This window comes from Dendrobates tinctorius, unplaced genomic scaffold (genome assembly GCF_039654945.1).
Source record: "Dendrobates tinctorius isolate UK_male_01 unplaced genomic scaffold, ASM3965494v1 ptg000104l, whole genome shotgun sequence".
Lineage (NCBI taxonomy): Eukaryota > Metazoa > Chordata > Amphibia > Anura > Dendrobatidae > Dendrobates > Dendrobates tinctorius.
In genome coordinates this window covers 19,610,922-19,678,725 of record NW_027361772.1, presented here as the reverse complement: position 1 = coordinate 19,678,725, position 67,804 = coordinate 19,610,922, and the positions used below count along the sequence as shown (strand labels likewise).

The 67,804-nt window shown below is 45.2% G+C and overlaps 1 protein-coding gene across 1 annotated transcript; it reads right to left on the bottom strand.

The window, feature by feature from the left end:
• Window positions 1-18,247: 18,247 nt before the first annotated feature.
• Window positions 18,248-39,351, bottom strand: LOC141100411 (tumor necrosis factor receptor superfamily member 10A-like). Its single transcript, XM_073588899.1, has 9 exons — window positions 39,197-39,351; window positions 30,731-30,830; window positions 26,532-26,663; window positions 25,341-25,455; window positions 24,463-24,548; window positions 22,939-23,028; window positions 21,959-21,978; window positions 20,496-20,610; window positions 18,248-18,942 (listed from the first exon to the last, which is right to left on the bottom strand). The coding sequence occupies exons 1-9, from the start codon at window positions 39,263-39,265 to the stop codon at window positions 18,659-18,661; spliced, it is 1,011 nt and encodes a 336-aa protein (XP_073445000.1). The 5' UTR covers window positions 39,266-39,351; the 3' UTR covers window positions 18,248-18,658.
• Between the last annotated feature and the right edge of the window lie 28,453 nt (window positions 39,352-67,804).

Below are 67,804 nucleotides of genomic sequence, written 5' to 3'. Positions count from 1 at the left end.
TTGTGACAACAGGGGGATTATTGGGCCGGTGCAAAAGAGATGTCCCAACTGAGCAAGTTATGACCTCTCCACTACAGAGATATCCACTAATCCTAAGAACGGGCCTCTGGTATGACCTGTTGTACTGCAGTGATGCCCAGTCTATGTGGAAAGGGCTCTTAAAAACTACACACTAAAAGTCATCTCTTCAAGCCCTCTTGGGACCCCCATCGATCCTGAGAAATATGAGGAGTGATTGACACTGAAGTGTTTCCTGTACAGTGACATTCCCTGTTACCCATCGTGCAAGGGCTGGCATTGACCTTATTCACTTCAATGGGGCCATACTGCAGGTCCGTGCACACTGGGTGGCTGGGGAGACATTGTGCTGAAAATAACAATGACAGGTCAATTTCTTGTTAACGGGATTGCTGGAGGTAGCCAAGTACTTCAGCCATCTCCAGAAGTCCCATGCCAAAAAATAGTACAGTGTTGGCCATTGCACAATTCAAATGGGCACTTCAGAGCCCAGTTCTTGGTTGATGGGACCCCCAACAATTAACAAACTGTTAAGATGGGACAACCTCTTTAAACAGAGATTGTCAGCCAAAACTGACAGCATAAACTAAGCACACACCCTTGTGGGGAAAATAGTCCCTATAATAACAGCACCTTTAGTGTTAGAATCTTTGCTTCCATTCTGCAAAATCATAGAATAGTAGAGTTGGAAGGGACCTCCTGGGCCATATGGTCCAACCCCCTGCTCAAAGCAGGATTCGCTAAATCATCCCAGACAGATGTCTGTCCAGCCTCTGATTGAAGACTTCTATTGAAGGAGAACTCACCACCTCTCGTGCAGCCTGTTCCACTCATTGATCACTCTAGCTGTCAAAAAGTTTTTTCTAATATCTAATGTGTGTCCCCTCCCATTCAGTTTCCCATTGCTTCTAGTCTTTCCTTGTACAAATGAGAATAAAGATGATCCTTCTACAATGTGACAGCCCTTGAGATATTTGTAGACAGCTATTAAGTCTCCTCTCAGTCTTCTCTTTTGCAAGATAAACATTCCCAAATCCTGCAACCTTTCCTCATAAGACAGGGTTTGCAGACCAGTCACCATTCTGGTCGCTCTTTTCTGAACTTGCTCCAGTTTGTTGATGTCTTTTTTAAAATGTGGCGCCCAAAACTGGACACAGTATTCCAGATGAGGTCTGACCAAAGAGGAGTAGAGGGCAATAATGACTTCACGTGATCTAGACTGTATGCTTCTGTTAATACATCCTAGAATTGCATTCGCCTTTTTTGCTGCTGCATCACACTGTTGACTCATATTCAGTCTGTGATCTATTAGTATACCCAAGTCTTTTTCACATGTGCTGTTTCTTAGCCCTATTCCTCCCATTCTGTATATGTTTTTTCATTTTTATTGCCCAGATGTAGTACTTTGCATTTTCCCCTGTTAAAAACCATTCTGTTAGTTGCTGCCCACTGCTCCAGTTTATTTATATCTTTTTGAATCCTCTCTCTCTCTTCTCTAGTATTAGCTATCCCTCCTAGCTTTGTGTCATCAGCAAGTTTAATCAGTTTACCCTCAATTCCTTCATCTAAATCGTTGATAAAGATGTTGAACAATACAGGACCCAGGACATAGCCCTGTGGTACCCCACTTGAGACATTCTTCCAACTGGATGTGCAGCCATTTACGACCACTCTTTGGGTCCAATCACTAAGCCAATTATGAATCCACCTAACAGTTGCCTTGTCCATTCCATACTTAGTCATTTTTTCAATAAGGATTGCGTGAGATACTTTGTCATATCCTTTGCTGAAGTCAAGATATACTATATCTACAGCATTTCCCTGATTCACCCAATCAGTGATTCCGTCATAGAAGGAAATTAAGTTAGTCTGACATGACTTAGGCTGGTTTCACATTTGCGTTTTTTAGCGCTGGAAAAAAACGCATATGTGCGCATGCGTTTTTTCCCCTATATTTAACATGGGTGCGCATACCTGCGCGCTTGTAAGCGCATGTATGCGATTTTCATGCGCTGCGTTTTTTTGGGGTGTGCGTTTGTATTTTCCAGACGCAGCATGTTGCATTTTTTGGCCCTGCAAAAAAGCGCATGCGCACATATGCGCACGTTTTGCGCTAAAAATGGCCATTATAGCCTATGGATGCGCATATGTGCGCACTGGCATGCTCATGTATGCGTTTTTTTGCAAATGCGTTTTTTTTTTTAACCATGGAATTTAGGGGTTTGGGTTAGAGTTAGGGTTAGTTAAGGGGGTTTAGGGTTAGGGTTAGGGTCAGGGTTAGGGTTGGGGTTTGGGTCAGGGTTAGGGTTAAGTATGGTTTGGTTAAGGGTTAGGGTCAGGGTTAGGGTCAGGATTAGGGTTAAGTATGGTTTTGTTAAGGGTTAGGGTCAGGGTTAGGGTTAGGGTTAGGGTCAGGGTTAGGGTTAGGGTTAGGGTCAGGGTTAGGGTTAGGGTCAGGGTTAGGGTTAAGTATGGTTTTGTTAAGGGTTAGGGTCAGGGTTAGGGTCAGGATTAGGGTTAAGTATGGTTTTGTTAAGGGTTAGGGTCAGGGTTAGGGTTAGGGTCAGGGTTAGGGTCAGGGTTAGGGTCAGGGTTAGGGTTAAGTATGGTTTTGTTAAGGATTAGGGTCAGGGTTAGGGTCAGGATTAGGGTTAAGTATGGTTTTGTTAAGGGTTAGGGTCAGGGTTAGGGTTAGGGTTAGGGTCAGGGTTAGGGTCAGGATTAGGGTTAAGTATGGTTTGGTTAAGGGTTAGGGTCAGGGTTAGGGTTAGGGTCAGGGTTAGGGTTAAGTATGGTTTTGTTAAGGGTTAGGGTCAGGGTTAGGGTTAGGGTTAGGGTCAGGGTTAGGGTTAGGGTTAGGGTCAGGGTTAGGGTTAGGGTTAGGGTTAGTTAGGGTTTAGGGTTTGGGTTAGGGTTAAGTATGATTTGGTTAAGGGTTAGGGTCAGGGTTAGGGTTAGGGTTAGGGTCAGGGTTAGGGTTAGGGTCAGGGTTAGGGTTAGTAAAGTCATGGTTTGGGTAGTGTGAGGGGCCACCTAAAAATGTTGGAAAAAAACGCAAACGCGGTAAAAACGCACTAAAAATGCATACAAACGCATAAAAACGCTGCGTTTTTTTCATGCATGCTCATAAAAATGCTTGAAAAAAACGCAGCAGTTGTATGCTTTTGTATGCGTTTTTTCAATGCGTTTTTTTGCGGGAAAAACGCGCTGCAAAAAAAAGCAAGTGTGAAACTAGCCTTATTAATTACAAACCCATGCTGACTCTGTTTAATCACTTCATTCTTATCCAGGTACTGACATACATGTTGTTTAATAATTTGTTCAAAGATCTTTCCTGGTAAAGAAGTCAGACTCACCGGCTTATAGTTGCCTGGGTCCATCTTCTTCCCCTTTTTGAAGATAGGAACAACATTTACTCTTCTCCAGTCTTCTGGGACTTCTCCTGTTCTCCAAGAATTTTCAAAGATTATGGAGAGGGGTTCAAAAATTTCTTCTACTATCTCCTTCAGTACTCTGGGGTGTAATTCATCTGGACCTGGAGACTTGAATTCATTTAGGTTAGCTAAGTGTTTCCTCACTATCTTTCTGTTTATAGATATCCTGGATTCTTCTATTCCCTTAATAGGACAGTGAAGAACAGTTGATGTTACATTTCCTTTCTGAGAGAAAACAGATGCAAAATAGGAATTTAAAAGTTCGGCCTTCTCAACGTCCTGTCTTACCATTGTATCATTTTCATCCTGTAAAAATCCTATAGCATCTTTGACTTTTCTTTTACTTTCGACAAATCCCCATAATCCTTTATTATTGCTTTTGAAGTCTCTTGCAAGCCTCAATTCATTGTCAGCTTTAGTTAATCGGATTTGTGCCCTGCAGGTTCTGCAGACAGCATTATATTCTTCTTTAGATATACCTCCCTCTTTCCATTTCATAAACATTTCTTTCTTCCTTTTGAGCATGTTCTTAAGTTCTGTGTTCATCCATCCTGGTTTCTTTAAATGCCTCCTACTCTTCCCTCTTTTCGGAATTGTTAACAATTGTGCTTTGAGAATTTCATTTTTCAAGATTTCCCATCCTTCCTGGACATTTTTGTCTTTAAGGATATCCAGCCATTGGATCCCGCCAATTCTCTTTCTGAATCCCTTAAAATCTGCCTTTCTGAAATCTAACCTTGACGTCTGAGTCTTCACAGGTTTTCCTCCTCTAGTTATCCAAAATTCTAAAGTAGCATGGTCGCTACCTCCTAGGGTCCCAGCCACTTTTACCTCCTCAACCATTTCCTCCCTGTTTATAAGGATTAGATCCAAGGTAGCAGTTCCCCTTGTTTTCTCCCCTACCTTTTGGAAGATAAAGTTGTCAGCAAGAGAGGATAAGAATTTCCTTGACCTGTTAGTTTTGCCTGAGAGAGATTTCCAACAAATGTCTGGATAGTTGAAATCTCTCATGACAACTATGTCATATTTTTTGGAGAACTTGGCCATTTGATGCATAAAGAGTTCATCCATATCTCCAGCTTGCACTGGCGGCCTGTAGTAAATGCCTACAATGAAGTTCATTTGAATAATTCTAATTAGGGCACTCGGTGCACCCTGGGTGTGGCCAAGAGGCTAAGTGCACTGCTCCTCCCACTTATTTTGCATATCTCCACCTCTTTCACTGGTGATTGACAGCACTGTCTTGCAGACAGGGCTCACTCCAACTTCAGGCCATCCGATGCTGATAATCACCAGAGATGGAGGTGGGGGCATGCAAAACCAGTGAGCAGAAAAAGCCAAAATTACGTTCCTCGTTGCTTTTTTGGAATTCATTGCCAAAGCCTCGCCCCAACTCATGATATAAACATGAGCCACCTTTGGTGTTAGGTACGGGTTCAAGACTTTATTTTTAGTTTTTCCAGTTTTGAAAACTATTAGCTACTATTAGCTTCGGTTAAAGGAGTTGTCTGGTCTAAAATAAAAAGTCTGCAGTCACTCTGCAGACTTTTGATATACAGTGATTTAAAATAACTCTAAACTCAAAGATAACAATAAACTTGGAAAAGCAAAAGAAGTCTTTCTCTATCTAACATCAATGTTCTGTTAACAACGGTGGTGCGCCAAGGCGTGGGAGCTTCCACGTAAGTTCTTGCTCTGCAAATCTTCATTTTTACCTCAAATCTCTCTCTGATGTAGTCTATCAAAGCCTGTTGAACTTTTCATGCACCAACCGGCCTCCTCCCAACCCGAGTCCCTAATCCCAGCCAACCCCGGTATCGTAGACGAAAGCCGAACGTGACAGCCCTGCTCACACGCACTGTCCTTCCACAATGCAGGTATGCCCTGCCTGTTGCAGTCTCCTCACGGCTTGACCATCGCCAGAAGTCTCTCAGGATTGGAACGGAGTGTACTAGGCCTTTACTCTTGATGGTCGATATCATGTCTGTTGAGCTTTACTGGCGTGGGACACGGATCTTGGTCCCGAATAGGGTAGGCCGAACTCGGAGTCCTCCTGTGGGGAATCCGGGCCTTGTCAGGTGATGGCCAACAACTTGATGGCGTAGATTCTCCGCTTCGGCCTGATCATATCCTACACACCAAGTCACTCCCCCTGCAAATCTTACAGCATAATTTGGTTGTGCTTGATTTCACTTGGCCAGCTTATGGCAGTCTCTACTGATTAATGGCACACCCTGCAAGGGCTCTACAGGGATTTTACTGCTTCTTATTACGGTGGTGTGGTACTTGCAGGTACGCTTGATGCAGTGACGAGTCGTGAGACGGTTTGGTGCTTTTTATAATAACGTTTATAGGCCTCGAGGTAACTATCCTCAGTCACAGCCTGACCAACAAAAAGGGGTAACAAGGGTTGCCCTCGCAGGGGCTCTATACAAGCAAACACAAACGGGGTAGAACACGACTACGTCTGGCAATAGCCGGTCACTATAGGGCCGCGGTATGGCCGACTACGGGTCCTTAATTATATAGTCAACTTAGCCGTCCAGACGTCACTCGCTGTTCGGGATGGTGGTCTTTCGGCGTAGCAGTCGCTGGGTCCAGTTGCTGAAGCGTTGACAAAGTCTTCGAGCACTCCGGCGCTCTGATCAAACTGGAGCACCACAGGCCCCAGCGGAGTCCTTGGTCGGATGGGCCGCAGCCCCCAGACTGGGGCAAGCGGGAGCAATGTGGGGTGGCGAGGGGCAGGCCACCTGCGCAGCTAACAGCTGCGACGGGGAATCCGCGGCAAGCAGAGGCTCGGCCCCTGCTGCGGACCGGAGTGGGACAGTGGTGGCCGCCGACGGCACTGGACTTGCCACAACCACGGGTGAGGGCAGAGCGGCTGTGGGTGGCGGGAGACAGGTCGCAGCCGCGGGCTGAAGCGAGGCGGCAGCGTGCGCTGGGGTCTGTGGGCAGTACGCAGTCGCGGGCAGGAGCGAGGCGGCGAAGGTCGCTGGTGACCGTGGGCAGGCCGCAGCCGCGGGCAGGAGCGAGGTGGCAACGGCCGCTGGTGACCGCGGGCAGGCCGTAGCCGCGGGCAGGAGGAAGGTGGCAGCTGCCGTTGGTCGTCGAGGGGCAGTGGTTCTCGGACGGTCGTCTTGGCGCCATTCCACTGATGTCCATGGGAAGTATCTCTCCTGTCTCTGGCCTCCTTCCTGGCTCGGGTGAGTCCCTCAGGCTCTCAGTCGCTCCCATGATCTCCTGCTCCTTCTGTATCGTTCTGCTGACTCACTGTGACTCGCGTTCCCCGCCCCTTTTATATTGGCTCCTCACCCAGTCCACCTGTCAGTCTCCACGGTCCGTCTCTGAACTCTGTCCCCCGGAAACAGTTTACCCTGGAACCCAGGTGACGGACCCCTTGGTTCCGACCCGGACACTCGATGGGGACCCTCTCTCCCACACTCCCCCACCCTGTATGCCCGCCAGTCCTCGGGCGAGGGCTTTAGTAGACTCGAGTTAGTCTTTGGAGACGACAGTTCTTGTTGCCATACGAACTGGTCCTGTTCGTAACGTTCAGGGGGTTTGCCAGCTGTTCACCGCTCGTAGCGTCTAAGTTCGACCGGGGTGGGGCTTCCTGGGGTGGAGGATGGTGGTGGGTTGGTCGATTCTGGCAGGCTAACTGGGTCTGCTGCAATGTCATTACTTGGAGGGCCCGCGGATGTGGCTGGGAAGTCCTCTTCGTTATCCAGGTCCCAGACTGTTGACGGGGGGTCGGGGACCTGAGTGATTGGCTCGGATCGCATGGGATCAGTGGACGCACAGGGGCGCAACATATTTCGGTGCACAGTACGAGTGAGAGGTACACCGTCTCTTTCCGATTATATTTCATACACAGGCCCGTCGGGGCTTATCCGGCGCAACACTCGGTACGAGTTCTCGTCCCACCGTGGTTCTAACTTGTTTTGGGGGCATTGATCTAGTACGGGTACCCGATCCCCAGCCTGGAAGTCTATTGGTGAGGGCAGGGCTCCCCCGGGTGTTCTAGATCCTGGAGCTTTGTATGGACGATTTGGTGGAGGGTCTGCAGCCGGTGCCGGTGGTTTCGGACCCACGAGGATACTTCGGTCCAGGGTAGAGGTTCCTCTGGGTTTAACTCCACTTCCGTGATTCCTTTGCCTTCCCGTCCAAACAGCAATGAGTAGGGGGTGTAACCAGTCACCCGGTGCACCCAGTTATTATATACCCACACCAGCTCAGGGACGTATCCAGGCCAGTGGGCCTTTCGGTCGCTCTCCAGGGTACGCAGCATTTGGATTAGTGTCTGATTGAATCGTTTCAGGCTCCATTTCCCTGCGGGTGGTATGGTGTAGTCCGAGACTTATCGATACCATAGAGATGATGTAGTTCTTCCATGACTCTTCCTAGGAAGCACGCTCCTTGGTCCGAATGTATTCGTTGCGGGCAGCCGTACACTTGGATAAAGTTTTTACAAATCGCATAGGCGGCCGACTCCGCTGTCTGGTCTCGGGTGGGGGTGACCACGGCGAACTTGGTGAAATGGTCCACCATAACGAGACAATGTTCGTACCCCTGATAGGCCGGACCTATGGTCAGATAGTCCACCGTGATGAGCTACAGGGGAGCTGATGTTACAATTGTCTGCACCGGGGCTCGTTGCGCGGGAGGTTTAGCGAGCTATGATTCTATGATTCTATGCTTGCACGGGCGGCAGGTTCGGCAAACTTCTTCCACAGCCGCGTGCAAGCGTGGATGGTACACTATCTGCTGCAGCCATTGCAAAGTCTTTTGAGCACCAAAGTGAGCCCCCTTCTCATGGGCTTCCCGAGCCAGTTGGCTGAGATGGGTTCCGGGCACGATTACCTGCCATATTGTAGCCGACGTTGTTCGTGACACGGCTTTTCAATATAAAAGTCCCTTTTTGATGACTAGCTTTTCCCACTGGCGCAGCATCAGCAACATATCCTGGGTCAAAGTCTGTCTCTGTGAGCCAGTGGGCAACTTGCCTGTGGCCACCCATCGGCGCAGGCAGTGGCGGATTAAGTGGACTATGGGCCCGGGGCTGTTCATAAAACCTGGGCCCCTGTACCCCCCTTGCGCTGGTGGCGGCGCTGCACTTGTCCTGGAGCACATGATGGGTAAGCACTTTAGCATGGGATAACGGGGTTGTTCCTCAAATAAATTTCTTACGTTTCTAAAATATTTTGGACTTTCACTCCATTTTTTTGTGTTAACATATAAGTTACACTTAGGCTGTGTGCACACGCTACGGATTAGGTGCGGATTCATCCACGCGGATTTTGTAAAATCCGCAGGTGAAACCGCAGGTCAAAATACCTGCGGTTTTACCTGCGGATGTCAAAAACCACTGCGGAACCGCAGCAAAATCCGCAGTGTGTGCACACAGCCTTACACAGGCTGCCTGCCTGCGGCTGCCTGGCTGCTGTGTGTGTGAGTGTGACTTATGTTGTGAGTGACACTGAGTGGAAGGAAGCTGCCCGCAGGGAGAGCTCAGCAGCTGACTGAGCATGGAGGCAGCCGCATAATGCATTGGAGGGAGCAGCCAGGGAGGCTGGGGAGAGGCAGAGCATGGAGGCAGCCGCATAAATTGCATAATGCATTGGATTGGAGGGAGCAGCCAGGGAGGCTGGGGAGAGGCAGAGCATCCTCCTCCCAAATGGTGACGGTGAGTGACCCACCTGCGCTAGGCGCTAGCCGCTGCCAAAATCTCCTGGGCTGAGCCTGATATACTCTCTCTTCTCTCCTCACTGTGCCTCGGCCGGCCGCCTCCACGCTTCTCTCCCGAGTCCCGGCCACAGCACAGAGAGAGGAGGAATTTCTGCTCCTGCCGTGCTGCGCCGCCCCCACACACGTGCCGCCTGGGACTGCCCGCCCCCCTTCCAAGTTCCTACGCCACTGGGCGGTGGCGGGCGGCTCACACAGATGCCGACCGACCGGATTGGCCCCTGCCCTGGGCCCCCAAAAAACCTTGGGCCCGGGGCGACCGCCCCATCCGCCCCTATTAAGATCCGCCATTGGGCGCAGGAGTCCAATTTCTCTATCTTCCTGTTGCTGCTGAATCCATTTGTCGCGTGGCTGTTCCAGTATTCCTCCTGAGAGCTCCGGATGAGGCGCTTCTTGCGCGTTGACTGTAAGCGCGGCGGTGGTGAGGCAAATGGCATCTCCTCCCCCTCTAATTCGTCGTCTCGATTCCTCCCTGGAGTGGTGTGTCGGATTCTGGAGAGTGCATCGGCGTGCACGTTTTCAGATTCCCGTTTGTAGATGATCTAGTAGTTGAACTTGGCCATCCGAGCCACCCACCGCTGCTCTAGGGCCCCCAGTTTGGCATTCTCCAAATGGGCTAACGGGTTGTTATCAGTTCACACCACGACTTCAGATCCCGCCAGGTACTCTGCGAACCGCTCCGTCATTGCCCACACCACCATGAGGAGCTCGAGCTTAAAGGAGCTGTAATTGTCCGGGTTGCGTTTGGAGTCGTGCAGTGACCGGCTACCATAGGCGATCACTTTCTCCTGGCTGTCCTGCACTCCTAGTCCCTGGAGGCTCCCGTCGGTATGCAGGATGAACGGTTGCGAGAAATCCGCATATGCCAATACCGGGGCGTCCGAGAGTGCAGCTTTGAGATCTTGAAAAGCATCCTCTTGCGATTGCTGCCACTGGATCTTCTGTCCATTCGCCCCGGCTGGAGCCCCCTTCAGCAGGTCCTGCAGGGCTCGGGCTCGACGTGCAAAATTATTCACGAACCGACGATAGTAGCCGGCCAACCCCAGGAAGGCCCGCACGTCTTTCACCGTCTCGGGGGTAGGCCACCCCTGGATGGCAGCAACCTTTTCCAGGGATGGTCTGACACCCTCCGCCGAGACGGTATGCCCCAGATATTCAATCTGGGTGTGGAACAGGTGGCATTTCTGGGGCTTCACCTTTAACCCGTACTTCTGTAGCCGGCTGAGCACCTGCCCCAACCGCTGCAGGTGGTCCTCGAACATAGCAGAATAGATGATAATATTATCCAGGTATATCAACGTGGCTTCAAAGTTGAGGTCTCCTAGACACCGCTCCATCAACCGCTGGAAGATTCCTGGGGCGTTGGCCAGCCCGAACGGCATCCGATTAAACTCGAACAGTCCCATGGGAAGGATAAATGCCGTCTTGGCTCTGTCTTCCTCTGACATCGGCACCTGCCAGTACCCACTGGCCAGGTCTAGAGTTGAAAAGTACGTCGCGTTCCCCAAGGCGGACAGAGATTCTTCTATGCGGGGCAGCGGATACGAATCCTTGTTGGTGCAGGCGTTCATCTTTCGATAGTCCACGCAAAAACACAGAGTGCCATCTTTTTTACGAACCAGGACAATGGGGGCCGCCCAACGGCTCTGGCTTTCTCGTGTGACCCCCTTCCGAAGCATTTGGGCTAAGAGAGTTTTCACTTCCTGTTATAGCTGCGGTGGTATTTGCCGATATCGCACCCGGATGGGGGCCGCTCCTGCCGTAGGGATCCCATATATGATGGCCGTGGTACATCTTAAGTCATCCTCATGACTGGCGAAGACACTGCAATATAGTCCAAGAAGTGTCTCTAACTGGAGGAGTTGGGCTGGCGCTAGGCCGGAAAGTTCGGCCCGCATTCTCTCCAGGATGGCTCGACATTTCTCCTGGGTCGAGGATACGGCAGTCTATTGGGTTTATACTATTACTGCCCAAGGATCTTCGTGCTGCATCTTCAACTGGACCGCAGGGTCCAGCAGCATCTCCTCCAAAGGCCTCACTAGTTTGGCCATTTCGGCCCGGGGCTTCAGGGCGATATCTTGGCCTTCCAGGTTGACACAATGCACCAGTACGGTCCCCTCCCGCACCATGGCCAGGGAGCAGGCTACCAGTATGCCAGGTGCAGGCGCTCCGAGTAACATTGTGCCACCTGCACCTCCATGCCCTCCAGTGGCATTGGGGCGCGGATCGGCAGGGCTACCACCGTCTGCCCTGGAGGAAGCACAAGCGTGGGGGCCGCCAGCGCGATGACCTTGCCCAGCGCTTCACCCTCCTGGCACTCCTGGAGCACTGGCACCTCCCGCACCAACCGCTGGAAGACCTGCCCTTGGGCCATGCGAGAACCCCAGCGGCTCAGAGTCTCTTGTGTGCTCATTGAGGAGGAGGTTGCCGAACTCTTGTAGTATGTTCATACTTAGAGTAACCGGATGTTTGCTGTTTGTGTCTCCCTGGGCCAGGACCACTCCCCGGCGGCCGAGTGATTTGCCGCTTATCGAAATCTGCATCCAGGCTACTCCGACGACAGGAACTGGTAGCTGGTTGGCGGCTACCAACTTTATCACAGTCCCCCACTGAGGTCTCACTGCTTCGGGAATATGCTGCCGAAAATAAGTCTCTGGCATGGTCGTTACTTGCGATCCCGTATCTACTAGGCATCGCACTGCACGTCCTTCGATCTCTGCCCATACCACTGGGCACCGCGCAACCAGGTCTTCGTGCCTTCCTCCACCCTGTGTGATGGGCTCCGGGCGGCGTCTCCACGTCTCAGGGTCCTCTGCTCTTCTTGGCCAGCGGGGCGGGTTTCCCCTGGAACGTGGGCACTCTCGGGCGGAGTGTCCAAATTCTCCACAATCGTAACAGGCGAATGGTCGTGGGGACCGACTTGGGTGAGGGCCGCGATGGGTTATGCCTCCTTTACCCGGCCCCGGCCGACTCCTTGTGGCCGCTTTCTTGGCTTTGGCCAGTTCACCTTTAATACTCTGTATCTCTTGCTTCACCTCTTGTACCCAGTGGGGTTCGCTCAGGGCGCTTACGGATGCTTCGATACTCCGAGCCATCCCCACGGGGACCGTCAACTCTTGCTCCTGTTCCCGAACCCATGCCTCCTTCCCTATTTCTGAAAAGGTCAGATGTGGGTCCACTCGCACCCGCTTCCGCAAAGCCTGTCTTGTCAGGGTGTCTCGTAACCTGGTCACTAATAGGTCACATAATGTTACGTCCACGGTCCCCACGCCGACTCCATCCTTCCTTTCAATGGCTAAAAACAGTTCCTGCAAAACATTCATATACTGGGTCACTGTTTCCCCCTCTTTCTGCATGCGTCCAAACATCTGGGTTCTCAGTTCCCCCACATCGGTCGGGTACCCATTGGTCTCTTCTAAGATCTGTAGCACACTGACGAAGGTGTTTCGCTGCTCCCGGGGCCTCAACATTACGGTATCCTGGGCTTCCCCGTCCAACAACATCAGGGCCACTTCTGCCTCTAGGTCAGGGGTAAGTGGATGCATCCTAAATAACCCACGCATTCGCTCCGTCCAGTTCACAGCATAGTATTGCTGCCGGAGAACCTGGGTATATTGCTTAGCATAGCCCCCAAAGAAATGCTGGGCCGGGGGACCTCGTTGTCCGTGCTCGGAGACTGCATCCTGCCGACTACGCCAAATGTGGTACTTGCAGGTACGCAGGATGCAGTGACGAGTCGCGAGACGGTTTGGTGCTTTTTATAATAACGTTTATAGGCCTCTAGGTAACTATCCTCAGTCACAGCCTGAACAACAAAAAGGGGTAACAAGGGTTGCCCTCGCAGGGGCTCTAGACAAGCAAACACAAACGGGGTAGAACACGACTACGTCATGCAATAGCCGGTCAATATAGGGCCGTGGTATGGTCGACTACGGGTCCTTAATTATATAGTCAACTTAGCCGTCCAGACATCCCTCGCCGTTCGGGATGGTGGTCTTTCGGCGTAGCAGTCGCTGGGCCCAGTTGCTGAAGCGTTGACAAAGTCACTGGAGCACCACAGGCCCCGGTGGGGTCCTTGGACGGATGGACCGCAGCCCCCCGGACTGGGGCAAGCGGCAGCGATGTGGGGTGGCGAGGGGCAGGCCACCTGCGCAGCTAAAAGCTGCGACGGGGAATCCGCTGCAAGCAGAAGCTCGGCCCCTGCTGCGGACCGGAGCGGGACAGTGGTGGCCGCCGACGGCACTGGACTTGCCGCAACTACGGGTGAGGGCAGAGCGTCTGTGGGTGGCGGGAGACAGGCCGAAGCCGCGGGCAGGAGCGAGGCGGCAGCGGCCGCTGGGGTCCGCGGGCAGGCCGCAGCCGCGGGCAGGAACGAGGCGGCAATGGCCGCTGGTGACCACGGGCAGGCCGCAGCCGCGGGCAGGAGGAAGGTGGCAGCGGCCGCTGGTCGTCGCGGGGCAGTGGTTCTCGGACGGTCGTCTCAGCGCCGTTCCACTGATGTCCAGGGGAAGTATCTCTCCTGTCTCTGGCCTCCTTCCTGGCTCGGGTGAGTCGCTCTGGCTCTCAGTCACTCCCACGATCTCCTGCTTCTTCTGTCTCATTCTGCGACTCACTGTGACTCGCGTTCCCTGCCCCTTTTATATTGGCTTCTCCCCCAGTCCACCTGTCAGTCTCCACGGTCCGTCCCTGAACTCTGTCCCCCGGAACCCAGGTGACGGTCCCCTTGGTTCCGACCCGGACACTCGATGGGGACCCTCTCTCCCACAGTGGGATAGGACATTTGTGTGGAGGTTGGAAAGTGATTGTCAATGGTGCTTGAAAGCCAAGGAACGATAGAAGGAAAAATGTCTGTGCAGCAAGCCCTGAAGAGCTGAGTCAAGTTGTTTTTTATAGTAATCAGACATTATACAGTGGCATACAGAAGGTGATATGGGGATTGATTAATAAGTTATGTATGTTCCTCCTCTTCGGGGACCCTGCACAGCTGAACTGGCTGCACATGTGGTATGTAGTCCGCCCAAGGGCCCTGGTATAGTGGCATTATGTGGCAACTGTATGACTGCATAATTGATCATACACGGAATAAGTGACAGTTTACCTATGTTTTTGAGGCTTTACAAGGATTTCTAATGGCCAAAATACCACCTTGTCACGCCTGTAACTCACACGCCGTCCTACTCACTGCAGTCACCGCTCTACTCCTCGTGTCAGGCTGTCTCGCTGAGTTACCTCTTGCAGCACTCCTACAAATTCCTACTGTTGCCTCCTGGCTATAGGGAGGAGCTGCCAGTCTCTGCAGGAATTTGATATTGCTGTGCTCTGCCGAGTTTAGATTCCCTGGCCGATCTGCTGCCATCAGGGGATATATTAGGCAGCACCTCCTTCCACTGTTTGCCTTAATTTAGGCTGCTAGCTGCCATCCATCCCTAGTGTTCTGTCTAGTGCATGTTTGTATCAACTTTCTTGTTACCGACTTGGCTTGTATACCCGTTCAGACTGACCTCAACTTTGTATTCTGACCCTGTGTTGCATGTCCTGACCTCGGTCTGTCTGACTACGTCCCTGCCTGTGCCCTGTACACCAAGTATCTGTGCCTTGACCCGTTGGTCAACTGTATCAGGTCCGGTCACTACTCTGGAGTGGAAATTGATGACTACCCTTCAGCCCAAGTCTAACCTCACCATCAGATGCTCTAGTGAAGACCAGGTAGCCACTTAATCACGCCCCTCCAGGGTAAGGCCCACCAGTGGCACAGTAGGTTCACATCCACCACCATCACATCCCAAAAATGCCTCAATACTTTAGCAATCTACCAGTATTAGTTGGATGTGATCTCACAGAGAGTACTATTCCAAGGCACCTTTTCCTATAGGACCCCTGTGCAACTGCTCATGTGGCACGTTTCCCCACCGCACCCCTAGAATGGGTCAGTGGCTCATTAGGAACCTTTCCTTTAGGGTGAATAGGATCAATCCCTGTGGCTTCTGATGATACTGGTGCAGGAGATCATTTCCTTTCCAGGCAGATGAAAGGGGTTCATGTTCTATGACCATTAATAAGGGGTCTTTCTTCTGCCAGACGACAATACTGCCTTATTCTCAGAACCTCAAAAGCAGGAATAGCCATTGGTGTCAATTTCCCTTTCTCTGCACACAAGACTTTCCCGCTGTTCAGAGGAAATGGAAAGTATGTCACTCTGACATCGACACTTCTTTTTTCCTAACTCCTACATTACAATGGCACAAAAAGTGCAAACCATAAAAGTGCTGGAGCCAATGTCGTGTCACTGGGGTTTAGACGGATTCAATTATATGATCACATTGGTAGAAAAATAGGAGCTGCATGCCATTCTCCCAGGCACTGTCTTGCCTCATGCGGTCCCTAAATTACTTGGGGAAGATCGTAGAGCCAATTCATCAAGGAATTGATGGCAGTTTTTCTGAGTTAATCTTCTTGAAATGTTGGAAACTTTTTGTGAAACACAAAGTTGTGCAAAAAATTATCGACTTTCGGCATTTGGCAAGGGTCATGGCCAAGTGTGCACAACAAAGTCATCAAAATTCATGCCACAAAAGTGGAGTAAATTACCAAAAATAAGTGCGCCAGCCCCTGATTGGTGTACATTTTTTACAATGGCGCACAGCAGCTGAAAGACGTGCCAAATTAATTTAGTGATGCCCACCTATCAAATAATTTGGCAAGTCTTCCTCCAGCACACATCATCAAGACTGACGTACACTTGCCACTCTTGATGGATCGAGGCCTATATGCATTATTTATATAGGCTCGGTATTCTCTATTTATGTGGGCCTTGTGCGGTGTTGTTTTTGTACTGCGTGACATTTTTATTTACCCCCCACATGGCACAATCACAAAACACATTTATGGAAAGTGGTGGTGGGTTGGTTGGTGAAAGTAGAGATGAGGAATTCGATTCTCAGGACCCTGGTCCAACTTCCACATCAGTATTCCCAGGCCGCCAGAAAGGAGCCCAGCAAACCGCTTGCACCTCGGCTCCACTTTTGATTAGTTGGCGTGTCACAACATCTTACGTGCAACATGCCACAATAATAATATCACGCCAGGCTAGCTAATCAAAAGAGGAGTTTAATATGCCAGCTGGTAAGAGGGGGGTTGGCAGGTCTCCTGTCCGTCACCCACAGAATACTGTTGCGGATGGAGGAAATCGCAGTCTTGCGAATTGCAAAGTGAAAGTGCTCTAGGTCAGGCACACAGAAGAGTTAGAATTCCATTTTCATTTTCTTCTATGAACCCCTCCCCCACATTGTATGGCGTTATAAAAATAAACTCGCCCTTTGGACGGCTATTACTCATGTGATCTGTTGTTCAAAGGTGAATTACAAGAAACCTGAGCCCAGAGGAGTCAGCGCCACACCCTACTGAGTAATCGGAATGAGACCTCTCAAGTAATCAAGACGTGGAAAATACCAGTTTACAACCCCTTTCCATTTGCCCTTATAAGGGCTCAGTCTGCGTGTGATCCAACAAAACATCCGATCGCACTCGGACCAATCTTATTCTATGGGGCCGTGCACATTTCTGATTTATTTTTTCTTGGATCGAATCTGTCCAAGGAAAAAAAAAAAATATCACAAAAATTTGCATACGGTTTTCGGATCACACTTAGCCATGCAAGTCAATGAGTCCGTGGCTAAAATCAGACCAAACTTAGATGACATCTGAGTGCAGTCCGATTTTCATTGACTGACGTAATGAAGACTTTTTTTTCCCATCTTCTCCTCTTCTGAGAAAATCAGAGCACACTCCGATCACAGTCTGATCAAAATGTAATCAGCATAATCTGACCCATTTTCTCTTATGAGAGAAAATACATCCATGTGACCCTAGCCTTATCGACGTCCCCTTAGCTCTATCATCCATATAGAAGAGTCACTGCAAAGAGTTACTACCCACTCCGTGAGAGTGACTACAAAGAGGATCTCTCTAGAGGGCCCATTACTTGTCTTCTTAGCTTATGTTCACATGGAAGTCCTGGTCATCTTCTCCAAAATGAGTGTGGCATGGTCAGAAGAGGATGTGGCTAAGCCGCCGCTTTGTCAACCCGCCAAAAATTGTCATTGGAGTTAGCTTTTAAAAAGATCTCATAAAATAAAATAAAGCTTATAGGGGTTGTCTGGCCTTGTGAATCCTTACAATGCACAGTGCATGCCATCAGAATTCTCAAGGGCCGGGACAGCGCGGTCATGTGATTTGCATACTTCCAGCCACATTCCCTCTTAAGAAAGCGGCCTGAGACGCCGCGAAACGCGCGTCGGGGGTGCTACAGCCCGGTTCCCCTTCTCCTCCTTGCCCCGGTAAGTGCCTCTGAGGTCTCCTTTCCCCATTTTTTTGCTGCACATTGTGGCAGCTTCTTTCACCACACTGACGCCCTTTACTTTTGCTAATTTCATGATGTCCATATCCAGGTCACTGCGCTTGGGCGTTTTTCTTATTCTATATTGGGGTCTTATGATTCCTTCGGGGACATGGTCTGGGGCTGTGCTTTCCATCTGCATGGAGGTTTAGGGCACTTTGGGTGGATATTGTCTGTTTTTGTCCTCATCAGCACATTGTTATATATGTCTATTGTAGTACTTTACTCTAATAAAATTTGATATCTTTTTACTGCATGCTCTGAGTTTTCTCCTTTTTTCAATTGATTTTTTGAGCTCATGCACACTGGCGTCGGTGGTTGGGTGTTCCCCTTCCCCATTACGCCATATGATGTTCAAGGGGTTTTTGGCTTCGTATATTATACAGCCTTGCTCAATAGACTTGCATTGAGCAAGGCCTCGCATGTCTAGTTGGCATGTGACAGCATGTATGCAAAGCGCATACTTGAGGTCAAGAGCCCCCCATCTGCACGTATATTGCCATTTTTTGTCCCTTACACTTTACAGCATGTTGAAAAATGTTGATATTTTTGGTTATACAGTCAGTTTCTTGGTCAGTTGTGCAGTGGACGGTGAGTTTAAGTTACACTAATACATTCCCACAGATCAATAACAAATTATATAGCTCATAAACTTGGGTTTTGATGAATGGTTTATTTATTTATTTTTTTGTGTAGTTTTTAGTTTTTATTTATTTTTTAATGACTTTAGCAGTTTTTTTTTTTTTTTTACAAAAATAAAATAAATAAGATTTGACTCTAAAGCCCCTATACACATTAGACTAACATCAGCCCAACCGCCTGATTTTAGCACGTGCTGATGACAGTCTAATGTGTGTGAGGGCCCTAGAGATAAGGATCGATTTGGAACTCCCGATCCTTTTGTTCTCCATGAGATAATTTGCCACCAGAGATGTCAGACAGGTGCTATCTCATAGAGAACATATGAGCGCTCAGCCAGCCGGCGGAGTGCTCCTTTGTATGGTAGAGATCGGCAGGATAGCTGCTAGCTGAATGATCGACCAACAACTACCTAAAGTGTATGGTCTTTTTAGGTCGACCTCTCGAACCGTCCATCCTCAATCAGTTTGGCAGTTATGTCTTGCGCCACTTTCCTCAATTTAATGGAGTCCAGTTTCCTCAACCCAATGTTCACGTCAAACTTGTTATCCTGGTGCAGGTGTGACAGCATGGCGTAACGCTGGTTTTCTGTGCCTCTGTTGTCGTCTTTTATGTTTTCAATGTCATTACTAGAAAGTCCCAGTTCTCGAACAAATCTATCAAATTTATTTGCGGGAACCAGATCCACAAAAGTTTGTAAAACGCTGTTAATGGCTGTAAAGATAAAAAGAAAACGTGTTGTGAGATGGCGGCTTTAATCACACACTGATATCAGCACAATGGTTTGCATACATAGTTTTACCAGAGCAAGTCTGTGCATTAGAGGGACTTCACATGAACATTAGCCACAATGGTCAGTCCCTATCTTTTACATTGAAGCATCTAATGAGCGTGTCCAAAGGTCATTATGAAGGAAGGGGAACTGTGACATTCCCTATTGGTGGATCCTGTGTTGCGTAGAAAGAGTCTCTTAGGATTGTCCTAAAATAAAACCTTTCGATTCTGGACCTGTCTCGCAGATGGCCTTTACTTGTTGCGATTCTTGGGTTTGGTAAGCAAATTTTTTCGCACGTCAGATCAGTTTTTGGGCAGATGAGACAAATTTCAAAAATATATACACAGTAGACTAATGTTGGCCAAGCCTGCTGATATTGGTGGGTTTGGCAGACGGTCTAATGTGTATGGGGGCACCTGACGGCTGATGGTCAGGTGAGACGTCAATTGCACATGTCCTATTTTGGACTGCCAATCGCACTGTTCTCTATCAGATTAGCCGCCGTCTGACTTGTCAGTTGTGTATGGGAGAGTTGGCTGAGATAGCTATTGGCTGAACGATCGGCAACCATCCAATGTCTATGGCCAGCTTTACTGCCAGGGACTCCTGCCCAGAGTACAGTACATCTATGTAAGTCCCACTAGTGAGAAATCCTACTCACCGGTGGAGCCTTTTGACCTGAGATTATAAAATCGGACCCCCACTAACCTCTTAAAGGGATTTTCCAGTTTAGGAAACTAGTTTTTGTGCACCCTATAATGGATCTTTAAATTAATAGAAGGTGGTCTTCTATTCCAGACCCTCATTTCTTGACCAGAGCGGAGAACATAACAAAGAGCTTCTCTCACTCTCGAGGACCTGTCCTGTCCTGACTTACCCAGACAAGGTATTAAATTGAATGGACACTGCGTAATGCGTAGTTTCCCCTCTGGTGGCGCTACAGGGTAATCAAGCACTTACTGCCTGTGTTTTCCACAGATTACAGATGATCACTGGGGTTCCAATAGGGTACAGTGATCAGCCTGTAGTCAAGAAACCAAGCTAAAATGTACGGATTGTCCTTTTAAGGTAAAACTGCTGGATTGTTTGTAGGGATTGTCTTTTCAAGGTAAAACTGCTGGATTATTTGTAGGGACTGTAATTTCTAATTAACACTGTTGGATTGTTTGCAAGGATTGTCCTTTCAATGTAAAACTGCTGGATTGTTTGCAGGGATTGTCCTTTCAAGGTTAAACTGCTGGATTGTTTGTAGGGATTGTCCTTTCAAGGTAAAACTGCTGATTTGTTTGTAGGGATTGTCCTTTCAAGGTAGAACTGCTGGATTGGATGTTTCAGGTTAGATCTGCCCTTCCAGTTGCAATTAAAGACTGTGATTAGGGCCTAATAGTACATATACACATTTGTAGGACTGGATTAAACTAAAACTATAGGAGAGATTTGAAATTTAGGAAGAAGGTTTGATATGCAAGCACAGTTTTCATTTTCAGCCTACCTTCATTTCTTTCATTTTCTATGATGGTTTCCTTCAGGCGAAGCGTCGGTGATAGGAAAGGTGTCTCTGTGTCCTCAGTTGAAGCCTCATCACATTTTAAAGACACAGTTAATATCTGCCAGTTAAATATAGTTTTCATGTCTCAGTCAGTGTACACAAACATGTCGGAGCTTATACAGTATCTACGTGCTGGAAATAAATGCTGTATATGATCAACTAAAATAAGCAATATATGGCTTATAAAGTAAGAAGAGAGAGGACAGGACGGGGTAAGACATACAGCACATTAAGGCTATGTGCGCACTTTCCGGAATTCCATTCCGCGGGAAATATGCGAGAAAACCGCATTTTAATTCCCGCCTATTTCCCGCAGAAAAACTAGCGATTTGCAAGCGTAATTAGCTTGCGGAATGCTAGCGTTTTCCAAGCGATCTGTAGCATCGCTTGGAGAACCGATTGACAGGTTGGTCACACTCGTCAAACATAGTGTTTGACGAGTGTGACCAACTTTTTACTATTGAGACTGCCTATGCAGCATCAGTAGTAAGAAGATCTAATGTTAAAAATATTTAAAAAAATTAAAAATCGTGTTTTTCTCACCTTCCGGCGTCCCGCGCAGCCTTCCCGATCATCACGATGCTCCCGGCAGGTTCCGTTCCCAGCGATGCCTTGCGACAATGACCTTCGATGACGTCGTGGTCTTGCGAGACCGCTACGGTGTCGCGAGACCGCGACGTCATCAAAGGTGATTGTCGCAATGCATCGCTGGGAACGGGAGCTGCCGGGAGCATTGCTGAAGCCTGGGGACGCTGCGGGGGGACGCCGGAAGGTGAGAATATGACGATTTTTTAATTTTAATTCTATTTTACAGGGATATGGTGCCCAGAGCCTGGAGGAAAATCGCCTTTCCTCCGGACTGTGGGTACCATACGCAAATGTTCTGCTTACTTTTCGCACGGTGGGCATGCGGAAAGTAAGCAGAACAATCCATTCCTATGTGTGCGGATTTTCGAGATTTTCCCGCGATTCCGCAAAATTAATGAGCATGCTGCGTATTTTTCCGCAGCATTAGCACAGCATTGCGGAATCCCATAGGATTGCATGGGATGCTTTTTTTTGCGTTTTTGTGGCAAAATCGCGCGTTTAAAAACGCCTTGAAAATGCAAAACAAAATGCTACGTGTGAACGCAGCCTTAAGGGAGATTTATAAACCAAAATTAGAAACTGCAGAAAAAAATCTGGAGAGCATAATTAGTGACAAAATGTATTATAACTTTTGTTTAGCATTGATTTGCTTTCTTGGAATTTTTTGAGTAAAAGGGATAAGAGAAGATGCTGAACGTGCTGGTTTATCTGCCTAGTTTGTCCTATGTAAATGCAAAGAACACTATTTGTATAAAAACATGTGGCAGAAGAATACATGATGCATGTAGCAGCAGCAGCAGCGAGGCATTTGCACTTACCTTTGGGATCCATCTTGATCCTGAAATTTTTTTTTTAAAAAAAGTCAAAATTAGTTGGTATTTATGTACAAATGACACAAAATATAATATAATATTGATGTTTCGTGAAGTTCCGGTACAGTTTAATGTACACAGATTTCACTTTCTAATGTAGGCGTGGGAGTGGGGTGGCTTATTTCTGCTGTGTCACGATGGCTATAGGTAGACAGGGGTAATTGTTGGTGGGGGGACTGATCATGGGTATGACCCCCACAATTTACGGAGAAATTTTTTTTGGTAGGACGAAATTTGCAGCTCTTATGAGGTACTGCCATTAGAAGCAGGTTGGAAAGTTTAGCCACGTGCGGTCCAGTGTGATATTCCTGAGCCAAAGAGTAAAAATGGTGGAAAATAAAGAGTATTGGCATTATTTGTACGGCTGACCTTCGGATTTCCAATTACCTCCTACTTTGTGAACCACGGAGCATAATACGCGGACCTGTTTGGGGTCTCCTGATCAAATTCTGACAGCATCATAAACATAATATGAGGCTGTTGAGTGCAGGATCGGATTCCCGAGGTCAGACCGTGCATTGTGGTCCTTACATGGGTCGTGTTTCCCGAATTTCTGAAATTGACCTAATATTGTAATATATGTTTGTTAATAAAATGGCTGCTGTGTCCAATTTAATTAAATTTAAGTTTCAAATCTTTTATTCAGGAATGAGTCAGAGATGGTAAAGGGGATCCTATGTTGGTTGGTGAGGGATGGGATGGAGGGTTGAAGGAACCTAATCTAATGGATTGAAGTGCCGAATTCTATTTTATAGGTACATATTATGCTCTATTTAGTCCAGGACACATCTGCAACCTGTCGAACTATGACTCCATGACTGGCAGGCAATGCCGAGGATTGTAGTTTATTAACAGCAGGAATGCTGCAGGCTGTAGTCCAATGGATTACACTATTTCATACCACAGAGGTTTGAAAGTACACTTACCTTCAATGGACTTCCTAATCCAGAAGAACCAGACACCGCCACCAGCCAACAAGAGGAAGAGAATTACCAATGAAGGCACCAGGATGGCGACTGAAAAAGAATATCAAAATTCGATATCACGTATGTCAGGTGGAAAACGAACTGGAGCTATAAGCCTTCACCTATATGTAGCTGCTGATTTAAGCTGCTGATACTGTGCAACCTCCTGCTAGGGGAGGGAGAGGAGGAGCTGCCTCGTTCATAGTCTGGACACAGAGCTATTCATATAGAGTAAAAGTGGCACGGATATAAGGGTTTGGCTACATGCGGAGGAATGGCTCAATGTAGTTCAGCTACTGGTTGATGCTTTAGATGCTGTGAGAGTTCCTGCTCTGAGAGGGAGAGAGGGAGCTGCCTCGTTCATAGTCTGGATACAGAGCTATTCATATAGACTAAAAGTGGCACGGATATAAGGGTTTGGCTACATGCGGAGGAATAGCTCAATGTAGTGCAGCTACTGGTTGGTGCTTTGGATGCTGTGAGAGTTCCTGCTCCGAGAGGGAGAGAGGGAGCTGCCTCATTCATAGACTGGACACAGAGCCTTTCATATAGACTAAAAGTGGCACGGATATAAGGGTTTGGCTACATGCGGAGGAATGGCTCAATGTAGTTCAGCTACTGGTTGGTGCTTTAGATGCTGTGAGAGTTCCTGCTCCGAGAGGGAGAGAGGGAGCTGCCTCGTTCATAGTCTGGACACAGAGCTATTCATATAGACTAAAAGTGGCACGGATATAAGGGTTTGGCTACATGCGGAGGAATAGCTCAATGTAGTGCAGCTACTGGTTGGTGCTTTGGATGCTGTGAGAGTTCCTGCTCCGAGAGGGAGAGAGGGAGCTGCCTCATTCATAGACTGGACACAGAGCCTTTCATATAGACTAAAAATGGCATGGATATAAGGGTTTGGCTCTATGCGGAGGAATGGCTCAATGTAGTGAAGCCACTGGTTGGTGCTTTAGATGCTGTGAGAGTTCCTGCTCCGAGAGGGAGAGAGGGAGCTGCCTCGTTCATAGTCTGGACACAGAGCCTTTCATATAGACTATAAGTGGCATGGATATAAGGGTTTGGCTCTATGCGGAGGAATGGCTCAATGTAGTTCAGCTACTGGTTGATGCTTTAGATGCTGTGAGAGTTCCTGCTCCGAGAGGGAGAGAGGGAGCTGCCTCGTTCATAGTCTGGACACAGAGCCTTTCATATAGACTAAAAATGGCATGGATATAAGGGTTTGGCTCTATGCGGAGGAATGGCTCAATGTAGTGAAGCCACTGGTTGGTGCTTTAGATGCTGTGAGAGTTCCTGCTCCGAGAGGGAGAGAGGGAGCCTCATTCATAGTCTGGACAGAGTTACATCCAAATACGTCTGGGTCTTGTTTTATATCTTTTGTTGCGGAGACAATTTTGTAGTTACAGCTCGTTGTACACATTTTTATTGAACTTCAGCAAGAGGAAGACAAATATCATTACTAGAAGACAATAAGGAGGAGCTTACTTAGATTGCTGCCGGATTCTGGAGGTGCACATTGTATGTCCGTTGTGGAATTACAGGGTGCCTGTTTCACCTCATTTGGTGGACAACTGAAGGACAAAGAAAACACTAGATCAGGATGAGCACATACCTATTATAAGTTCATAGTTCAGCTTGAAAACAATTTGAATATATTTTACTGTAGATTACAGTCATCCAAATCCACCATTACCCAATTACTGTGGGATCACTGATGGTCACATGGTATGTGGGGGCTCCCAACTTTCTTGTGATGGCAGATGTTTGGAACTATGAAATATCAGAGAGGAATCATATGCCATAAGATGGAGTATTCATGCTCCTTAGGCACCATTCAGACGTCTGCTTTTCGCCTACGAATGCTATCCATGTTTATCACCGGTAGCACTCATACCTGTGATAGTGTATGGGACCATGCACATGTCCTTGATTTTTCAGATTGAGCAGTCTTCGGAAAACCAGGGAGAAATGTTTGATTTTGATCTGAGGGTCGAATCAAAATTGGCAATGTAAGTCTGTGGGTCTATGAAAAAAAAAAAAAAATCGGGCTGCACATGGATGACATAACATCTGAGTGCAGACATATGAGATGGTGGAAAGTTTTTTTTCTTCACGTATGAGAAAAACAGGACCCTCGGACCATATTCTGAGCAAAATAATCTGTCCGTTTTTCTTGTATGTGAGAAAAACAGACGTCTGAATGAGGCCTTATCTTTGGAAATTAGACAAGTGTCTCCCAAAAAGGGAGTGATAATGTCACGAGTGTCACCTAGCATTCTACTATAAAGCTAAATATCCACCAATATTCTCTTTGTGTTTAGTGCATGCGGATAAGCGGCCCACGTGCCATGCTGAGCCCTCACCTGGTTGTGCATTTTTGGCAGATCTCACAGGAATCATCAGGAGGGCAGAAAGTTCCTTCCTTGCACTGGCACACGGTGTTCTTTGTGATCGTGCATGGAGACTCCTCGCTTTGATCTGTAAGTGACAACAGTGATTAGGAATGACCAGAAGGAGGCTGGCTGGCATTGTTAAGAGTGCGGGGTGTGTTCGGGAGGGGTGCAAACAAGCCACTCTTTCTTGACCACGGTTAGGACAGCAATGTTAATCTTTAGCCTTGGTCAAGGAAAGCCTCGCTTAAACTAGATCTTCTTCGCTTATCATCGTAAACAATAGAAACAAGTATGTCATTATTATTAATGTTGGATATATGCATAGAATCGTACTGTTCTTCATAACTGTTTGTCACTCTGACAATGCACTTTTACATTATCTCAGTAGTTAGTCTGGAAAATCCCTTGCTTCCTGCATACGCTTCCTACCAGAAAGTTCTAGCAAGTGAATATGGCTTAGTTAATGAATACGCCACAGCTCAGTGATTTTCTTGTTGGTACAGTATGTCCTTGAACAAAGAGCCTATGTCCTGCACATCTCCGAGAAGGTGGACTGCTGAAATCCCCACAAGAGAGCTGCCCTTAAAAAGGACCAGTAATTTTCTAAAAGTATTGAGTTCTTTTAAAAATTCCTGAGCTCCCCTGATTCTGCAGATCTTTTCTGTTTTGCACTACGTCACTCCATTACAGAGATATTCACATTTGTTGCTTTTGTAGCACGCTATGTGAAATCTCTGATTACAAACTAACTGGTCCTTTCTTCAATCTTCTTTGGGAGGCATGTGCTTTCACTCCTCTCTCCCAGAAGTAATGTGATTGGAAGCGGCTGGGAGGGAGGGTTGAAAACACATGCAGCCAGAGAAGACTGAAGAAAGGCCCAGTTGTTCTGCAAAGCAGAGATTTCACATAGTGCACTCCAGATTCAACAAATGTGAATATTTCTGCAATGGGGTAACACAGCACAAAACGGAAAAGAGCAACAGATTCAGGGGAGCTCAGGGGTTTTTAAAAGGTAGTTAATTCATAGATGAAGAAGAGGTTCACATGTTTAGCATGCTACCCCACTTCATTAAAAGACGAGGACTCATTGACCTCACCACAAAAAAAGAGAAAATATATATCTCTACATATCAAAGGAACTACTGGAGAGAAGTAGCTCACCTGCACGGCACACTTTACAAGGAAGGCAGGACGTAAGACCAGTCAGGTGCTCGCTGAATGTATGTCCAGGATAACAAGGTGCACAAATACCCAGAGAGTCCGGGCTGGTACAGTGAGTCAATACATAAAAACCTACAAAAGAAACAAAAGATTATAAGAGTTATTAACCCTATCAAATTGGATATTTTGGTACTCATCGATATAAACAAGTTCACTAATGCAAAATGTCATGTCCTAGTAATTTTCCCTTATTTTCTATTATATTTTGTCTCATTTTCCAAATAATAAGAGCTCAGTCATATCCACCTCTCTTCCTCCTCACAGTCCTGTGTATGACTGAAAGATAACTGACTGCAGCAGGAGCCTCTCCCCTCAACTCTATTGCAAAGCCCCAACCTTGGGCCTCTTCCTTCGTGATCTTGAACAAGCGCTCTGTATAGAGTAATAGGAAGCACTGTCAGTGCCTCCTTCTCTGGACCCAGTGATCATGTGATCACTGGGTGCAGGGAGGAAGTAGGAGGTGTTGGCTCCTCGGAGACCCAGTCAGCTTTGCTATACAGCCAGAAGGGTGAGTTTTTGTAACTGGGGCTAATCTACCAGCCTCAGTTACAAAGGAAATCAGATGAAAAAAAAAGTAGTTCAATGTTGAAATGTTATTTAAAAAAAATAACTAAAAAGCAGAAAATAAAAACCAGCCGCTGCCAATCCACATAGTTGTTACTTGTCCCACCCAAAGTAAAATGTATCTGATAATATAGATATTTGTTACAGAAGTGGGAGCAAAATTTTAAATGTATTTTAGTGGTCCTAAAAAATGTGAGCAATGGACACGTATTTCCTTTATTTTACCACTGATATCAACAAAAATATAAAAAAGAGAATATAAAATAAACATAAAAATTAGGCCCCAAGAAAACAAGATGCTGAAATTATATCAATAGCCGAATGACAAAAATGTTTACAGCTCTTTAAACCGAAGTTGCGAAAAAAAAATAAACAAAATTGTGCCTGGTCAGGAAGGAAGGTAATTGGCCTGGTCCTGAACTGGTTAATGCATTGAGACGGATACAGAAGGATGTTGTAAAGTTAAAGGCTTTATCCTAAGGGAAATGTTCTTAGAACTGGAATGTGATAACAGGAAACTATGTGATCAATGTGGCTCCTTGCCTCCCTGAAAACCTTTCCAACGTCACCGCTCTGCTGTACAGAGCCGCACCCTGGTAGAGTGGCGTGATGTGTTCTCGCATAACACTTGTTGCCATACCAACTGAAAATGAATGACTTGGGTTCTGATTTAGAACCAATCGTCTTAAGGCGGCCGGTCCTAGCTGATAGTTCTTCACCTTCATTCTAGTGACTGGTGGGGTTCTCGCATCCACACCCACCCACCCAAATATCATTGTCAGATGTCCAAATTATATAACAGACAGAGACTAAATTCTAAAACTTTGCCTGCCAGAAGCCACCACCAAGGGGAGCTTAGACTTAGATTAGTACAGCTTTGTTGCCCCTCTATTTGCCCGTATCTCAGATGGCAGTACCATATGTAGCGTCCTGATGGCTGCCCATGGATAAATCAATGTACCCATCCTGATTATCACGTAATTTCCCCAGGATTTGTCACATAACGGCATGATATGACTTGGGGACATGTTGCAATGTTGAGTTGCCGCGAGGCATCTTGATGATGCCATCATACCAGATTGCCAGAAGGAGAACCAAGAAGATGCCCAAAATAGGCCAGTATTATTCCTTCAAAAGCTACACAGACCCATATTGTGGTACACAGAGCTCTCCATGGCTCTGGTTTACAGACCCTAAAGCCAACCCTACTGAATAGATATCTGTCAGTTGAATGACAGCTACCTCCCCGGATTACCCCATACACAGGAACGATCGGCCAAGTGCTCCTGACTTCTCCATGATCTGGCACTTGGTTACCTGTGTGCAGATCAAATGTTGAAATTCCAACAACCGGATCCTTCTCTTCCGACACATGAAGTCAGTGCCCCCCCCCCATGCACATTAGATGTTTGTCCAACTTTCATCTAAGGTGTATGGGGCCTAAAGGTGGCACACAACAACTACCAGTTTGGTCTATGAGATCTGTATCTGCCCCTGTGCGTCTCGGCAGAAATGCTACTCTAGTCGGGGACTGGAGAAACACTTCTGTCGTAAGAACCTCTGCCATTTTTGCTGAATTTGATAAGTGGGCATAGCCACGCTCAATCCGGCAATGGTTTCTCCAGTCTTCAGCTCCTCGCATTTTGGTGGCGCTGCTTCCAACTGACATGAAAATGCCAAAAGTCTCAAAACGTTTGCGACTTTTATAGTGTTTTATGACAGTTTTCTGGAGAAAACCCCTTAATGAATCGCCCCCAGAATGTGTATCCCTCATATATTCTATATTTAGCAGGTTTTGCAGCAGAAACTCTTTTCATTAGATCCTACTCCAAAAACCGGATGAACTAGATCAGGAAATTCCCGTCCTTCCAGTCTATAGTCCAAATTCCCCTGATAAAGAGGCAGTGTCCTCACAGATCACAAGGCACTGGGGAGGGGTGAGTGCGAAATATGGCATTTCACCAGCTAATCCTGGGGTCTTCCAGGTGATCTCAGTGCGGATAGATCCTATAGGGGCTCCAGTTATTCATATGCTAAGGGAAGGCAATGCGTCAAGACAAGAAAGTTCCCCTGCCGTTCTAGCTCTGAATAGACTTCCATACTTTTCTTTAAGGGCTTCTACGGAATTAGAAAAAACTTGCCTACTTTCTTCTGTAAACAGCGCCCCACCCGTCTCTTAGGTTGCGTCAGGTATTGCAGCTCTTCTGTAACATCACTCACAACCTATAGACAGGGGCATATCTGTAGGGGATGCAGAGGTAGCAGCTGCCTGCCGAGGAGTAAAAAGTGGGGGCAGGGAGTTTACGATAGATCTTGCACAGAAACCCAAAAGCTTCACGTTAAAGGTAGTCTGTTAGCACAAAGTGACTGTTCAAACCAAGCACGGCTGTTTGGTGCACCCTTGGCATTCCCAATCAGTTCAGTGCCAGTTTTGCAGTCATCTCTGCCCCCCTTTTCTTTGACTGACAGCTTTGGTTTTACAAAGATGGGCAGAGATAGATATTAATGAAGTAGGGAGGAAGGTGCACCGATCTGTTTGGCCACACCAAAGGTGCACCGAGCGCTTGCGTTTGGTTTGAACAGTCATTTTGTGCTGACAGACTTCGGTTCAACCTTTTTTCTCCCATATTAAAAAAAATGGAGGCTGCCTCCATCTAATTTCGTACTACGGAGATGTTCTCTCCTAGAGGCACCACTTGGCAGCCTATGGGGTACTTTGGGGGTGCAGCGACTCGGTAGCAGCTCTATTGAGTCCACAAGGCCAAAATCTACAACCGTTTTCGCAGTGATCTTATATTTGTGGCTTATTTTAATTCACTTTGCAGGTAATTGTAACACTAATGACCAAAACATCCGGGGTTTTCCAGGCTTCTTGGAAATAGAACAAAAAATAAATCCAGCCGTTAGTATTTCACCATTCATGCACTTCTCCTTTCTTTGGCTCTGCTTGCTGCAATCTTAGTCCCGTGTACCTGCAGGTCCACGCAAGATGTTGCATTCATAATGCACTAGTGTCGCATGACCACCTGTTATATCCAGGAGGGCAGGCAGCGGCAGAAGACTCATTTTCATTATTAATTTACTTTATTTATAAATTTTTTTACCCTTTCCCTAGACCACCAGGATTCATAAAAAATGCCATTCTCCGACCAGGGGACTGACATTACCAATATTTACTGCTCCAGACCACCAGGTATACAATCTGTACCAATTTAGTGCCCTAGAACACTGGGGATCCTAAAATAAACCTGTAAATGCTAACATTACCAGTTTTACTGCTCCAGCCCACCAGGTATACTATCCTAAACCCTTTACCGCCATAGACCACCATGGATGCTAAAATGAAACCCCCCCCCAACCCTAGAATAGTGTGAGTCCGAACATTAACCCCTCCATTGCCAACAACCCTACAAGGGTTTCTGACATTAATCTAAATGACTCAAGACCACCAGGGATATTGACATTAACATCCTTGCTGGCCTAGACCTGGATGCTTTATAATACAATTCTCCTGGATTTTATAAGTTACAACATTATATTTGGCATTATATATTTTAAACAGAAGTTGAAATTACCTGGAGAACATCTCAGACACCGAATGTTTCCATTCATGTAGTACATTTCATCAGGATCAAAGTCAGTTCTTCCAGATATGGGGAATGTGTAGGCCAGACCCTGCAGGAGAGACGTATCAGCGTTAGGTTTTCACATTCAGCATATATTGAATTAGAAACTAACTTATTACATATTGGAGTATATGTTATTATAGGATAAAAACCTGTATTTCCCCTTTATCTATTAATAAGTTTCTGCTAATGTTCTGAAATCTCCTCAGTTACCCACCAAAAAAATGAATCAGAGCTGTGAGAGGGAGGAGGGAGCTGCACTGATGTGACATCGCGTCAGGCAGAATCTGTCCACTAGCAGAAGGAAAGCTATGCATTGCCTGTAGTATTTATAGTACATCAGTATGTAAGCTGGTAACACTCATGACTATTTATTCCCACACACTGGTAGTACTGTCTGATTTAACTAGTATGCCTAGCTTAAAGGGCTTTGCCCAGCATTAAACATCCTATATTCACAGGACCTTTGGTACTCCCGGCAATCCTGAGAATGGCCCTCTGCAGAGCCATTTGCTGAATGGAGTGGAGGAGCTCATTCTCGATCTTCGCTCCATTAATTGTCTACGGGACTGCTATTTCCGACAGTCCCATAGACAGTGAATGGAGCCAAGTACAAGAATGCACGGTATTGAGCAGTTGAATCCCCAGCTATCCTATAGAGAGTGGATTACTTAGAAAAACCTTTTAAGCCAAGGATCAATGACAATAAACAATTATTTTTTATATTCCTGGTTAGGGCTCGTGCAGATAACTGTGTTATGCAATCCGGCAAAACACTGGATGAAACGTGGAGCAATGTTATTCTATGAGGCCTTGCACATGTCTGATTTTTTCTTCTAGCCAATTCAATGAAAAACAAAATAAATGGCTGCATGACAGGGTCATCTATCTGGCTAATCGGTACTCGGGCGCATCTGCTCTTCGCCAGTCCTTACATTGGCTGCCCATTCATTATAGGATCCAATTCAAAGTACTTGTTCTCACCCACAAAGCTCTCCACAGTGCAGCACCCCCCTACATCTCCTCCCTCATTTCTGTCTATCGGCCTAACCGACCGCTGCGCTCTGCAAATGACTTTCGACTAACCTCTGCACTAATCCACACCTCCCACTCCAAGACTTCTCCCGCGCTGCTCCTATCCTCTGGAATGCTCTACCCTAAGAAATTAGGGCTATCCACAATTTGCATAGTTTCAGGCGCTCCTTCAAAACACATTTGTTCAGAGTGGCCTATCACGTTCACTAATCAAAGTCATTCTATGTCTAAGTGTGCGTGTGTAGCCCACTCACTATCTCCCTCTATCCTTCAATCCCTCAAGATGGCTGGACCATCATTGTAAATACACACCTGTACTTTGTAACTCCCCCACCTCATTGTAGATTGTAAGCTATCACGAGCAGGGTAGTCTTATTTTGCTTTAGTTATTGTACTGTTAACATTGCTACTTATGACTTGTGTTTTGGAACTGTTAAACTGTAAAGCACTGTGGAATATGTTGGCGCTATATAAATAAAGATTATTATTATGTCCAAGATTGAGCAGATATCTGCATCTCAGTCTGCCATGCAAGTCAATGAGTCTGTGGAAAACATTGAACCGTACTCGTATGGCATCTGAGTGCAGTTCTATTTCCGCTGACTGATAGAATGGAGAAGATGGAGACTTTTTTTCCTTCTTTTCCTCATCGGATCACACTGTGATCACACTCTGATCCAACTCTGATCAAAGTCTGATCAGAATGTGATTAGCATAATGGACCATATTCTCTCGGATTACCCTATTCTTACAGAGATATAGCAAGAAAGTCCCTGACTGTTCATAATATTCCAAAACTAGAGATGATCAAAAAGATTTGTAGGACCCTGGTCTGGTCTCCACTTGGATACTCTGTGGTGGCCAAACCAAGACAGTGTGAACCCCCCTCGACAGGCATTCAAATGCCGGCATCCTGGCTGTATTGTAATCACTAGGCTTCTGCAACATCATGGTGCGAAATACATCATGATATCAAGACGTTCCGGGGGGCTGTAATCACAGGGGGCACCTAGGTTGTCAGCAATAGAGTGCCAACCAAAGGCAATCGCAATCCCTTGGTCGGGCTGGCATGGAGTGCCAAAGTGGTCACCAGACTAGGGCGAATATTTTTGCTCACCTCTAATTAAAACCCTTTTTCTACAGTTTCTCTCTTCTTAAAGCCGTATCTGACTGTGTATTTTTTCCATTGTGCGAAAAACAAATACCAGGGAGAAGACACGCTTGTTACGTAATCGAGACCAGAAGTCGTAAAACTGCATTCCTAAGCTTTGCGCCTGGGAAGTAAAAGTTCACAGCTGAACAAATGTATTGCCCTCCTTTACTAAGTGTAACGGGGTCTACCAAGCTGGGGTACCTCTTTCACTACCACCCCGTGTTTTCGGAGCTCCGCTCTGCGTTGGCTGGAGTCTGAATGAATGACGCTGGCTGGAATTCCTTGGTTACATGGGCGCATATAAAAGATCACTGCTTCTCCATGTATTTCCAGTCTGACAACACTTTACTCACAGGACACAGAATATATCACACAGATACAGAGGGCAGGCCAATAGAAAAGCGGCAGGCCTGACATGCATTACAAAAGCAGCAGGTGGCCGGAGCCTGCGGATGTTTACTGTGGGAATTACAAAGGTGGGGGGAGGGCGGACAAAAGGAGAATATCGTGTCCCCTCTGCCCAGGGGCGCAGCCTGTGAGCTGATGCATTAGGGACATGCATCTCACATAGAACCTATTATATATACATATAACTGCACAATATATTCTGGGTGCTGAGTGGTTCTGTAACACGTAGCACTAAGTTATCTAGAAATGTACTTAAAGGGGTTCTCGAGTAAAAAATAAACCTGGACAGTAAAGCAGCCTAGAGAAAGAAACAAAGAAGTCACACTTGGAGACCAGAAGTGGTGGCATCATGACCACCAATGAACTGACAGCTGAGGCCACCGATTGGCTGAAGGACCGGTTGTCTCGTGGTTGGGATGCCATGCTTTCTGCCGTGGCGAGGCTACCAGAGAGGCGGCACTGAAGCAGGGAACAGATTCCTGGGGTATGTCCTTCAGGCTATGTTCACACATTCAGTATTTGGTCAGTATTTTACCTCAGTATGTGTAAGCCATAACCAGGAGAGGAAACAATCAGAGGGAAAGTATAATAGAAACACGTCACCACTTCTGTATTTATCACCCACTCCTGGTTTTGGCTTACAGATACTGAGGTAAAATACTGAGGTAAAATACTGACCGTGTGAATGTGGCCTCCATCTTTCTTCAGGCTGGGTCATGGCTTAGCCTTTACAATGAGCAGTCATCCAGCCCCCTTCACACACAGTGCGAATAGAGGAAAGGCTGTTCTTCGGCGCTCTAAAGTGGACGGGCTATGAAAGCCTACCTACATCATGTTGGCGTCACAGGTTTCCGTCTGTCACACGGGACTCAGGAGGAAGGCATTAACCTTATCGTCCATATTTTCACCTATTAACTGATCGTTATCATTTGTTGCCTGTAATCACTGAAGGCGTATGATCTGTATGTTTGAGGAAAAAGCTGGGATAACCTAATGTTACCTCCTATCACCAGCCATACGGAAACAAATAAAAGCAAAAGAAATGAGAAAAATTTTAAGAAAAATTTGCACAAACACAATATAAATGTTCCTTGCAGAGGATGTCACCAGGAATTCAGCTATCTATAACAATGACAACTGCTGCTTATCGCATGGGAATATTTCACTGTCTGCCATCCTCATGGAAAAAAGGGGTTTTATCACCAGGCCGTGATGGGAAGGAGGTTAACATATACATCTTGCCTAAACTCGAGGAGATAAAAGCAAAAAAAAAAAAAAAAAGGAAAATTAAAAATCTTCGTACCTACTCCTAGGAGAAATTAAAAAATCAAGTTGTGCCGGCATATTGGGATAGGTGGTAAGTTAATGATTGCTGGTGGATGCCTTGCTCTCCCAAGGACAGGGGCTTTAGATCCCGTGATCACGTCTGGTTGGAGTAGAGATGTGCATTCTCGACCACCCCTCAATACAGTGTCTATGGGACTGACTTCTGTTCTCAGTGATCAGCAAATTACCCCCTATCCTATGAGTATGGGGTAACGTTCATTTATGGGAAAATCCCTTTAAAAAGACTCTATCTTCTCTGCAGCCATATTGGTCTTACATTGAAGATCACCATTACAAAACCCGATCTAAGATTATCTAATAATCCTTGAGTTTATAACCTGATTTACGGAGGCTGGTTATGTAATGAATTTTGCAATTGTGCTTGATTTGAAGGGTGAGTCATGATCCAACGAAAATCAGGTTCCACATTAAATAAGGCCGAGAGGTTACCATCAACAGGAAAATGCAGGGTATACAAAACTCCTGTCACCCCTGCATTTTTTTATTATCGCTACCTACTAATTAAATTACCTAAAATCCTGAATATATTTAATGACAACCTGGCGTACAAACTTTTCAGCACCTCTTTCTAGTTTGCGGTCACATTATCAATGGTCCCAATCTAGGGACACTTTAGTCCCATTCCCAATTGTGGCCAGGACTTCACCAATCCAGACCAGAAAGGCCCATTTGTGTAAGTCCCATTTCTGTTTGGCGTTGAATACTGAAATTTACTGGGACAGTTTAAAAAATAATTGGAAAAGCCATACTCCAGGTATGTACAAAGGAGGCACATGTATCGGGCATGTTTCAGAAGTTTGATATCAAAGTGCGTACTAAAGAATGACGCAGCTTATTTTTCTCCTTCTAGAGCAAGGAAGGAGAGATTCCAGTATGTTGTAATATATAACTCCAAAAGAATGAAGCTGGTACACAGCCAACTTACACCATCACCAACTTACACCATCGCCCCTTCCTACCCCTGAAAAAAAAAAAAAAAATTTGAGATATGTCTATTGTTTATCTGATTTGTAGACCAAAGTGACAATAAAATGGGTAGCACCGTGATACATCGTTGTTGCATGCCGGTGCTGCCATTTTTCTTTTTACAGTTTGAAGTTCTGAATATTTTTTTTTTTTTTGCATTTGAGAAAAACAAACTGATGGGAAAACGGACCAAAAATGGATGAAAATTGCATCAAAAATGAATATCTAAAAATAATACAAATAAAAAAAATTTGAATAAGGCCTCAGATATTTACAAGAATTGCCCAGCAATCATGCCAATTGTAATGTTACATAATTTTTGGTGCATGATGCACGGCTAATAAGAAATCTAATAAATTACAATAATAACCGGGAGTCGGCCACATGCGTACTGCCCTGGGAGTGGTGAGATGGTGCCGCCACATACTAAATATAAACTGCGCATTTTCTGGGAATCCTGGAGCGGTGCCATATGGACGCACTAAATATTCACCCTGAAATCCCGTATAATTAGTGGGCGCACAATGCAACCTTACTAATTATAAACTAATGGACATTCTGTATCATCCCGGAGCATTGCAGATGAGTTCTCCTACTGCAAAAATCATGGAGAGCTAATTCGCATATTATTTCCCAGAGAGCATTGCCCGTTAGGCTGCCTATACCAGCTGGATATCGGTGAAAAAAAAAACAAAAACAGAAGACTCTGAGATCTTAATGAGATCACTAATTATCAGGCAGTTTTTTGCCGGTTGAGAACACACTAATCGGTCGGCGCCGGTTTACAGCCTCAGTCATTCTGCATGGAGATCATTACTATGATTGTGTCCCCGTACAGCAGGACAGGTGTCGGCAGCATATCCTCGTGTAGTGGCGGAGAAGTGCTCCTGGTAATGATGATTCAATGGCCGGTAGGAAAGATCTAATCAGCCGCCCGATAACTGTTTGCTCATTCATCGGCGGCATGCCAAGGATCGTGAAGTCTCGTTTGCAGATTACTTCCCATTGTAAGTCTTCACTATTGACATATCAAGTGTCCATATTGTATGGGGCTTAGGCTGGTTTCACTCTAGCGTTTTTTTGTGCCGCATGCGCATACATGCGCATGTGCCCCTATGTTTAACATGGGTGTGCATTATCCAGCGTTTGCATGCGTTTTTGTGAGCATGCGTTTTTTTGCAGTGTGTGCCTATGCGCACCGGATGCACCCTGTTGCATTTTTTGTGCGCCCAACCTGTGTAAAAAAAACGCATGCGCACAAATGCAAATGGAATGCGCAAAAAACACACATTACAGTCTATGGGAACGCTGGCGTGCGCATGTCCATGTGCATAAAATAAGCAAACGCATGCAAAACGCTTGATGCGTTTTTTGTATGCGTTTGGACTGCGCATGCAGCGCAGCGCAAAAAAACACTAGTGTGAAAGTAGCCTTACTGCAAACCAATCATACGGGACATAGCTGATACCTTAATATAGCGCATGACTTCTCATGAATAATGCATGAAGGCACCTGAAAATGAAAAATCTCCAACAAGCCCCCAACTATTATGGGTCTTCAAAGAGGTATTGTCAAGTTTTCCAATAGCTGGAGATCCACCCTCTTGGACCCCCGTTGATCTCTAGAACCGGGACTCTTGAGAGTCCTGTGTGAATGGAGTGGAGGTCAATCAAGAGTCCTGATGTTCCATTCATTCTTATGGGTGCACCGAAGACGACCCGAGCGCAGTGTTCAGCAACCTCCGGGGGCCCCATTAAGACGAAATGTAGCGGCAGTACACATGATCAACCTCTGCTCAATTCATAAGGGATCATTTAGAACGGTAGTTATCGGGATCAGTGGGGATCCCAGCAGTTAGACCCTCATCAATTGGGACGTTATTCCCTATTCAATGGATAGGGGTAACGTCCAAAATTGGGAATATGCCTTTAATAGTGTTGGACTTATATGGACCAAAGGGACCTTATAGGCCCCCTCGGGCTCCAGATCCTGTGTGTGACTTCAACCCATGAACCTACTATAGCTATGTGCACAACATAGATATGTATCACAGTCATGCGCATCAGCCCTCCGTGTATGATCACCACCAATTTATCTCCTGTCTACAGACAGAAAGCAAAAACAATCCCCCCTTATACCATATACTTACATATACCTTATACCACCTATTTTCATGGTTTAAGACGCTGCCTTTTTCTATCAATAATTAATGAGGCAAATGATAAAACTATTACGTCATAATTTTATGAAAAAAATATATTGAAATAAAAATCTAAAATAAAAAAAAAAATGTAAAAAATTATTTGTATTAATTTTTTTAAATTTGTGCTTTTGACTTATGGTAGGATCACCACCTTTTTTTTCTCTTATTTATATAGTGTGTACAACAATAATTAACCATTGTAGCATAAATTAGCAATTAAAATAAAAGCACATTTTTACTTCTATTTATATAATGTAGAAGGCAATAATCAATAATTGTAGCCTAAATTACCATACAATTACCATAAATATACTTTTTTTTCTGATCCGTGGCTAACCAGCTGGATCAGTTTTGGTTCTGTGTAATGTAGGGAGAATATTATATATATATATATTATTGAATACATTTTGAAATCAATGGATTAGGTTTCTTACCGTTCTATATTACCTGAAAATTAATACCGTAATTATATTTTATGGACTCTAATACGCACTTGCTAAAAAGTCACTGCAAAAAGAGGAAAAAAAATTAAAAAAACGCATATATCCTCGACAGCCTATGAACAAGATACCCTGGACTTTTTAGTCCAAATGGGAAAAAAAATTCAGGTTTCACCATTGGTTGTTGGTAAATACTCACATAAAGTACTAATAGATTTTTTTTATCAGTTTTTTTTCTTGTTTCAGTGTTTTTATCTGTTTTGCTATCAATATTTTTTCACATATAAATCAGATACAAACACAGATCCAAGATGTGAATATTATAGAAATGTGGATCCATGTCCCGGATTGACTTCTGTACTGGGAGAATGCAAAACCAAGTTATAATGAATTTAAAAAAAAATATAAAAAAAAAATATATATATTATATATATATAATAATAATAATAATAATAAATTTTATTTTTATAGCGCCGACATATTCCGCAGCACTTTACATTTCAGTCCTGTGTGAATGGAGTGGAGGTCAATCAAGAGTCCTGATGTTCCATTCATTCTTATGGGTGCACCGAAGACGACCCGAGCGCAGTGTTCAGCAACCTCCGGGGGCCCCATTAAGACGAAATGTAGCGGCAGTGCACATGATCAACCTCTGCTCAATTCATAAGGGATCATTTAGAACGGTAGTTATCGGGATCAGTGGGGATCCCAGCAGTTAGACCCTCATCAATTGGGACGTTATGTATATATAATATACATATATATATAAAATATACATATATAGAATATATAAATATTATATATATATATATATATATATTCTCACCGGGAAAGTCAAAGTTTAAAAGTATGTAAACTCTTACCAAAAGGAAGGATAAGGCCAGGGCCATTGCCAGAAATTGCAATTTGGTTTTCGCCCCTTGAGGGGCCATGAGCAGATAATTCAAAGAATTTAGAGTCCAGGAGTAAGGAATTTAGAAGTTGAGTTGAGGTGAAGTTGACTCGTTGCGTGTCTTAGCATTACAGATCTACTCAGGCAAAAGTGCACGAATTTATAGATATTGGCGGCCCCGCCTTCTATGACATTCAGAAAAACATCCAGAATCTCATCCAAAATGTAAGAGCTCCCACTAGGGGAAGTAGGTGGAATTACAATAACTTTAAAAAAGACTAGTGACCGAAATATTCTCCATATATTACCAGCATTTCACCCAAGAACTAAACCTTTGTCATGCTCCTGGGTTGTGTACAATTGTGGTGTCAGTGTGTGCTTAGCACTCAGTGATATGATGTGTAATTAGGACATTGTTCACACTGCTTTGATTGGCACACCATAACAAAATGTTTTAGTTTGGGGGGGGTCTAGTTTTAGGTCTGTATATGTTGAAGGGTTTGGTTTGTGCAAAATTTGCTCATTTCTACCACAATCTAGTTTGGGCAGTTTTCTCAGATCGGACTGCAGATTCGATTTGATCTGAATAAAATTCCAGACCCCAAATCATAGGAAATAAAGGGCCGAGAAGGGGTTAAGAATAGTACGATATTGTGCTTACCTATTCTGCTGCTGCAGCTCCCTGCCTGGTCCTCATTGATGTGCATCAAGGCTACAAGGCTGAAAGACCTGGACCAAAAGCCAAGAAAGACCAAGCCGAAGTGAGTAGATGACCGGGAGGGGCAGCTGCAATGGCAGGAGGGGTGAGTATAAGGTACAGTCAGACTGCCGTATTACTCACCTGAGGATCGCATCGCAATCCTCGGACTGGCCATCAGCTCTCCTGACCTGAGCATGGCAGCACACCATTTCTATGCAGCTGTTACGCTCTGGTGAGGAAAGCCGATGGCCAGTCCGATGATTGTGATGCGATCCTCGAGTGAGAAATACGGCAGTCTGCCTGCACCCCAATAATTAACCCTACAAAGAATCCAGAAAAATAGCTCAAATCAAATCCCACAAATCAATTCTAGGGAATCTGAAGTTTTTGGGAAAAATTAATTTGATTAGTTATGAATTGATTCGCTCATCTCTAGTCTGAGGTCAACTTATGTGGATGTTGTGTGTGGTTCAATTGTATTATTGCATCCCCTTTGATTTTATTCCTGGGAGCAGCACATTACAGCAATGAGGCAAGCGCTCGGCAGAGGTCTACCGCAGTACAGAGAGAGTATTTATATTTTTATACAGTGCCAGTCAAAAGTTTGGCCACCCTGGTTCATGTTACAGGTACAGTAGCATGAGGCGGTGTCTACAACCCACAGAAGTTTCTCAGGTAGTGCAACTCATCAGGGGCGTTCATAGAAATTATAGGGGTTCATAGCATATGTTCTAATTGCCCCACCCCACCCCTCAAACAAGGCAGTACATCAAGAGACTTGGAGGGCGCCATAGGAGGGCAACAACCCAGCAGCAGGACCGCTACCTCTTACTTTGTGCCAGGTAGAACAGGAGGAGCACTGCCAGAGCCCTGCAAAATGATCTCCAGCAAGCCAATAACTTCCATGTGTCTGCTCAAATTGTCATAAACAGACTAGATGAGGGTGATATGAGGGCCCAACGTCCACAAGTGGCTGTTGTGCTTACACCGTCCAGGGTGATTACCACCTACTAGAGAACACAAATAATTCAACATTGGTGCCCTGTGCTTTTCACGGATGAGAGCAGGTTCACACTGAGCACATGTAACAAACATGACATCATCAGTAGAGACCGTGGCGAACATTCTGCTGCCTGCCACATCCTCCAGCATGACCAGTTTGGCAGTCGGTCATTAATGGTGTGGGGTGGCAATTCTTTGGAGGGCCACACAGCCCTCCATGTGCTCGCCAGAGGTACACTGACTGCCATTAAGTACCGGGATGAGCGCCTCAGACCCTTTGTGAGACCATATGAAGGTGCAGTGGGTTCCTTCAGCCCGCACAGGGCCCGGGCATCAAATGAAAAGCCCGCGCAGGAGGCGCGCCACTGAACTTTCCTCGCTTTTCCCTTCAAGTGCTAATTCCGCATTTCAGGGACTGTTCTGCATCCCGTCAAGGTAGGGAACCCTGCTACACTCTAGAAGAGAGATATATTGAAAATATATATATATATATATTAGGGACAAATACAATTACCGTAGTATAGTGTCGCTGTCTATAAATAATAGGGGGACCCCACACCATTTTGTTCCTTGAAATAATCATTTATTAAATAAATACATGTCCATAATTTAGTACCAACACTACATTAATTGTATTTGTCACTAACATGTGTATACTGTATATATATATATTATTTATATATATTATATTTATATTATATATACTGTATGATGCGTATATATATATAATGTGTATATATATAAAATATTAATATATTAAATATATAATATATTATATATATATATATTAGATAGATATATTATATGTGTATATATCTATATATAATGGATATATATATTATAAATATTACATATACATTATATATATCTTATTTTATGTGTATATATACATTATGTAAATATATATATTATATATTCGGTATATTACCTATATTTATTATATGTATATATATTCTATATATATTACATATACACTCACTGGCCACTTTATTAGGTACACCATGCTAGTAACGGGTTGGACCCCCTTTTGCCTTCAGAACTGCCTCAATTCTTCGTGGCAGAGATTCAACAAGGTGCTGGAAGCATTCCTCAGAGATTTTGGACCATATTGACATGATGGCATCACACAGTTGGCGCAGATTTGTCGGCTGCACATCCCTGACGCGAATCTCCCGTTCCACCACATCCCAAAGATGCTCTATTGGATTGAGATCTGGTGACTGAGGAGGCCATTTGAGTACAGTGAACTCATTGTCATGTTCAAGAAACCAATCTGAGATGATTCGAGCTTTATGACATGGCGCATTATCCTGCTGAAAGTAGCCATCAGATGCCTGTTCTTAGCTGAGAGGAGTGGTACCCAGTGTGGTCTTCTGCTGCTGTAGCCCATCTGCCTCAAAGTTCGACGCACTGTGCGTTCAGAGATGCTCTTCTGCCTACCTTGGTTGTAACGGGTGGCAATTTGAGTCACTGTTGCCTTTCTATCAGCTCGAACCAGTCTGCCCATTCTCCTCTGACCTCTGGCATCAACATGGCATTTCCGGCCACAGAACTGCCGCTCACTGGATTTTTTTTCTTTTTCGGACCATTCTCTGTAAACCCTAGAGATGGTTGTGCGTGAAAATCCCAGTAGATCAGCAGTTTCTGAAATTCTCAGACCAGCCCTTCTGGCACCAACAATCATGCCACGTTCAAAGGCACTCAAATCACCTTTCTTCCCCATACTGATGCTCGGTTTGAACTGCAGGAGATTGTCTTGACCATGTCTACATGCCTAAATGCACTGAGTTGCCGCCATGTGATTGGCAGATTAGAAATTAAGTCTTAACACACAGTTGGACAGGTGTACCTAATAAAGTGGCCAGTGAGTGTATATTATATGTAACTATATATTATATATATATATATATACACATATATATACAGTATATCATATATATCTATTATATGTTACTTATATAATATATATATTATGTATATATATATTATATATATATATATATATATATATATGTGTGTGTCACTGATGTGTATATATATGTATGTATTCTATGTGTATATATCTAGTGTTTTGTGAGCTGTCAGTGTGATTTTACAAAAGCCGACAAATGAATTATCACCTAATCTACTATGTTTCTCTATATGAAATATAAAGATCTATATACATAATTGTCTTAAATTGTCCATCATCCACTTCCGTCTGGATGTCCCCGAATCCCACAATCCACTGCGCCATACCAGAAGTACACCGACCGCCATTTTGGTACACCCAAGTGATGCCGCTCGGATCCAGGCCACCGCTGCGATCCCAAACGCCGCAGGGATCCCGGCCGCCGCTGCAATCACGAGGCTGTGAAAGGGGTGTAACAAGGGGGTATAACGAGAGGGTTGTAATGAAGGGGGTGTAATGAAAGGGTGTAATGAGAGTGATGCCACAGCCGGACCCCCACCAGGACCCACCGCCTGACTAAACGCGCCGAATCTCGCCGCTGCCTGCCCACACACCTCCGTGCAGTCACAGCGGGAAGGAAAGACTGTGGCCTGAGGCCTGTGCTGGAGATTGGGTGCGGCCACCCTAATGTAGCGCCGCACATCATCTCCAGCACAGGCCGCAAAACACCATCTTTCCTGCCGGTTGTGACTGCACGGAAGTGGGTGGGCCGCCACCCCCAGCGCCACAAAGCTGCCCCCATTGTGATGTTACTGCCCTCCCGATGCGATAGCATCGGGCACACATCTAGTATATATATATATATATATATATACACTGTATATATGTGTGTCTCACTGACATACCATATTTTCTGGCCTATAAGACGACTGTGCGTATAAGACGACTCCCCATCTTTTCCAGTTAAAATATAAAATCTTCTTAAAAGTCGTGGGTCTTCTTATACGCCATGTGTCATCTTATACCCCGGGTGCAGAGCAATCTGCATATAGTGGGGGAGTGGTCCCGATGACCAAGGGAGGGGGCGTTTCACAGGGAAGAAGTACCTGGAGTTATCATCCCCTTTTACCTCATTGGTGGCAGCGGTGCTATCTGCGGCTCTGTGCTCAGTGTGCTGGGGGTCGGCGGCGGCTCTTGTGTAGCATGGGGGCTCTGTGCTGGGGGTCGTCGTCGGCTCCTCTTGTGTAGCGTGGAGGCTCTGTGCTGGGGGTCGGCGGCGGCTCCTCTTTGTGCAGCTGGGGGGCGGCGGCTGTATGTCCAGCGTCAGGGCTCCGCCGGCATTTCCCCAAAGCCCGGAGGCCCCCGGCCTGCCTATCTATCTATCTATCTATCTATCTAATATAAATACATATATATGTGTTTTTGTCACTGACATGTATATATCTATGTATTCTATGTGTATATATCTATTCTATGTAGTCTTTTCTGAGCTGTCAGTATGATTTTACTGTATAGCCGCACATGAATTGCCGGCTTTTCAAAGGACACTGGTGCGTATAAATTTTATATTTTCAGCCAAAAATCACAACAAATCGCATCATGCTGCAATTTTTTTCTCAGTCCGATTTCAGCTGAGAAAAAAAAATCGCAAATGAGATGTCACCTATTGAATAACATTGGTCCAAATGCAATCCGATTTTTTATCAGATTGCATTCATCTGATTTCATCGCCAGTGAGTATGAGCCCTTAGACAGATTTCCTGTTCATAGTCAGTCAGGGGTAGACCACTGGGTGCTGCTCAGGTGGCCTCTGGCCTGAGCTGCTTAGCTACCATGCAACGTTCTGAAATAGAAGCCCAGCCATCCAAGGAAAGAGTGGAAGTATTAAGGAAGAAGAGAATTGTTAAGAGCACGGTATCCGCAACAACGTAGTGAAGTATTTATAGAAGAAATTTTGGTACAGAAGTAGAGTGGGTCACCGTGAAAGTGCGCGGGCAGGATAACCGTAAGGGGGTGGACGACCCAGTAGATAATATTTCCGTGTCTGGGTGGGCTGAAGTCAGTTCCAGGGAGATAAATACAAGTGGCGTTTTCACCAGGCTAATCGTCAGAAGAAGTTAGGAAAAGACGAAGAAAATGCTTTGCTGGTACTGTGACAAGTGTGCTGGAAGTGTTATGGATGTGCTGTGTCCTGAAGAAAATAAATCTGTTATGTTTAAAATTGCTTTGGACTCTGCCTCCTGTCTTTTGAGTGAAAGGAAGAACAGGGGACACAGCAGGGAAGAAGCAGTTGACAGCATAGTGAGTATGGATGACTACAACCTGGTCCGCGTTTTACATATATCTCAGAGAGATTTTTTGCAATGCGAACAAACTTTCTGACATGCGCACTTTCTATGCATGGGACATCATGATCAGTTATATAGATGCGAAGTCTACACTTTCCTTTTTACCCACAATTCTCTGCCTTATGAAGAGCGCTATTTAAACCCCACTATTTCCGTTCCTAATTTACACCTGTAACTAGGATGTCCAATTTACCTTATGTCATGCATCCTCTAACACAGGTCACACCATTCGCCTCCTGATGAACTTTGATCATGGAAGGGAAACGCATTGAGGCATTCTTGGACTACTTGGATCCCAGATAAGATTTCACTTGTTACGGGGTGTTGTTATGGGTATAGTGCAATAGTGGAGTTGTGCAATATTGGCATGGTGTTCGCATTGCAAAAACTCTTTGAGATGTAGATTACAGAGTTACTTTTGGCACATGGTTAAAAAAGTGCTTGTTGTCAGGATCCTGTCAGTGCCGGCGTGCAGCCTCCGCTGAGCAGGGACTCACCCGCACTGTAAAGGGCCCGGGGTCAGGTACAGCCGGAAAGTACAGATACACAGGACCTGTGGACGCTGAAGTTTAGCAAGCAGTCACAGGACCTACGGTCCTGTGACTGCAAGGGGACGGGGCTTAGCGTCCTGCTTTCAGAGATGGCAGGACACTATACAGAAATACTCAAAGTCTGGCAAAACGGAGGTCATACACAGAGATATCAGTAAAGTACCAGGGATGAGACAGAACGGATAGTCAGGGCCAAGCAGAAGTCAAAACCAAACAAAAATAGAAGGTACCAAGCAGAATCCAACGCAATATCCAGAGAACAGACCGAGTCATACACAGAGAATCAAGCAACCAGAACACAGCACAAACACTCAGGGGTCACCACACAATGCCAAGGGCGAAAGTATAACTGACGGGGGATGGGAGCTTCCTGAGGCTATAAGAAGCTTTCCCAGAACCAATGCGAGGCCACCATAATAGGTCCCAGGTGTGCAGGCAAGAGTCTGCACTAAGATCAAAACATTAACCCCAGAAGTGCCGGTCACCCAGCACTGGTATCATGACAGTACCCCCCCGCTCAACGGGGGGCCTCTGGACCCCCAGGCTTGCCCGGGTACCTAGCATGGAAAGCCCGAACCAGGCGATCCGCATGCATCAACCGGGCCGGCACCCAGGACCTGTCCTCCGGCCCATACCCCTTCCAATGAACCAGGTACTGTACTGACCGCCGTACCAACCTAGAATCTACGATGTGACCAATCTCATATTCCATATTTCCCTCAACCGAAACCGGAGGAGCAGCGGACTCAGATTCTCCCCAGACTGCTTCAAAAGGCTTCAGTTGAGATCTATGGAAGACATTAGGGATCTTGGAAGGCACAGCCTGTACTGGGTTGATTTTTTCCACAATCTTGTACGGGCCAATGAATTTGGGGCCCAACTTGGCTGACGGAATCTTTAACTTAATGTTTTGGGTGGAGAGCCAACCTTTCTCTCCAACCTGAAACATGGGACCAGGTGTTCGTTTCCTGTCCGCGAAAAACTTATACCTGCCTTGAGACCTAGATATACGCCGCTGGACTTCTGCCCATGTATCTTTTAACCACTGAACAGAGTCCTCAGCCCCGGGACACCCCTAATCCAGACGAGAAAACTCACCAAAATGAGGACTGAACCCATAGTTGATCAAGAAAGGGGACATACCAGTGGATTGACTCACCCGACTATTGAAGGCAAATTCAGCTAACGGCAGTATATCACACCAGACATCTGAGGATCTGTTCCAGAGACTGATTAGTGCGTTCTGTCTGACCATTACTCTCAGGATGGTATGCAGACGAAAAGGACAGAGATATCCCTAATTTTTTGCAGAAAGCACGCCAAAACTTAGCCACAAACTGCACACCATGATCAGACACCACATTCAGGGGTACCCCATGCAAGCGGACCACATGCTGCACAAACAATCTGGATAAGGTCTCAGCAGAAGGTAATTCGGACAGGGGTACGAAATGAGCCTGCTTTGAAAATCTGTCCACCACTACCCATACCACCGTATTACCCCTGGAAGAGAGAAGATTGGTAATAAAATCCATGGACAGATGGGTCCATGATCTTTCGGGAACTTCCAAGGGCATCAGCTCCCCCGTCGGCCGGCTATGGGAGTTTTTAGAACGAGCACAGACCCCACAACCAGAAGTGAATTTCTTTATATCAGAACCAAGGGTAGGCCACCAGAAGATCCTAGCCACCGCCAGTCACGTGGCTCATATAACAGGGTGAGCACACAACTTGGATTCGTGGAACTCTTGCAAGAGTTTAAGGCGAAGTTGCTCTGGGACAAACAACTTGCCCCCTGGCTTGGCCGCAGGAGCCAGCGACTGGGCCCCCTCAATTTCCAGTTCCAATTCAGACGATATCCCTGCTAACACCACCCCAGGGTGCAGAATGGAGGACGGTGGCTCAGAGGCAGACACAGGGTGAAAACTACGAGATAAGGCGTCAGCCTTGACATTCTTTGACCCTGGACGGAATGTAATAGTAAACTGGAAACGAGAAAAAAAAGTGACCAACGGGCCTGTCTGGGCGTTAATCTTTTAGCAGACTCAATGTATGACAAATTTTTGTGATCAGTGATCACAGTAATCGGGTGATTGGACCCCTCCAAAAAGTGCCTCCACTCCTCAAACGCCAACTTGACCGCAAGAAGCTCTCTATTGCCTACATCATAATTTCTTTCAGCAGCAGAGAACTTCCTGGAAAAGAAAGCACATGGCCTGAGGTTGGTTAGAGTGGCAGGCCCTTGGGACAACACTGCCCCCACCCCCACCTCGGAGGCATCCACCTCCACCACAAATGGTTTGGAAAGATCTGGCTGTACCAACACAGGAGCAGACATAAAACATTTTTTCAGCGTCGCAAAGGCCTCTTTTGCGAGCGAGGACCAATTTCTCACATCCGCACCTTTGCATGTTAGATCCGTGAGAGGTTTGACCACCTGCAAAACCCCCGGATAAATTTGCGGTAATAATTGGCAAACCCCAAGAAGCGCTGAAGACCCTTAAGATCTCGGGGTTGCACCCAATCCGCAATGGCCTGCACCTTCTTGGGGTCCATGCGAAAACCCTCACCGGATACAATTAATCCCAAAAAAGACAATTCTTGCACACAAAATACACATTTCTCCAATTTGGCATACAGATGATTTTCTCTCAGTCTTTGGAGAACAGTTCGTACATGTTCCAAATGAGAATACTTGTCGGAGGAGTATATCAAAATATCATCTAAGTAGATAGCGACAAAACGACCAATGAGATCTTAGAATACCACGTTGATGAAATTCTGAAATATGGCGGGGGCGTTGGTAAGACCAAATGGCATGACTAAATTTTCAAACAGTCCCTCGGACGTGAGGAACGCAGTTTTCCATTCATCCCCCTCTCGGACCCTTATCAAATTATATGCCCCCCCGAAGATCCAGTTTAGAAAACCACTTTGCCCTTGATAGTTGGTTACACAAATCGGGAATCAACAGAAGGGGGTACATATTCCGTACAGTAATCTGATTAAGCTCCCAAAAATCGAGACAGGGACGTAACCCGCCATCTTTTTTCTTTACAAAAAAGAAACCTGCCACCACAGGGGAGACTGAAGGACGTATGTGTCCCTTGCGCAGACTTTCAGCAATGTACTCCTTCATAGCCAAGCGCTCAGGGCCGGATAAATTAAACAGACCGGCTTTAGGTAATTTAGCCCCCGGGACCAGCTCAATAGCGCAGTCAAAGGGTCTATGTGGCGGTAACGTCTCGGCCTCGCTATCAGAGAATACATCTTCGAAGTCCTTCAGGCATTCTGGAATACTTTCCAGCTCGACAGATGATACAGACACAGATTTAACAGGTTCAACCAGCAGTGCGGATTTATCACATAACTTAAAATCATTAAACTCCCATTGAACAATCTCCCCCGTTTTCCAGTTAATAGCTGGGTTATGGCGTTGTAACCAGGGCATGCCCAACACCAACCCTGCAGGTAGATTGTCCAGAACAAAACAACTTAGGTTTTCCACATGAGTAGTGCCCACTCTGAGCGAAAACATGTCAGACATAAAGAGAATTCCCTCCTTAGTGAGGGGAGAGGAGTCAATGGCCATCACCTTGATCGGAACCTTGAGCCTACCTGTCCCTATCTTGCAGTGTGTGACCAATTGGGAGTCAATGAGATTAATCGATGATCCGCAGTCCACGAGGCTGTAGAGGGAAAAGAACTACCGTCCACAAACAGTTCCACATGAAGTAACACTTTAGAAAATGAGGAAAAGGGTACCTGAGGGTCTGAGTAGTCTCCCCGTTGATTACCCAGACCTAGTCGTTTCCTGCCGACCGGGTCGAAGATGGGCAATCAGGACACTCCCTTTTCCAATGTCCCATTTTACCGCAGTAGAAGCATAACTGCTTGTCCTTCTGGCGTTTCCTCTCCGTATCCTTCAGGGAGAGGGCGCCTACATCCATGAGCTCAGGGGCAGTCTCTTTTCCACAGGGGAACAATGGAGTCTCCACCTGCATCACCCCTCTGGCCCTCAGCCTGCGGTCCATCCGGACGGCCTGGGTCATGGCATCCTCGAGAGTTAGGTGGGGGATGTAACGCCAAGGCATCCTGCAGCCGCTCAGACAAGCCTCTGCGAAAGAGTCCTTGGAGTGCGGCGGCGTTCCAAGAGACCTCTGCGGCCCAGGGGCAGAATTCAGTACAAAACCACTCAGCCGAGTGTTTCCCCTGACAGATGCTCATCACCATGTCTTCTGCCAATCGCACTCGGTCAGGCTCATCATATCATCATAAATGTGCCCGAGGGCCTCAAAGGATGCATTCACAGACACTCTCTCAGGGGCAGTGGGAGGAAGGGAAAAAGCCCAAGCTTGTGGGGACCCTCTTAATAACGACATAATGACCCCTACCTTCTGGTTTTCGTCCCCAGAGGAACGTGGTCTCAAACTAAAAAAAAGTTTGCACCCCTCCATGAAGACCCTGAACTCCTTTTTGTTCCCATAAAAAAAGTCAGGCAGTTTAACAGGTGGTTCCGGGGACACCAGAACAACATCCCTTGCCCCAGCCCCCGGAGACCCAGCAGATAAAGCCCCCCGCACTGTCTCAGAAACCTGCTGCTGAGAACAAGCCAGAGCTTGCTGCTCCAGAGATAAACCCTGAAACATCTGACTCAGACTTTTCATCTGGTCAGCCAGAGACTGTATGGGATCCATAACTCTCTGCACAAAAAAACCCAAAAAACTTAATGGTCAGTTATAATGTCAGGAGGTCATACACAGATAGATGGTACCAAGCAGAATCCAAAGCAATATCCTGAGAACAGACCGAGTCGTACACAGAGAATCAAGCAACCAGAACACAGCACAAACACACTCAGGGGTTACCACACAATGCCAAGGGCGAAAGTATAACTGACGGGGGATGGGAGCCTCCTGAGGCTAGAAGAAGCTTTCCCAGAACCAATGAGAGGCCACCATAATGGGTCCCAGGTGTGCAGGTAAGAGTCTGCACTGAAAAAAAACTTGTTCCTTATTTCAATAAGCAACTGTTCTCTGTGTTGCATTAGCTGCATAGTCACGGACTGTACTCGTGATATGGTTTTTAATTTTTGATATCATTCCTTGCTTGTGGAGCTAAATGAGGCTTGTGACTTGGTGCATTTGTATTATTGTTTGGATCACACGCATGGGTGTTGTAATGGGTACAGTGCAGTGTGGGGTGCAGCACGAAAGCATCCCATAAGCAAAACATCACAGAAGCTAAGTATCAAGAAAGCGGCAGTTATCCATGGCAGTTAATCAGGGCAGGAATCAGATAACCCACACTTTGCTTTCCCCTTTAACCATGTGCTTTATTTCTATCCTCCTGTGCTCCCTTGCCATCCACATTCACCACCCCATCTCCCCTCCATTACCACTCATACACATCAACCCCGCTATACTTCCCTATCCCATGTACACCTCCCATGCACTCCTCACCTTCCTGAGAAACCTCAGCCCTTCTTGCCCAAACACATTGCAGAAAAAAACTACTTACAATTCCAACAACTATTTGCTCTTTATCTTCCTACTCCTACTGATTTTAGGTGACATCTCCCCCAACCCTGGTCCACCATCCCCCAACCTCAACTCCTACCCTACCTCATATCGACACCATAATAATCTTATTAATATTACTTGCACTCCCTCATCTCCATCTTTTAATTGTTCCCTCTGGAATCCACGGTCTGTTTGTAATAAGCTTCCTTTCATGCACAACTACTTTCTGAACAACTCTCTTAATCTGTTAGTCCTCACTGAAACCTGGATTCAGGATTTTGACACTGTCTCTCCTGCTGCCATTTCCTATGGTGGCTTACAATTCTCTCATTCCCCGAGACCCACAAATAGACATGGTGGTGGAGTCGGCATACTCCTTTCCCCACAATGCACTTTCCAGGTCATACCCCTAGTTCCATCACTCATATTCCCTTCTTTTGAGGTCCACACCATCAGGCTCTTCCGTCCCCTCTCCCTTAGCGTAGCGGTCATATACCGGCCCCCAGGCTCACCCACTTCCTTGACCATTTCTCGGCCTGGCTACCGCACTTCATGTCTTCAGAACTACCAACTCTTATCCTGGGAGACTTCAACATCCCCATTAACAGTCCTACTTCCACATCTGCATGCCAGCTTCTATCACTAACCACCTCTCTAGGCCTCTTGCAGCTTTCAACCTCTGAGACACACAAAGACGGTAACACCCTTGATCTGGTCTTTGTCCGGCTCTGTTCAATCTCCCACCTAAATAACTCACCGCTTCCACTCTCTGACCACAACATTCTCTCCTTCACACTCACAAATCCTCGCCCATGCCAGCTCACTCCTACCTACCACACAGTCAGAAATCTACAAGCCATTAACCCTCAGACACTTTCAGACTCCCTACACTCATCACTGTCCCCAATTTCCTATTTTTCCTGTCCTGATCTGGCTGGTCATCACTACAACAACACAACACTCTTAGAAGCACCCTTAACCAAGTAGCTCCCCTCACCCTCAGAACCTCCAAGCACAGAGTAAAACAGCCCTGGCTCACATTGAAAACTCAACTTCTCCAACGATGCTCTAGGAGTGCTGAACGCCTATGGAGACCTACGTATTTCACCACCCTGATCTACACACTAGCCAACAACCCCAAGAAACATTTTGACACCTTTCACTCCCTCCTCAGGTCGAAAGCACAAGCCCCTATCACAGACATTTGTGTGGATGACCTGGCCTCCCACTTTACAGAAAAAATAGATAGTATCCATCAGTAAATCTGCTCCCATCCACCAAGTGCTGTGACTCCCATCCCTTCCTGCATCTCCCCTGGCTCACTTTCCACATTTGATCCCATCACAGAAGAAGTCTCCAGACTCCTCTCTTCTTCTAGTCCGACTACATGCACTACTGACCCCATTGCCTCACATCTCCTCCAGTCTCTCTCCAGTCATCACAACTCACCTAACTACTATCTTTAATCTCTCCCTCTCCTCGGGCATTTTCCCATCCTCCTTCAAACACACCATCGTTTGTTATGAATGAGTCACCGAAGGAGGGAAAAACAAAAATACAAGCTAAGTCCAGAAAACCGGAGAGGTTGGTAGCTATCGGATTGCAGACCCCTGATCCTATTCACACAACTAACAGTAGCCGTGGGGGGGTCCTACGGTGCCCTAGACCCCTCGTTCACAGCCGGAGAACTAAATAAGCCTAAAGAAAGAAAGGGGAAATCTAAACTGCCCCAGAGCAGACCCCAAAGCAAAAGACAGCTCCCAACATGTATTGTCAGTGGAAAGCAGATGCAAACACAGACAGAAAGACAGTTTGAGCAAACGATGGGGCCCAACTAACTAAATAGGAAAGGACAGAAAAGATGCTGGCTGCAATCCGCAAAAATTCTGCCAAAATAATGTCCAACACGTCTGAAAAAAGGCCCTGAAGTCACTAGACTTCAAAATCACTATATCAGGACTCAGGTATATTCTGAAGACTGAGCAAAAGATCAACTTGACCAGAGACAAAAATGGAGCTCAGCCTGTACCAACAAGGGCAGGCAGAACACAAACACTAAGTAAACAGACAATATCTCATGGAAAAATAAGAGAGCAAATACTTAGCTTTCAGAAAACAGGGACTGAACTGGTTTGCAAGAGCTCAGAGCAGAAAGGATCACCAGCACCCCTGTAGGGCGTCGGCTGCCTTATATCCACTCAGTGATTCCGGGTGTCCAATCAGGCTCCACCTGTTTAGATGACAGGTTCTTCCCAACCCAATCAATTTCACTACCTCTCTTCACCAGCAGAGGGAGTTCATCAGACATCAACGGTGAAGGGGAAAATGAACTCACAACAATCGTTACTCCATTTCTAAAGAAACCCGCTCTCGACCCATCCTGCACAAACAACTACAGACCAGTCTCCAATCTCCCCTTCATCTCTAAACTTTTGGAGCGGCTAGTTTACTCCCGCCTTCCCTGTTACCTCTCCACTCACTCCCTTGTAGACCCTTCACTTCCGCCCCCTACATTCGACTGAAACTGCACTCATCAAAGTGAGCAAAGACCTTTTGACAGCAAAACGTAATGGTCACCACTCTCTGCTCATTCTTCTCGACCTATCTGCAGCTTTTGACACTGTTGACCACCATCTCCTACTCTCTAGGCTCCAGTCACTAGGCATTAAGGGCAATGCTCACTCCTGGTTCTCTTCCTATCTCTCTGACCGCTCCTTCAGTGTTTTGTTCTCTGGCTTCACGTCATCTCCCCTTCCTCTCGCTGTCGGGGTACCTCAGGGCTCAGTCCTTGGCTCCCTTCTCTTCTCTCTCTACAGAGCCCCAATTGGACAGACCATCAGCAGATCTGGCTTTCAGTATCATCTTTATGCTGATGACACACAACTATATACGTCATTCCCCGACCTTACCCCTGCTGTACTACAGAACGCCAGTGACTGTCTGTCTGCAGTCTCCAACATCATGTCCACTCTTTATCTGAAACTCAACCTCTCCAAAACTGAACTTCTTCTGCTCCCACCGTCTACAAACCTCCCTAAATCTGACATTTCCCTCTCTGTGGATGGTACCGCAATAACACCCCGGCAGCAGGTGCGCTGTCTGGGTGTTATGTTTGACACCAATCTCTCCTTCGCATCCCATATACAATCTCTTGCCCACTGTTGCCACTTACACCTAAAGAACATCTCTAAAATCCACCCTTTTCTCACCAAGGAAACAACAAAAACCCTCACTGTAGCATTGATCCACTCCCACCTGGATTACTACAACGCTCTATTAATTGGCCTCCCCATTACTCGACTATCCCCTCTCCAGTCCATACTTAATGCAGCAGCCAGGGTCATCTATCTGGCTAATTGGTACTCGGACATGTCCGCTCTTCGCCAGTCCTTACATTGGCTGCCCATTCATAATAGGATCCAATTCAAAGTACTTGTTCTCACCCACAAAGCTCTCCACAGTGCGGTACCCCCCTACATCTCCCCCCTCATTTCTGTCTTTCGGCCTAACCGACCACCGCGCTCTGCAAATGATTTTTGACTAACCTCGGCACTAATCCATACCTCCCACTCACGACTTCAAGACTTCTCCCGCGCTGCGCCAACCCTCTGCCATGCTCTACCCCAAGAAATTAGGACTATTCACAATTTTCATAGTTTCAGGAGCTCCCTCAAAACACATTTGTTCAGAGCGGCCTATCACGTTCACTAATCAAAGTCATTCTCTGTGTAAGTGTGCGTGTGTAGCCCATTCACTATCTCCATCCATCCCTCACTCCCTCAAGATGGCTGGACCATCATTGTAAATGCACCATTGTAAATACACGCCTGTACTTTGTATCTCCCCCACCACATTGTAGATTGTAAGCTCTCACGAGCAGGGTTGTCTTATTTTGCTTTAATTATTGTCTTGTTAACGTTGTTACTTATGACTTGTGTTTTGAAACTGTTAAACTGTAAAGCGCTGCGGAATATGTTGGCGCTATATAAATAAAGATTATTATTATTTATTAATAGTGGAATTGTGCAATATTGCCATGATGTTCGCATTGCAAAGAAACTCTCTGAGATATACAGTATATTACAGAGTTACTTTTCCCACATGGCAATAATAGTGTTTGTTCCTTATTTTAATAATTTTAATAATACACTGTTCTCTCTATTGCACTAATTGCACAGACACGGACTGGACTCATTCGATTTGGGAGTTCATCTTTGATATCATCCCTTGTTTGTGGCGTTGAATGAGTCTTGTGTATTGTATTTTGGATCACATGTACATCCATCCGGTGGACCATAAAGGACTATGGCACTTCCCTGTATCCCTTTAGCGCACCTATTGTGGTCATGAAATCTGGGTTTAGTGTCTGTCCCGAACACCTTTTCCTTGAGCCCCTCACACTCCTGACCTCCTCCCTTCTTTTTTCTTTTGGGTTTGGAGATACAGGGGTAATTGTGAAGGATAAGTGAGGGTAAGCCGACGTTGAGCCGGGGCGCCAATTTGGGCTATAATTTAGGGTGCCAACCTCCGCGGCAAGGTAGAGACACTCATTAGGGCGAGAGAAGGGTGAGTTATTATAGGCTTTTCTCCCCAACTCTACCCTAAGAGTAATCATTCTATCTATTATATTCTGGGTATCCTGGTATAATTTTGTTTTTTAGATTTGTATTGATTGGGCTCTTGAGGAGAACAAAGTAAAAAATTATATCTGTAAGGACATTTACTCCTTGAGTTCACTGATTTTGCTTTACACCTTCTTGTCTCTTTCCTATCACCACGTCATCACTATCCTCTCTAAATGAGACAGTAGGGAACTGTCCATTTGTGTCTAATATCTGATTAGGGATTGGTAGGTCTCATTCAGGGTGATCCGATAGTGAGCGGGGGCGTCATATTGCGAACAAGAGGGTGCCAACCTCCGCTGTTAGGAAGGCTACAGTTAGGGTCTGTTAGGGCCATTCAGGTGTTTGCACATTAATCTATAATCCTAGATTTGTTTTCACTAGCTGCGGGCTACTGTGAGATTTGTCTTGTATTTTAATGGTATAAATAAAATTTTGATCCCCCACACAGACCTTTAAGAACATGTAACAGAGGGGCCCCGTCACTGAGATAAGCATGGTCTCACACCCCATGGTCGCCAGTTGCTTCTCACTATTCTCTCTGGTGTGAATAGATTAGCACCAAGAAGAAGTGATGCATCATGTAAGACACTGGAAAATGTTACTGATAAGCCCTTTAAGGCTCTTCCCGCCATGGTCAGTTTTCATTTTTTGTGTTTTCATTTTTTCCTCCCCTTCTTCCAAGACTCATGGCCTTTTTTTAGTTTTCTGTCCACATAGCAGTTTGAGCTTTTCCTTTTTTTTTTTTTTTTTCTTTGAGGAGACCAGTCATTTTCATTTTTTACTTTTTCATCTACGGAGCTGTATGAGGCTTTTTTGACGTGATGACACACCGATGAGTTGTAATTTTTAGTAACAATTTTGGGGTATGTGTGTCTAATGGTTTGATCACTTTTTATTTCAGGTTTTGGGGGTGGCAAGATGACCAAAAATTGCCAACTTGTGCTTTTCACTTTTTTTTCCTTATGGAGTTTACCATATGGTTTAGTTAATTAATTGTATAATTTCAGACTTTTAGGCTATGTACACACATGTGAAATTCCATTCCGCGGGAAATATGCGAGAAATCCGCATTTTAAATTCCCGCCTATTTTCCACAGAAAAACTAGCGTTTTGCAAGTGTAATTAGCTTGCAAAATGCTAGCATTTTCCAAGCAATCTGTAGCATCGCTTGGAAAACTGATTGACAGGTTGGTCACACTCGTCAAACATAGTGTTTGACGAGTGTGACCAACTTTTTACTATTGAGGCCGCCTATGCAGCATCAGTAGTAAAAAGATATAAAGTTTAAGATAATTAAAAAAAAAAAATCATGTTTTTCTCACCTTCCGGCATCCCACGCAGTGTTCCCGATCATCGCGATGCTCCCGGTATGTCCCGTTCCCAGGGATGCCTTGCGACAATGACCTTTGATGACGTCGCGGTCTCGCGAGACCGCTACAGTGTCGCAAGATCATGACGTCATCAAAGGTCATTGTCGCAAGGCATCGCTGGGAACGGGACTTGCCGGGAGCATTGCTGAGGCCTGGGGACGCTGCGGGGGGGACGCCCGAAGGTGAGAATATGACGATTTTTTAATTTTAATTCTATTTTTAACAGGGATATGGTACCCAGAGCCTGGAGGAGAATCTCCTCTCCTCCGGACCGTGGGTACCATCCACAAATGTTTTGCTTACTTTTCGCATGGTGGGCATAGCCACATGCAGAAAGTAAGCCGAACAATGCATTCCTATGTGTGAGGATTTTCCCGCGATTCCGCACAAAGAATGAACATGCTGCGCATTTTTCCACGATGCAATTCCGTCACGGAAAAATACGCAGCATTAGCACAGCATGTGCGGAATGCCATAGGATTGCATGGAATGCTTTTTTTTGTGTTTTCGTGGCAAAATCGCGTGTTTAAAAATGCCGTGAAAATGCAAAAAAAAAACCCTACATGTGAACACAGCCTTACAGATGCAGCAATATAAAATATGTATTTTGTTTATTACTTTTTAAATTGGGAAAATTGGAGCAATTCAAACTTTTTTTTAGTAATTACATTTTTAATACTACTACTAATAATAATAATAGTAGAGGAGTGCACTAGTCCTCATGAATACAGTTTTGTGTTGCTTTTGAGCTCATTGTGCGGCAGAACAATCTCTATAACTGTTTCTTTCCTTTGTGCTAAGGAAGCTAAGAGTCAAAGGTATCGCAGAAAATGTCACAGTTTTATTGCATTATACATCCACGGTGCTTTATTACCTATAGTTGGGTTCAGATGTTAGGGAGATTACAAAATATGAGCTCTCAGATTTTTCACTGAAAACGATAGGTGTCAGTTTATGGCTGGATTTCACATGGACTTTATGATATGTAAGATACCCAAGCAAGATAGTTGTGGGCGAGCTTATGTACTCGCTTTGGCATTCTACAGACATCTCGTGTCCCAGTCCCGGTGTGTTTCTGTGTGTGAGGGGCATCACACTTACTTTAGGGCTTCTTCTTCTTCTTCTTCTGTGTCCAGGAATCCCTCTTCTGGAACCAGGGAAGCAATTAATCCAGGAGACACGAGGTTCATAAAAACAAAACATTTACTTGGTGAATAACAGTATTTACAGGCAGATGTAGAGGATAAGGCACAATGGGTTCCTGGTGGTTTGCTCCCTGACACTCAAAGGGTCAAATGCATTTGATGTTTATGCATGTTATAATACGATAATACCCACTGGGGCTGCAGTTAGCTTAGACAGGGTTAACTGTAATGGCTGGCCCAGTTTGTCAGGGGGAACTAAGAGTTAGTGGCAAGTCAGGGAAGTGACAGGGCCAGTGATAGTGTGGACAGCAGTGTGTGAAGTAGCAGGCTTAGTCAACAGGCTGTTAGGGACTTCTTCTTTCAAGGCCTTGCCCAGACTTTCCTTCTTTGTGCCATAAAAGCAGCCCAAGCAGTGGGAGAAGGTGGCCTCCTCCATCTCCAAGGCTGGTCAGGAAATTTAACGGGCCAGTGTCCTCCTCCACTGTCATCACACTCCCACAACCCACCTGGGTAGGGCCATAGCTGGTAACCCTAAATCTTTGGACAACATGATCTGTTGTGGCCCGGCTGTCTTCACCAAATCCTGGCCTTGTGATATTCACCTCCTCAGCCCACAGTTCTGGCAAGCTGGATGGTGGTACCCCTTGGGAGATTCAGGCAGTCCAAGGCCCTCTGAGGGATTTTGATCAGCTGCACCATCCTGCTCTTCAGGAGACCCTTCGGAGGTTACCTTCCCTCCACTAGAATGACCAGTTCCAGGCACCTGCACCATTTCTGCGGGGACTGTTTCAGCTCCGTAATAGCGAAATGGGGATATTAAAACTTAACCTTTAATTAGGTATGTAAAAACAAAAAAAAAAAATCAGTATCACGAAAAGACCATGTGTTTCCACATTAGTGCCCTCAACCGGTTAACAGTGAAGTGTATAGTACCTAAAATGTCTTAGTTACTGTATTCAGCACATCAAATCATAGTAAGACATAGTCCAAATTTCTCAAGGACTTAACACTTGAATACCTTATTCTTTTTCTTCCCAATAGTTAGAGATTAACTTATGTATCTTTGTTTAGAGCCAATCATTTGCCATATACTTATTACAGATTCCACCTCTTATTCTTCAGATCTTATGGCCTAAAGTGCTCTTAGTGCTTTGGAATCAGTATATCAAGTGTATATAATAGCCCCTGATCCACTGTAGGGTACAACAAAAAACAACTGGGTTAGTAATGATCCCAGTATATCATATTGCAGCAGAAAACAATCATTACACTCCGTATTTGCCAAAGGACATGTCTATCTTACCATATTAATCTTTAACAAAAAAAAACCTTAAAATTTAACTTTTAATAGTCATTAAAACAACCCATATATGAATATCTAAATATACCAGAGGGTCAAAGGTCAGTTATCTATATAGAAAATTTTTTACCATATATGTACAGGGGCAAAAAGGCTAGATTGCCCTATTAGACCCTATAGTGACCCTTCCTGACCGCGGAGGTTGGCACCCTAGTTGTAGACGATATGGCGCCCCTGCTCAACGTCGGCGTCCCTAATTACGCCCTAGACCACCCTGCGTATACAAAAAAAGGGACACAAAAAATTAACACACACACACACCTACGGTACCGAAAAAAAACAAAACAAAAGTGAAGAGACAATGAGTCTCCATAAAAAAAGTGCTATAGTGCTGTAAACCTTATCTCGTAGTATGAATACAGTCTTATCTCAAAAATTGAGAAATTGCAGCTTTAATGAGACTTATCTCGCAGTCAAAAATACAGCGAGCTGCAGTAGACGAAAATACTTGGGCTTAAATAACCTATTCAATAATTTATAAAAAAAAAAAGTCTACAAAGGGGTTAAACCACAATTCACACTGGATGCAGCTTCCAATGGAACTTATCTCGTAGTAGAAAACATCATAAGCTGCCACCAATTCATACCTGGGTTTAATCCCCATCAACTATAGGAAGACTGAGAAACTTCAGCAGCACAAATAATACACACGTGTAAGGACGCACATTTAACCTTAAGTACACTGCAATGTCAGAGAGAATTACTGACATAAATGTGCTCTCTGCACCATATCAATCATTGGGAAGGCCGAGATTTATCCTCGCCCAGTCTTCTATGCAATGAAAAAAGTGACAATAAATAATAGCCTCATCACATGTCAACCAGATACTCTCTCCACCAAATGATACCAGACGCAGACATATTATTATGCATAGACTATGCAGTGTTACTTATAGAAAAAAACAGATTTCTTAATACATCTGTTCCATCATGAGGTACATAATTTTCCCCAGCGTCCATTAATCATCAGTCTGTAAGATATAATGTACAAAAAAGGTACTTATCAGCCATTCAGCCATTGATGGAAACGAAACCCGACGCGTTTCCCCCTCTAAATAGGCGAGGGTTCATCAGGGGTCAGAAGAAGGGGGTATCATCACCCCTGGCCGTCCGGTCAGTGCGGCGTGCAGCTTGCTCAATGCGCGTTCAGCGCTGTCATTTGAAAATTCAGCGCCAATTATAGAACGCCCACTTCCGGTCCAATGAATGGCAAGATGGAGATCAAATGGAACGCAGTCTGCGATCCACAGGTCGGAAATGAGTCATGGAGGGGAGGGACAGATGGACTAGATGATGTCCATGAAAGATTACATACCCGCACAGCGTAAGGGCGGAAGTGTGTCATAAGGATGAGGGGCCAAAGGGCTGAATCGCATCATTCCATATCCCGATAACGTAAGGGCGGAGGTGTGTTATAATGGGGGGGGGGACACAGACGCTAAATACATGCCCCCATGACGTCAGATTGAGCGCCCATCTAGAGGAGCGCACTTTCTCTATTACAAAGTACCGAAAATCCTGCTGTGAAAATCATCATATACCAACCTCAAATAATATCATGTAGCATTTCTTACACCAAACACATACGGCCATATTGAACCAATAAGATTGTTGGCATTGATTGGCATTCCATACCCCGATAACGTAAGGGCGGATGTGTATTATAATGGGGAGGAACACAGAGGCTAAATACATGCCGCCATGACGTCAGGCTGAACGCCCATCCCAGGGAGCGCACTTTCTCTGTTACAAAGCACCGACAGTCCTGCTGTAAAGATCATCATATAACAACCTCCACCCCCAATAATATCATATTGCCCAGTCATATATTAGAAAAAACCTTATGAACGGGAAGATAGCATTTCTTACAACACCCATATACGGCAATATTAAACCAACAAGATCATTTAATGCTTATGGCTATTCCTTATTATACATCTCTTAATTAATTAGCCAAAGGAAATGCATCTTTTTCAAACTATGTAATCTTAATATGTAGAGTCTTTTAAAAAAAAAAAAACCCAGAAAGAGCAAAACAAAACAAAAAATCTGTGTCCCAGAACAATGATAATTATACTCTTACACCAATAATAGGTGTTATCATCACATAAACTTACTAGGAGTAATAGAAGTAAGCAGAAGATATGCGGAACCACATTGATCACAAATAACTGGTGAAACTCAATTGTTCATTTAGTCCTTTAGTGCTCTGTGATTCAAGCCAGAAGATCCCGCGTGTCTCTCGCTGTAAGATCCTTCTGTCCCAATCTCCCTGTCTAACTGTGGGCTGAACTCTCTCAATCACGGGAAAGGAGATCTGTTTAATGTCACCTCCATGTACCAGGTTAATATGCCGTGCCAGAGCGGCATCTCTACAGTGTTTAATGTCACCCAAATGCTCTCCTATACGGAATCTCAACTCACGTTTAGTCTTACCCACATAATCAAGGGGACATGAGCAAGTACACAAACATACCACACCTGTGGTTTTACAGTTGGCAAAGAATCTCATGTTGTAAGTCCTCTTAGTGAAGGAACTACAGAATGTCTGTGAAGGACAAACAAATTGACAAACAAGGAAGGACAAACAAATTGACAAAAACTGCAGTGTCCACACCTGAATATACCAGGGTTGGTTTTAGAAGATGGCAGGAGACAGATCGATTCTATACAAGAACATTCCCCAAAAAAACAAGACACAAATCCTTCCACAAGTACCAACACACCCTCGTCTTTGGCCTGTTCCTCTGCCTCTTTTTTAGAGACCAGAGGTTTAGCTCCGTACAAACTACGAAAACGTATCAACCAGACGAACTCGAAATAGATTGTTCTTCTGAACAGGGGGATGAGAATCAAATTATAAATCTGTCTTCGTATATTTTGTCTGATGTAGAGACGAGGGTCCTAAAAAGGGGCCTCTCGTTTGTTCCAACCACCAGATTTGACCCCTTTGAATGGATCAAAGATATCAACTTATTCGCACGCAAACTTAAATGGAAAAATTTTTTTGCATTGAATGATAAGAATAAATGTCGACAACATGGTATCATGTTGGTAAAACTAACAGGTCAAGGAAATTCTTATCCTCTCTTGCTGACAACTTTATCTTCCAAAAGGTAGGGGAGAAAACAAGGGGAACTGCTACCTTGGATCTAATCCTTACAAACAGGGAGGAAATGGTTGAGGAGGTAAAAGTGGCTGGGACCCTAGGAGGTAGCGACCATGCTATTTTAGAATTTTGGATAACTAGAGGAGGAAGACATGTGAAGACTCAGACGTCAAGGTTAGATTTCAGAAAGGCAGATTTTAAGGGATTCAGAAAGAGAATTGGAGGGATCCAATGGCTGGATATCCTTAAAGACAAAAATGTCCAGGAAGGATGGGAAATCTTGAAAATTGAAATTCTCAAAGCACAATTCTTAACAATTCCAAAAAGAGGGAAGAATAGGAAGCATTTAAGGAAGCCAGGATGGATGAACACAGAACTTAAGCACATGCTAAAAAGGAAGAAAAAAATGTTTATAAAATGGAAAGAGGGAGGCATATCTAAAGAAGAATATAATGCTGTCTGCAGAACCTGCAGGGAACAAATCAGATTAGCTAAAGCTGACAATGAATTGAGGCTTGCAAGAGATGTCAAAAGCAATAATAAAGGATTTTGGGGATATGTCAAAAGTAAAAGAAAAGTCAAAGATGCTATAGGATTTTTACAGGATGAAAATGATGAAATGGTAAGACAGGATGTTGAGAAGGCCGAACTTTTAAATTCCTATTTTGCATCTGTTTTCTCTCAGAAAGGAAATGTAACATCAACTGTTCTTCACTGTCCTATTAAGGGAATAGAAGAATCCAGGATATCTATAAACAGAAAGATAGTGAGGAAACACTTAGCTAACCTAAATGAATTCAAGTCACCAGGTCCAGATGAATTACACCCCAGAGTACTGAAGGAGATAGCAGAAGAAATTTCTGAACCCCTCTCCATAATCTTTGAAAATTCTTGGAGAACAGGAGAAGTCCCAGAAGACTGGAGAAGAGCAAATGTTGGTCCTATCTTCAAAAAGGGGAAGAAGGTGGACCCAGGCAACTATAGGCCGGTGAGTCTGACTTCTATACCAGGAAAGATCTTTGAACAAATTATTAAACAACATGTATGTCAGTACCTGGATAAGAATGAAGTGATTAAACAGAGTCAGCATGGGTTTGTAACTAATAAGTCATGTCAGACTAACTTAATTTCCTTCTATGATGGAATCACTGATTGGGTGGATCAAGGAAATGCTGTACATATAGTATATCTTGACTTCAGCAAAGCATTTGACAAAGTATCTCATACAATCCTTATTGAAAAAATGTCTAAGTATGGAATGGACAAGGCAACTGTTAGGTGGATTCATAACTGGCTTAGTGATCGGACCCAAAGAGTGGTCGTAAATGGCTGCACATCCAGTTGGAAGAATGTCTCAAGTGGTGTACCACAAGGCTCTGTCCTGGGCCCTGTATTGTTCAACATCTTTATCAACGATTTAGATGAAGGAATTGAGGGTAAACTGATTAAATTTGCTGATGACACAAAGCTAGGAGGGATAGCTAATATTAGAGAAGAGAGAGAGAGGATTCAAAAAGATATAAATAAATTGGAGCCGTGGGCAGCAACAAACAGAATGGTTTTTAACAGGGAAAAATGCAAAGTACTACATCTGGGCAATAAAAATGAAAAAAGCATATACAGAATGGGAGGAATAGGGCTAAGCAACAGCACATGTGAAAAAGACTTGGGCATACTAATAGATCACAGACTGAATATGAGTCAACAGTGTGATGCAGCATCAAAAAAGGCAAATGCAATTCTAGGATGTATTAACAGAAAAATACAGTCTAGATCACGTGAAGTCATTTTTTCCCTCTACTCCTCTTTGGTCAGACCTCATCTGGAATATTGTGTCCAGTTTTGGGCACCACATTTTAAAAAAGACATCAACAAACTGGAGCAAGTTCAGAAAGAGCGACCAGAATGGTGACCGGTCTGCAAACCCTGTCTTATGAGGAAAGGTTGCAGGATTTGGGAATGTTTAGTTTGCAAAAGAGAAGACTGAGAGGAGACTTAATAGCTGTCTACAAATATCTAAAGGGCTGTCACATTGTAGAAGGATCAACTTTATTCTCATTTGCACAAGGAAAGACTAGAAGCAATGGGATGAAACTGAATGGGAGGAGACACATATTAGATATTAGAAAAAAACTTTTTGACAGTTAGAGTGATCAATGAGTGGAACAAGCTGCCACGAGAAGTGGTGAGTTCTCCTTCAATGGAAGTCTTCAAACAGAGGCTGGACAGACATCTGACTGGGATGATTTAGCGAATCCTGCTTTGAGCAGGGGGTTGGACCAGATGGCCCAGGAGGTCCCTTCCAACTCTACGATTCTATGATTCTATGGAAGATGAGCTTCCCGATGTTAGGCTTCTAGGTGATTTGGCATAAGGACAGAGGGATATTGGGGCGGGACCCTTCTCTGATCTAAAACCCAAAAGTAAAAAAATGCCACCAATGGGTGAGGTAAGCAGCATTGATATTTTCTTGCAGCTGGTCTTTGAAGAGATTTGTAAGATTGATCCAAAGACAGAGAAGGCCCTACCTAATCTCTCCTTCCGTGAAAGGAAAGCACTGGAGGGAATTAGTGATAATGACCAGATTATAGTGAAACCCTCTGACAAAGGGGAATACGGTCATCCTCAATAGAGATAAGTATGTCCAAATGTGCCTAACTATTTTGTCTGATAGATCCACGTACGAGATACTAAAGGGGGATCCCACTAAGGAGTACAGTTCTAAATTATCAGTGTTACTTAAAGGTGCACTGGAATCTAAGCTGATCTCAAAAAATGAATATAACTATCTTTTACCTAAGTGGCTAGTCATAGCGACTTTTTACTCCCTGCACAAAATACATAAGGGCATTGACCCGCTGAAAGGGAGACCGATTGTGTCAGGAATTGATGCTTTATGTCAGAATTCGAGTGTCTACCTGGACGAAGTTCTGAGACCTTTTGTGCGTTCTCTCCCCTCCTATCTAAGGGACACAATGGACCTTCTTAATAAACTTGAAGGGATCACAGTTGACTCAGGGACTATATTGGCCTCGATTGATGTTGAAGCACTTTATAGTAGCATTAATCATACTGATGGACTTAGAGCAACCAAACATTTCCTGAGGGGTAGAGGGGTCCATTTTGGAGCACATAATTCCTTTTTGGGAGAACTTCTCGAATTCGTTTTATGCCATAACTACTTTTTATTTAATGGCAAATATTACCACCAGCTCAGGGGCACAGCGATGGGGAGCCCTTGTGCCCCCACGTATGCCAACTTGCTCCTGGGCTGGTGGGAGGACACATTAGTGTTTGGAGATGAGAATGTTGTCTGGTCCCCCAAGATTTTGTTCTGGGGACGGTACATCGACGACATTCTCGTCCTCTGGGCGGGCAGTGGAGAGTCGTTTGGATCCTTTGTGGACACTTTGAATAAGAATGACTTGGGTCTCTTTTTTACACATGAAGTGGGGGGAGACTATATTACCTTCCTGGATGTAAGTATATCTATCACCAGGGAGGGGTCTCTGAAAACATGCCTGTATCGAAAACCAACCTCAACAAAAAACCTTCTGAGGTGGGAGAGCTATCACCCCGCTCCTTTGAAAAGGGGGATCCCCAGGGGGAAGTTCCTTAGAGTTCGGAGGAACTGTTCAGACTGGGGTGATTTTGAGACACAATCGGAAGATCTATGGGGAAGATTTAGGAATAGAGGGTACCCCACGAAGGTCATTGAACCTGCATATAGACATGCAAGACAGGTGAGGAGGACATCTCTTTTGGTGCCCAGAGAAAAGGAGGACTCGAATAATGTGACTAGATGGATAGGTACTTTTGATGATCAATCTAGTAAGGTTTTGGGTATACTCAAGAAACATTGGGCGATCCTTAAGACTGACCAAGATGTTTGTAATTTTATCACCCCAAAGCCGTCAGTGACCTACAGAAAGGGCAAGTCAATTAAGGATAAAGTGGTAAATAGTCATCTTGAACCACGTAGAAATGAAGGCACATGGCTGCAGAATAGGTCGACTGGTATATTCAGGTGTGGACACTGCAGTTTTTGTCAATTTGTTTGTCCTTCCTTGTTTGTCAATTTGTTTGTCCTTCACAGACATTCTGTAGTTCCTTCATTAAGAGGACTTACAACATGAGATTCTTTGCCAACTGTAAAACCACAGGTGTGGTATGTTTGTGTACTTGCTCATGTCCCCTTGATTATGTGGGTAAGACTAAACGTGAGTTGAGATTCCGTATAGGAGAGCATTTGGGTGACATTAAACACTGTAGAGATGCCGCTCTGGCACGGCATATTAACCTGGTACATGGAGGTGACATTAAACAGATCTCCTTTTGCGTGATTGAGAGAGTTCAGCCCACAGTTAGACAGGGAGATTGGGACAGAAGGATCTTACAGCGAGAGACACGCGGGATCTTCTGGCTCGAATCACAGAGCACTAAAGGACTAAATGAACAATTGAGTTTCACCAGTTATTTGTGATCAATGTGGTTCCGCATGTCTTCTGCTTACTTCTATTAGTAAGTTTATGTGATGATAACACCTATTATTGGTGTAAGAGTATAATTATCATTGTTCTGGGACACAGATTTTTTGTTTTGTTTTGCTCTTTCTGGGGTTTTTTTTTAAAAGACTCTACATATTAAGATTACATAGTTTGAAAAAGATGCATTTCCTTTGGCTAATTAATTAAGAGATGTATAATAAGGAATAGCCATAAGCATTAAATGATCTTGTTGGTTTAATATTGCCGTATATGGGTGTTGTAAGAAATGCTATCTTCCCGTTCATAAGGTTTTTTTCTAATATATGACTGGGCAATATGATATTATTGGGGGTGGAGGTTGTTATATGATGATCTTTACAGCAGGACTGTCGGTGCTTTGTAACAGAGAAAGTGCGCTCCCTGGGATGGGCGTTCAGCCTGACGTCATGGCGGCATGTATTTAGCCTCT

Coding starts and splice junctions, on each gene's coding strand:
- LOC141100411 (XM_073588899.1), bottom strand. CDS start 39,265: ATGGCCCCTCAAGGGGCGAAAACCAAATTGCAATTTCTGGCAATGGCC. Junction 25,456..26,531: donor TTGTAAAGTGTGCCGTGCAG/GTGAGCTACTTC, acceptor TGTCACTTACAG/ATCAAAGCGAGGAGTCTCCA. Junction 24,549..25,340: donor TGCCAAAAATGCACAACCAG/GTGAGGGCTCAG, acceptor TTTGTCCTTCAG/TTGTCCACCAAATGAGGTGA.